This window comes from Pezoporus occidentalis, unplaced genomic scaffold (genome assembly GCF_034315485.1).
Source record: "Pezoporus occidentalis ecotype Australia unplaced genomic scaffold, CSIRO_AGI_Poc_V1 ctg54, whole genome shotgun sequence".
Taxonomy (NCBI): domain Eukaryota; kingdom Metazoa; phylum Chordata; class Aves; order Psittaciformes; family Psittacidae; genus Pezoporus; species Pezoporus occidentalis.
The window spans coordinates 8561846-8633934 of NW_026915877.1; the positions used below are offsets into that span (position 1 = coordinate 8561846).

General features: G+C 39.5%; 1 long non-coding RNA gene across 2 annotated transcripts; it reads right to left on the reverse strand.

The window, feature by feature from the left end:
- Window positions 1-22220: 22220 nt before the first annotated feature.
- LOC134173666 (uncharacterized) lies at window positions 22221-45110 on the reverse strand. Of its 2 annotated transcripts, XR_009968346.1 has the most exons (4): window positions 44694-45110; window positions 42253-42349; window positions 39955-40120; window positions 22221-23157 (listed from the first exon to the last, which is right to left on the reverse strand). It is a non-coding gene; the product is annotated as an uncharacterized LOC134173666 (long non-coding RNA). The 2 variants fall into 2 exon arrangements; XR_009968345.1 differs by lacking the exon at window positions 22221-23157 and having other exon boundaries at window positions 39549-40120.
- Between the last annotated feature and the right edge of the window lie 26979 nt (window positions 45111-72089).

The following is a 72089-nucleotide window of genomic DNA, read 5'->3' on the forward strand; positions in this document are numbered from 1 at the left end:
GAAGAACCATTATTCTCTTGCAGTTTTAAATTTTTATCGACTTGAAAGTTTGGAGCTTAAAGAATTTAACCTTCATTAAAAGGCTAACCGTCATTCTAGAGTTCTAGAGGTGAAAAGCACTCACCATTGGTCATTCATTCCTGAAAGGGCAGGTAAAATCCTGCACCAAGAGGGAAGAAGCAGGCTTTTTTTTTTCCTTTTTTTTTTTCTTTTTCAGAAAGGGCAAAAGGCACAAGCTGAAGTGAGAAAAATTCTGATTAGATAACAGCAAATACATTTCTTCATGGATTGGTCAGTGTGAAAGCTGTCCAGACAGACTACGGGATCTTGATACTTGGGGAATGCTCGAAACTCAAAAGGACATGGCCACGAACTACCCAATCTAATGTTGAAGGTAGCCCTGCCTTTAAGCATGAGGCGAGATGGGATAATTACCCAAGGTCGCTTCCAACTGAAACTATTCTATGATTCAGAAATTCTATCAAAAGAAATCCACTTCCCTAAAGTCACTTCTGTGACTTTGTCTCCAGATCTGCAACTAAATACATCACTATAAAAACAGAATGAACTGACAAAAAAATGTGTAAAGATAATACAATGTAGCGATGATTTCAAGTATACTGAATTTAAATTATACACTGATCTTCTGACAGCCGTCAAAATGGTATAAGTCTTGTTTGCTTTTTCTCAACTTCAGAAAGGCAGAAGAGGTCATCTGAGAAACCTGTGTTGTTACTGTTCTAAAAATCCCAGCTCTGATTTATCTAAACTTCCCTAATCAGACTATGATAATAGCCATAGGATCAACTTAAAGGAATTGAACATTGAATTGGAATTGAATTGCAGATCCAGTGGGGGTCACAATCAGGCAGCTCCCAGTGCAGATTTCTTCTCCACATTACTATCAAGACTCTATACATGTAGGCAGGAGACACAAATCCAAGGAATATGTTCCTTATAACATCCTACTCTTTCATGAGGCACTAGAGTGAAACCTTTTTCCCAGAATTCACAGTTTGTACCATCTCTTCAGAGTGTTGAAAATATTCCTTTCACAATCACTTTCACACACTCCTTTCATTATTCAAGGTTGAAGGCCCCAAACTAACTATACTGGAAACTAATCATGATGGGAAAGAAAGGTCACTAGGTTGTGCAGCTTTACGCACAGCAGAGAGAGAGCATTCCCTCAGCATTCCCTACCCGCAACCAGCTACGCTTACTGAGCAGGTGACACAACCAAAGAAACACAAAAGCAAACTAAGGAGAAAATTATTTCCAAATAGTGATGGTTTTTAAAACATGAAAAGCTCTTAAAAGCTGGCAGTGCCAGAAATAACAACCTGTTAACTTTTCAAAAAGCATTTCATTTGTGCATATAACTAAAACCATAGGGAAGATTTAGAGCACAAAAGAATACAGTATAAAGGAAGCTGTACTAAGGCATAGCTTCCCACTGATGTCAAAACAACAGCACAAAAAAAACATAACAAAGACTTGGGGGGGGGAGGAGGAACATGACAATCATAGAACAGTTAGGATTGGAAAGGACCTTAAGATCACCAAGTTCCAACCCGCCACCTCATACTAAACCATGCCACCCAAGGCTCTATCCAACCTGGTGGTGAACATCCCCAGGGATGAAGCATTCACAACTTCCCTGGGCAACCCATTCCAGGGCCTCACCACCCTAACAGGAAAGAATTTCTTCTTTATATCCAATCTAAACTTCCTCTGTTTAAGTTTTAACCCGTTACCCCTTGTCCTGTCACTACTTTTCCTAATGAATAGTCCATCCCCAGCATCCTTATACGCCCCCTTCAGATACTGGAAAGCTGCTATGAGGTCTCCATGCAGCCTTCTCTTCTCCAGGCTGAACAGCCCCAACTTTCTCAGCCTATCTTCATATGGGAGGTGCTCCAGTCCCCTTGATCATCCTCGTGGCCCTCCTCTGGACTTGTTCCAACAGTTCCATGTCCTTTTTATGTTGAGGACACCAGAACTGCACACAATACTCCAGGTGAGGTCTCACAACAAAAGAGTAGAGGGGCAGGATCACTTCCTTCGACCTGCTGGTCACGCTCCTTTTGATGCATCCCAGGATACAGTTGGCTTTCTGGGCTGAGAGCACACACTGAAGCCGGCTCATGTTCATTTTCTCATCAACCAACACCCCCAGGTTCTTCTCCGCAGGGCTGCTCTGAATCTCTTCTCTGCCCAACCTGTAGCTGTGCCTGGGATTGCTCCAAACCAGGTGTAGGACCTTGCACTTGGCATGGTTAAACTTCATGAGGTTGGCATCAGCCCACCTCACAAGTGTGTCAAGGTCCCTCTGGATGGCATTCCTTCCCTCCAGGGTATCAACCGAACCACACAGCTTGGTGTCATCGGCAAACTTGCTGAGGGCGCACTCAATCCCACTGTCCATGTCAGCGACAAAGATGTTGAACAAGACAGGTCCCAACACCGATCCCTGAGGGACACCACTCGTTACTGGTCTCCAGCTGGACACTGAGCCATTGACCACAACTCTGTGTGTGGCCATCCAGCCAGTTCTTTATCCACCGAGTGGTCCATCCATCAAACTGATGTCTCTCCAATTCAGAGACAAGGATGTTGTGTGGCACAGTATCAAACGCTTTACACAAGTCCAGGTAGATGACATCAACTGCTCTACCCCTCTCCATCAGTTCTGTAGCCCCATCATAGAAGGCCACCAAATTGGTCAGGCAGGATTTCCCCTTAGTGAAGCCATGCTGGCTGTCACCAAGCACCTTGTTGATTTTCATGTGCCTTAGCATGCCTTCCAGGATTTTGCCAGGCACAGAGGTGAGACTGACTTGTCTGTAGTTCCCTGGGTCATCCATTTTCCCCTTCTTGAAAATGGGGGTTATATTTCCCTTTTTCCAGTCGTTGGGAACATCTGACTGCCATAACTTTTCAAATATGCTGGACAGTGGCTTAGCAACTTCATTTGCCAGCTCCTTCAGGACCCACAGATGTATTTCATCATCTTCATCAAAACTCTACTCAGGAAAGAACAGAAAATTGCTATGCCTATTAAAATCAGCTATAGGAACCAAAACCCTTTAATTTACTTTGAAAAGTACTTCCAGTACACAAGCAGCTGTTTTATGAATGTCAAACTATGCTACTAGCTGAAAACCAGGTCTATCTTCCAGACCTGAAGTCGTCTTCTTCTCCCTGACAAGCTCTGTAGAGCTTCTTATATTTAAGACATACTTTTAATTAAATTAATATTTTTTTTATTCTAAGATACACCCCCTCCTACTGACTTTTTTTAGGTATATCTTTCTCTCATTTCATTTTACCATTAATCAGAAATCCAATACACTGTATTTATAAAAAAACAATCTTTTCCTGATGACAAAGCACAAAGTTATCAGTCATTTGAGAATGAAAAAAAAAAAAGGACAAGCATTTTTCCTAAAAGCACTGAAATATTTGGGACTGTTTTCAGAAAGATAAAATACATATTCATACATAAAAGCAAATAACCACATACACCTGGACAGTGAATCTCAGTTATGAGCACAAATATTGTTTACTGGGCTGGCAAAGGGTGACACTGTGCCCAAGAAACTGAGCCCTCCAGAAACCCAGAGTACTGATAAGTACAGTATGGACACTCCTGTTCTTTCTTCATGCTGTTACTGAGCTTCATACTATCCAGTTTCTATTTATTATCAGTGATTTTGAATTTTCCCATGTGACAGAGGAGCATTGACATCCTCAAAGACAAACTAAGCAGCTTTTCAGGTACTTCATGCTGACTGAAAAAAAAGAACAGAGGATCAACAACAGAGCTCAAAATAAAGCTGTTCTCTAGCTTGGTAACTGTAATATGATGTAATGAAATGTAGGTACTAACAATTAACTAATTTACTAGCTTGTAAAGCTCTAAGAAAACAGCATCAAAGAGAGATGGCATTTTCATTATCAACCTGAACTTTTGATTTCCTGACACTGGGTATCACAGCTTTCTGTTGCATGCAGGCTATTCTGCATGGCCATGTGTTCAAAGATTAGATCCAAGTTATTTTTCAGTGATTAGTGGCCTGCCATAAACATGAGTTTTTATCATCACAAAACTATTTGAAAATCTGTGTTAAACTCGGTTCAAGACTTTGTCTGGGGGAAACAAGATTGGATATAAGGAAGAAGTTCTTTACTGTGAGGGTGCTGAGGCACTGGAATGGGTCGCCCAGGGAAGTTGTGAATGCTCCATCCCTGGGGGTGTTCAGCACCAGGTTGGACAGAGCCTTGGATGACATGGTTTAGTGTGAGGTGTCTTTGCCCATAGCAGGGGGGTTGGAACTAGATGATCTTAAGGTCCTTTTCAACCCTAACTATTCAATGATTCTATAAACAAAACCAGAGTGAAAGCATCACGTGGCTAGCACTCTTATGTAGGTTGTGGAAGACTTATATTTCATGTCTTTTTCTGCCCAGAATGGAAGAATGGCTTAGCTATGTGCCTAGAGGGTTTCCCAGACAGGAAGATCAAGGCTTCTGTCGATGCATAGTTAAGCACTGCAGAATTAAACAGTTGCTACCACTGTGAGGGAAGCCCACACACTCCAGTGAGTAGGCTGCAGCATCTTTCCTTCTGTCTATATATGCAAATAAGCTGCACTACACGAACTGTGCCAGCAGCATGGACTGAGGGACACACACAGTGACAAGAAAGTTCACCTGAAAGGCAAGACTTTGATTACATCGCTGTCTGAAGTCCAGCCATTACAACAACTTCACCTCCAGGGGAACAGTTGGTCAATCATGAAGGAGACCTGGCTGAAATTACTTTGTTTTCTGCCAAGCAGACAAAAGTTCCTTAGAAAGAAGTTAGGTGCAGAGTCTAAAAATTTACTTCATAAACATCAGGTCTATATTTTTGCTAAACCCTATCTGTTCAAATAACTTTAAAATAATAATAGAAGAACTTGTTCAACAAATTACATCATTGGAAGAGTAAGGAAAAGCAGCCCCCGCTGATGAATGGGGCAAGGTAAATATGCTGCAATTGCCTCCAAATTTTATGGTGTCCCCATAAACATGATGCATAACAGTAATAAAGTCTGACTAAAGTGATATGAAAAGGACAGTTACAACAATACCAAGTGGTCAATCATGTACCTGGTCTGACAATTTTATTACTGCAATGGGTCATTATTACAACAGGACATTTTAGCCCTCTTAGGATATTTCAAGGGAAAAAGACAACTACAGGACAAGGTACATTACAAACGCTATAATTACACCCCACAGCTGTTTTTCACCAAAAGCAAAAGACAATAACATGTCATAAGCCAGAGTGACATCTAAACCTTTCTTCTGAATCACAATAAGCTGTTTGACAGAACATTACAGGAAGCCCTTTGTTTCTCCTCATTCCCTGTCACAAAATATGACTCTATCTAATAAATGTACCTCTGTTGAAAATGATACCTTAATTTGCCTGGAACGAAAAGTTTTTCTGTGATCCTTTTCTTACAGATAATCATTTGCATATCTACACAGCTTAGACAACTCATTGCCTGCTTTTTAAACTGTTTAATGTTCTCCCAGTCTGTTACGCTCTATTATTCCACATGACACCAATTTCAAGGAGGAAAAAACACAGAATTCCAGAAGTAGATGAGCAGAAACCCAGAACTCAAATGAAGATCCTCTCTATGGCTAAATGTCCAAAATTTGACCTTCTCAGAAGAGCCCACTCCTCCTTCTCACCTCCTCCCATCATATGATTTTGAGTTTTTTCAAGTTTTCTGTGTGTCAACACATACTATGGAGGAAAAAAAAAACAAAAAACCCACAACAAAATAAACAATATATTCTGATTCCCCCTATTAATCTTATCTTCCACTTTTTCTGACTTCAATGATCACTGGGCCAAAAAGACTAAAAGTCTTTTTCTCCTGATTCTGCACACATTCTTACAATATAATGTTATCCTAAACCAGGGGACCATGTATTTACACATAGCTGCATTCCATAAAAGTGAAGAAAAGTTCTGCATTTACTGATGAGATTTCCAAAGCCAAAAGCACCTACTTGCTATACAGCTGTGCTGAATTAGCATTGTTTACTACAGGATATACTATGGGATAGATTTAGTGCTTTGCTACATCTGCACCAAATGTGTGTGCTTGTGTTCCCATAGAATGACAGCTGCTCTACTCTTTTAGTCCAATGACAAAATTTCTTACTATTTCAAGGGCTGAAAAATTTACCATATAAAGTGAAATTACTTGGAGTCTGCGCTGCAGAAAACTCTTCCTACAACTCCTCATTGTCCAGCTTAATTGCTTGGATGGGTAACAAACATCAGGTTTTAGCATGTTGGCTCTGCCCTGCTAATATAAGGACATGAAGGTAATGGCCACTTCTTTTGAGACACGCAGGATTTCATAGCAGCAGAATAGAAAACTAAACAAAAAGGAAAAATACTTTTGTGCTAAGATACTTTTGGACATGAATCAAAAATCCTCCCTTGAACTAACCATATGTTGTTTCAATACCCAACTGCATCATTATTTACAGCATTAGGAGCTATTATACAATATACCAATGCTTCCAAATTTTTAAAGCTTGTATAGGATGTTTCTAACTATATAAACTGTAAAAGGAATACACAGAGATAACAAGAGTGAACAAATTACATCATGGTAGACTCACTGTCTACAAATTCCTGGTAGTACGTTCCATTTCCCCTAAGTAAACCAACAGCTGGATGCAGACTATAATCTCACTGACCCCTATAATGAATATCTCTAAATCAGGCTTCACATCCTACACACAGATGAAGCCAGATTCTCTTTAACAAAGTGCCACAACTCTCTAAACTCAGGAATAGGAAGAGGCCTTAGCCTGAAAAAATGTAAAATAAGTTATATCCATTAAATGCTTCATTATGCAATGTCTAGTGCCTCTAAGTATATTCTCCCTCATAGCCATTGGAATGTGCAGTAATAAAACTGATTCAAAAATGGTAACAAAATCATCTGGTTTCTTCCTTTTAACAAATCCAGATAAATTGTGAGCCAATTTACTACCTTCAGAAGTTTTCCATATATTCCCCTTCAGTAGCAATCTAACCACAACATGTAGATCAACTTACTTTTAAGTTCATTTACAAAGACAGCATCCTCTATAAAAGCACTGGTTGAAGCAACAACATGTATCTTTTAATTAACTGGTATATCACAAAGCAAAAGGCTGTTATCACTTCAAATTCAGGCAATAATTCAGCCTCAGAGTATACAAGATAACTGCTTTCAAATGATTTTCTGTTTCTAAGACAGTTAGATGAACCTTCAGTTATTATTCCTTCAGGAAAGCCTCTGTGCTATCCCAGAGCATACACTGGAGGACTATTTCATGTCTTCCAGTCTAATGGGTGCAATACTGACTTCTTAATATCTCTAGCATGTGCTGGAAGTGAAACATGAACAGATACCATAGTTATTTTTGTTTTGTGTCTTAAGATAGCAGATTTTTCTCACAGGAAAACAACCCATCATTTTGTAACAATGAGAAGCAAAATGTTGATGGGGTTTTTGAGGTCAAACCTAGGTGGAAAAAAGAGAATTCAGGGAAACGCAGATCTTACTGTAAAGCTGATGGAGGATCTTGCATTTAAGTGGAGCTGCAACAATTCATTATAAAAAGAATTACACACATTAGTTTCTCCAAGGAGCAGTATGTGTTAACTAAGAAGCATCTGTTATGAAATATCACTGTGAGGGAAAGGAAACAGACATAGTCACCATCATCTTATCTTTTTTCCTACATTAAACAGATGAATTAGTTGTACCTAATTTGCAGCGCTATCTTGAGCAATCAACCCCACAAATGGATGAGGCCAGCAGGCCCTTTATTTAGGATTCTTTGTTCCATTCTTGCAAATCACAACAGTCATAAACTTAAGTATCAATGGCTGCTTTATACTGCCCAAGTGATAAAAATCACTGAGAGCTTATCAGTCAATAGGCACCTCAGTTTATTACAGGGTAATTTATTCGAGTTGCTAACATAAGTGACTGGAAATCAGGAAACTTTAGCTTATTTCCTTCTTCATATCAGCTTTCCCACTTGGAAAGATTTCGTTCACATTTTTAAAGTTTATTTATAATTTTATATTCAGCTGAGAAACTTTGATAAATCTTCGTGGGGAAACTGCAGTAAACTGGACATACTTGTTCAAGATGGTGAGTTATCATTTATTGTGCAAAGATTTTCACTCTGTATTAACTTTGAACATGACCTTTTGTTTATGGTATACTCGCCACATTGAAATAAGACTGCCAGCTTGTGAACTGACCTTGATAATGGGCTAGTGCTTCTACTCAAGCAGCAGTTCTGCTCAAAGCAGTTGCCAAGACACACAAGGGTAACTCGGGGGTAGTTGTGGGTCAGCCAGCAAGGACTGTTGATGCTAAATGACTTCCAAAACCAAAGGTTTCTTTGTGTAAATTAAAAGGCACCTTGCCAGAGGGATCTTATGACAACAAAGACTCTTGAGATACTGCAGGATTAGGACAGAGCATGATCTCAGAGGAGATGTAGCTTTAGAGACCCAAAACCTGAAAATACATGGTATTCCCACCTGTGGGATCTTACTATGGAAGTGTGCAAGAATGCCACTAATGGGAAAAATCAGTCCATCTCTTATTACTCAAAAGGGCTTGAAAATACACAGAGTTCAGATTTAAATACACTGAAACAGACAGAAAACACTTCCAGTAAGAAGATGAAGCCATGCTGCAATAGAAGATGGTTATGTATTGCTGATAAATGAAGCAGTGCTGTCGCCTCTCTTGCTATTTCCCACAGAAACCATCATGAAAAATTTCTAACTGAAGACAGCTGAGAAATGAACTCATTTACACTCCATTTAAATATGCTGGGCTGAAAAGCTTTTACAATATCTAACAAAAATGGCTAACGTATACGATAAAAAATACCTACTTCTCCATTGTTATTTTATGAACTAACTTCATAATTTTGTATAAATCTATTTGGCATCCTGAATACACATATTTTTTTAAAAAAAACACAACAAAACCTTAGCAAAAGCATGTATCTGTATATAGTCACCATCAAAGCTACCCTCATTTATAAACCATTTCTCAAAACTTCAGGAACATTAAAATACTGTAAAATATACTGGTTTTCAGTTTATAATAGAAAGAGCAAACAGAATTTCATCATTGTTTCTATTTAGTCAGGAACACTCTACCTTAATTACTTGTGAAAATTAGGATATTTTTCTTATATTAAAGAGATTTGTCTTGACATAACTATCATCATAAGCATCTCAGAACATATACATCCAGTAGCTTTAAAATATTTGAATATAATTCCAAAAATGAGTTTGCATTTGAAATCTCAGAAAACTTTTATTCCAGTTCTTCAGAAAATCATAAATTAGAAAATAATCAGGGGGTATAGTGACCAGAAATAGTTGAAAAATAAGCAGTCATGTTGCTTGCTTCAACATTGCTCCCATATATTGCTGCAAAAATATTAATGTTTAGCCTGTTGTACAGCCTCTATAAATAGGGAAAATAACATATGTACATTTGAATAACTATGGCCTTTTATATCTTTCTCAGATCACAAAAAATTAGGCATTTTCATAAACAAGATCAATAAAGCTGGATTCTTGAACATTTTTTCTCTCTTTCCTAGCTAAAATCATAAGTCTTAAATATGAAGTGAGCTCAAAATACACTGAGACAAATCAATATTGGTGCCACAGATAACTTCTCTGAGAGGCAGCACAATGTATACGAGGGAGAGCCCCAACAGAGGATGGCAGTGGGGCCCATAGCAAAGGCAGAGAAATCCTGAGAGAAGGCTTTAGCCTCAGCAAGCTGGAAAAGATATGGATTCAATCCTCCATTTCACACTTTTTCCCAGCAGAGCACTAGTGCAAATTAAATCTGCAGTTTGTGAGGCAGTGAGAGGAGATTGATGTAATTTAATAGGAGAAATCCCAAAAAACCTCTTTTCAGATATGAATCCCAGATAGATCAATTTCACTTGTTCCATGCAAGTGCAAAATGCAAACTCCTGTATAATTGCTGCAAATATTAAAAATGCTGCAAAATCAACTATTTTCTGAAATAACTTGCTTTGAGCATAAATACATACCTTTTGATTCACAAAGACAGCCTGGCCACTGGGAAAAGTGCCCAACATGCCTGCATCAGACAAGCACAGGATTACAAAGGGTCTGTTAAAATTTCTCCTTGCAGCTTCACAGCATATCAAGTCTCTTTATCAGCAGCTGAACAATAACTTCTCACACCTCAGCTTTTATTTTACTCTTCCCAGATATGCCTCTCTCCTACATAAGCTTTCAGACAGTTTCTAGACAGAACAACCGAATGGTTTAATTATGAAAAGGTTTTAGAGCAGGAATAATCACATAACTTTCTTCTGACTCAGGGTGTCTGACAAAATCTCAGGTATACATGAATACTTTTACCTACCTGAATGACCTGATGCGGTTCAAACTGCTGGACTTGGCACAGAGATGCAGTGATTTTTCAGGCCTGCTTTAGAAGTTACCTACTTGGCACGTCAATAACTTTAGTCACAGCTTCTGTTATTTGGTGATATAATGATTCTCTGAGCAAAGACAGTGAAACCCTCTTAAGTTTCTGGCATATGTCCAATCATACAACTTAGATCAGGCAGGCCTTCTCAATTTTTATGACACGTCTTAAACAGTAGCTGTAGGAGATTTGGAATAGCTATTTTCCACCAAAAGTTGGTAAGCCAGCATGATGGGTCACTCCAGTATCTCCTCAACACTGATCTATATCCTATTACTGCTCGAACTGCACCTCTTACCTTTATTGATGATGGGGTCAGCACCTGAAGGCAGTCACTAGCAATCTACCGTTTATCAGACCAGCTCAGAGCTTCTTCACAGACATGCTAGCACAGATGTACCTTCACAGGGCGTAGGGTTTTGGAAGACAAAACCAGGGCAGTGAGACACTGTCAGACATATTATTTCCCTTGCAGTGTCATTCTGCTTTCTTCAGGACTGCAAAGAACAATGAGGAGAGCAGAGATTTTCACTGGTGGTGTATAAATAAATATTTTGGCAATTAATGACAAGGCATAACAAGCATGGGTAAGAAAAAAAACCTGGTTTGTGAATAGGAGACTTTCCAATAGCCAGGTGTTATCCCCAAGTCAAATGTAAATGGTCTTCACTGCTTTTTCCTGGTGTTTTCATCTCCAGGTAATCCTCTGTTACATAGTCATTTGAGGGATGGCGGCAATTATGGGGAAAAATTATCCTTTGCTTCGCTGTAATGGGGCTCAGGGGAGCCTCAGGACTATTTAATTTCCATACGCCTCCTTCCCATTAATGCATTACTGAGGGGACTGCAATTGTGTACAACATGCAGTCCTCTTCTCCCAACTGAGTCTCAATGTGATTTGGACATAGAAACAAGTATTGTTCATAAGGAAACAAGGAACTGAGAAAAGAAGGATGGATGAAGGTCAGTGCTATTCACGAAAGACTCTGTGGCACATCTCAGGGTTCTGGCCAACTTTTTGCTTTTTTTGTCCCCTCTTCTTACTGCCTTTGTGAGCAGAGAGACATTTTCAGGAGGGATTTAAATGAAGCAAGGTGATTCACCACAAGCTTGTGGAAAGGTATCCACCTTCAGAAGGTAGTTCCTGGTGAGGCAGGAAAGAGGGATATGAGGAAAAGACTAAAAGAGGAGTGGAGAACACCACCACTGGCACAAGAAATAAGAACATGGGCAAATGGAGAAAGCTGTGATGAAAATGAAGGGCAAGTATGAAAATTTTTATACCAGTGTTTTGGCTGGAGCATAACTTAGCTGCGTTAAAAAGAGATAGAATAGTTGGGGCAGGAAATGTTTGAATCCCAGTTGAGAAATTTAGCTGAAGAGAGAATGTAAATTTAGAAATTTTACTCAGCAGGATGTGACCATTTGGGGAGCACTTTACATCCTGTACTGGTAAATACAAAAGCCCACTTTCACCACCTGTCACTGCATGGCTTGTGTCCAAACAGCTGAACTTTTAATACCCAAACAGCATGGTCACATCCAGTCCATTGGCTGGGACCATGCTCCAGGCTTTGCTAACTCCAAAGACCAAACTAGGAGAGAGCTCCTGCTAATATTTTAACAGTACCGATGATGGTGAAGGCTGGCACTGGTTAATTTCCTGCATGAGCCAGATGTGAGAAAAGAAGGAAACGCTGGAGATGAAGATTTGATCATTTGCCTCAGTCGTGAAGACAGCGGACAGTAGTGGAAATGCAAAACATCACAAACAAGCATGTAACAGAAAGAGCTTGGGAAGAGAGACCATGAACTCTGATCTGGGAATAGCAAACTTGAAAAAATAATAAATACGTATGAATACAAACAGCCCAGATTAAGGCTTGTCTAATTATCCTTCAGCCTCCTTCCTTGCGAAATTTTGAACATCAGGGGCTAAGACTTAGCTGAGGTCACCAAGTATGATATCATCAAAAACAGACAATGTCTTGAAAACTCCTAGAAATCTTAGAAACCTGTTTTCTTCAAAGCAAAACACTGCACAGGCTTTTCTGAGCAGCAGACTAGTGATTTTGCTAGCTTTACATCAAGTGTTCTTCATATTTCACTGTTTCAATGACATCAGAAAGTTACTAGCACAAAAATGTGTGGATTCCGCAAGTTTTGCATTTTTCTGCACTTTTTGCTGTTTCCCTCAAGATCCAGGCTTTGATATGGGAAAAAAATGTAAATAAATTCTTGTGTTTATATGTATTTACATTACAAAGACCCTTCACAGTATAAAAAATTACCCTCTTTTTTAGCTTAGTCATAGATACCTGCCTGGAGTGAAAAAAAAAAGGGGGGACAGAAAAAAGGATGTTATTCTCCCCTCTACTCACATCGATGGTGCCTTAATTTCAAAGATTAGTAGAGACTTTTAAGGGATATAATGCTAAAACCTAGATTAATCTCTTAAAGGGTCACCTTCATTATAGAAAAAGATTTACTTTTGTCAGGGAAGAGACAAATAACAGCCAATCAATATAGCTGCCTCTGAAAAAGTCTAGCCAAACTACTTAATTTGCAATTCAGGCATATATATGCACATTAAAAAATGGTAATTAATAATACATTCCTGCATCTAGCATAAAATACCTTCAGTTCTTTATTTCCTAGGGGCCAACTGGAAAAGAAAACAATTGGGTTAAGAAAAGCCTTTATAAACACACTACATACAGGTTATAAACTTAATTGTGCACAGATGGATTCGTTTGGTACCTACATCTTTTTGGACAGTATTAACTACTGTTAACCATGTATTAAAAGGGAAAAGCTGATTATTGCGATAAAAATCAAGGGGGAAAGGACATATTCTTTCCATTACAAAGGCAGGAACATGCAGTTTGCTCCCTATCCATCAATGACTGATGGTAACTATATGAGTTAAACCCCTGTCATGTTTTAAGGCTCACTTTAAGAAGCATCCTTAATCCTGGGTATTGATGGAATTAAGATGTTTGCTTTGTTTCTTCTCCTAAATGTCTTCAATTTTGCCTGCACAGTAATATGCAAATACACACATTTTTGAAAGGAACAGTCAGGTTTTGAAAGACATCTCAAGTGAAACTGCAGTAAAAAAAGGTGATCTTTACTCACAGGTAGGTTAAGCCTGTTCCCCAACAGGAATCCAAGATCCTGAAATGCTAGCAGCTCAGGAAGAGCTCCGACTAGCTGTTTTCCATCTTTCAATTAAGACACAGATTTACAAGATTCAAGGGAGCAGCAGGCAACTCTGAAATCCCACAGCCAATAACTCAATTGAATAAAAGACTACCAGGCAATATGTATTGTTTCTGTCAAGGAATGTTTTTTTAAGAGCTGTTTGGACTAAATACCACTCAAGCTCACCTAGCATGGCATTTTGATCAACTTAGGAAACTCTTAGTGCGAGAAGAACACCTACGCAATTTGATTTTGCTCAGTTTGTTTCCGTAAAGCAAGTAGTTCTGCTTCCGACCTAGTTTGAATACATCTTATGCTTCTTATGCATTATTATAAAAGATGAATTCTACCTTTTAAAGTGACAACACTGCCAGACTCTTCACCATGCATTACCTATGTGAACACTCCCTTGAGAAGAAAAACATCCGCACAAAACCCAAATGTAAAAAATGCACCAAAATCAACTGCACATAAAACTACTATGTTGTTTATTTCTAGGTATGTTGTAATGACATCAGTTTTTATTAAGTTCTGATTGTTGATGACTTACCTGTAGTCTTTTTCTTCACTCTAGTATTGAGGTACTGAGACACTGCTCTGTGTGCCCCTGCTGAAATTTCACATCTTTTTCCCCAAACTGACCCACCATATTTTAAAAGGTCAGATCTGAGAGGTATTTAGGGTCTTATCTGATATTTGCCTCTGAGATATCCACAAAAAAAGGAGAGATGATGATATAAAGTCACTCTGCTCTACAACCATGTGTGACACAGTTTCACTATTTTATGACTTTTCATGCAGCAGCAACTTTATTAACACAAAAAGCACTATGAAAAAGGGAGTATGTCCCACTTTTAGCACTTAGATATCTAGGAAAGGAGAGAAGAGAAGGAGACTCAATCAGTGCGTTTCCACACTTCCCAAACACAGGATTTTGGCAGTAAGCACAATTTTTAAGGCTTTACTCAGTTTATGCATGTCCTTTTTGGGGAAACAGTTTGCAGCTCACATCAATCAAGCTCCTTCCCCCTCTCTTCCACCAGACTTTCTCCCTGGACACCTTACCCCAGTACTTCTTAACCCAGAAATTATCATGGACACAATGCTGTTGGACACTTGGAAGGTGAAAAGTAATAAAGAAATAATGCTCCAACAAAATGTACCTGTTTCCTTAGTACCAGCATTCTCTATTGACAATATGGACATAAAATTCTCAGTGCATAGGTAATCTTTGCCTTTACCAAATTTCCCTGCAAAATACCTCCTGGCAAAAGCAAAGTAAAGCAAAACACCTACTATGCTGCACCTGTCTGTGTACATGCTGGTTGCAGATAACTTTAAATAACTTGTGACAGATTATAGGATTGAATAACCAAAAAACCGTTGAGACACAGCCCTCAGTAACACTGAAGTTTGAGTGTTACAGCTTACCTCTGCTTAGAAGGAAATGCAGATGAAGATTAACAAAGGATGCAGGTAACAGCAAAGCAGTTCTGTAGGAAGTTCTGTAACATGAGCCTGTTATTTTCTGGATTGTAAGGGAATCTTCTGAAGGACACATCCGACTGCTGTCCGTAGCCCAGTACTTTTTATTTTTACAAAATGATGTAGTTGGAATCATATACCACAGACACCATCTCACTTTTACAATACAACAAAGCAAAACTGATGTGTATTGATCTGGCCATAAAACTCTAATAAAGTAGAACTCCTTATACAGTGTGATTTCTTTTCTGATTGTGTTACTCTACATTATTTCTTCTATGTCACAGACAAAATATTCACTCATTCAGTGACATTAACAGTAAATTTACTAATATGGAGCAGTGTGCTTATGTTAACATGGGACTGAGACCTAGCAGTTTTTTATTGAAGAAATTTTCACTTGTTTCACCGAATCTGCTAAATACTGTCTGAATTCTGTGTCTCTTACCTAAATGGGCTTCAGATTATTAGCTCAAGAAACAGATTTTTCCAAGAACTTTAATTCATTTACCTGTTACAACACATTTCTATTCTTTCGAAAAATGAAAAAAAAAAAAAAAGAAAAGAGAAAAGGCTCCCAAGTGTATATGAGCAGCCACCTTTTCAGTGATACATTAAGCAGTTCACACAACTACTACCTGTTAACATGGATGCAGAGCACCAGGAGCCAAAATGATACAAAATGGCCTGTGTCAATACTATAGCTAGAGCCAAAAACATCCCTCACTGCACAATGTGAAGAGCAGCAAAGAAAGGTGTAGCAAAATAGAAAAACCTTCCAGAGATGACAAGAACAGCAGTTTACCCTCAGCTTTCAGCAAGCTTACTGCAGAGGTGTTCCATGGAAATTGCTCTGGGAGTTTGAGGGAGAGCAGATACAGGAAGGGCATGTGAAGAGTGGGAAGCCTTTGAAGGCTCCAGGATGAGACAGAGCACCTCTGACCATGTCAAGAAGTGAGCCACCAGCCCTGGCAGGTGGCCTGGGATGGCAGAGAAGAAAGAGGACAGTGAGAAGAGATTGGGAGGTTCAAGCCCATGTGCAGACTTTGCAGCTCTCATCTTTGCAGCAGGGATGGTTTGCTCCCACTCTGGCACACTGGAGACCAAGAACTGTGAGGGGATAGCTCATACAAGGAAAAGTAATCGTTAGCAGCAGCACAAGTATGAGTATACCTGTGGCCATTTCACAGCCCAGATTTATTTTCTCCTGTAGATTCAGAATTTGAGCTCCAAAGCTTTTGAAGATACTTCTCCCTTCAAACAGCCACAAACTTCCTCCTGTTGAAAAAGGAACAACGTGGATGAACCACATGCAAGTGTGTTTTGTCCTCTTCTAAGCTTGCCCACATAGTAGATTGACTGTGACTGGCTGCCAGACACACACCCAGCGGCTCTCTCACTCCCCCTCCTCCACAGGATAGAAAGAAAATAAAAGGAAAAGCTTGTAGGTATTGATAATATTGATATATTTGATTTTGCCCAGGAAGGTTGTGAATGCTCCATCCCTGGCAGTGTTCAAGGCCCGGCTCACCCAACTCATCTTGGGTGAGATGGTTTAGTGTGAGGTGTCCCTGCCCATGGCAGGGGGGTTGAAACTAGATGATCTTAAAGTCCTTTCCAACCCTAACTATTCTATGATTCTATGATAAAGACAGTGTCCTGGTTTCAGCATGGCACTCAGCAGGAGGGGTTAAACCACAACAGAAAGGGAGATCACTTACAAATCACTGTCATGGACAAAATTGAATCAACTTGGTGAAAATCAACTCTTTGTAGTGCCAGTTAAAATAGACTAAGGTGGTGAGAAACACAGACAAAATTAACACCGAAGCCCCATTCTTCACAAGCTCAGCTTCACTCCTTTGTACCTGACTCCACGTAGCACAGAGAATGGAGATTCGGTGAGTCTCTCTCTGCTGTTCCTTCCTGACCATACATTTCACCTGCCTCAACATAGCCCTGGCTCCTGGAGTGCTTCCCCCCTCCTCCTCTCTCCCACTTCAGTACTGACAGGGCTGTTCCTCACACTTTTGTCCTCACTCCTCACATTTCCATCATTCTTCCTCTTTCTTACATCTCCTTCCTCAAAGTGCCACCACCACAAGTGCTGACGGGCCAGGCTGTGCCTGGCCACAGAGCCACTGGAACCAGCTTCCAGCACCAACTGTGTCTCCCTGGGGGCAGACACAGCCTCTGCTCACAGAAACCACTCAGCTCCACTGCCTGTTCAGTCTCTACAAGGCTTCACCAGACAAGCACACCACACACAGGAGTAAAACACCCCTAAATCCCACATAAGCCTTCTTCACTCTGGTACAGCCCTGAGCTACACACAGCTCACTGACCCCGGGACAGGAGGGAAATGGTGAGGGCCTGACAAACATTCCCCTGTGGAAGTTGTTTGGCATCAGTAACTCTACTAGCATCATCCTCACTTAACTACCTTTCCCCTTTAGTTGTCAAATAGCAGTGAATGACAAATGACTGCTGAAAATAAGGCAGAGAGAGATAACAAATTTTGCATGCAGCTGTTCACTGACTCCTTAAGAACCACACCTACAGCTGCAATTACAGCTTTAGTTAATAAAAGCAGAAGACAGGGGCGAATCCCAAATTTTAACAGGGTTTTAGGGTCACCATGTGTATTTTGGCTCCATCATGGTGACTGGATTGTGGGAAGGCACAGGTCTAGCTAATTTTCTGCCTATTCTTCTATCAGGTATTTCATGAAATGATACAACAAATCACCTTTAAATTTGAGAATTTTCTTTTTAATTGAACTCTAAATTTGCATTAGCCTGCATTTATGCTATCATTAACAATAAATCTGGGCTTTTTTCCTTCCCTGCTAAAAGCCAGAGCTGCTCATCTAAAAATAACTACTGCCCTTTAGCCCAATAGTTTTTATGTGTATATTTTTCATATTATCATCTCATGCTTTTAGCCTCAGTAATGATATTTCAGTAATTAGATACAAACTGGCATGCAAATTGCTAGTAGCAGGTTCCCCATAGTGATCTGATTTATAGCATGATAAAAATTTTACTTCCAGGAAAGCCAAAGCCAAAGATGAAGAAACAGCTCACAACGCATCAAGTGGTAGCTGACACACAGTGTGGTGCTCCAGCTGTGCCGTCCAGGATCATTGCTGGAAATTCAGGCTTTCCCATGCCCAGATGCCCATCAGTATTATCAAAATGCATCCTGGAGATTGCTTGTTCTGACAAAACTCTTTCTGGTGGGTGTCTCTGCCCCATGTCCGCCCTGCATCCCATCTCCAAGTTACCAATGCAAAGACCAAACCTCTTTCTCACTTTACTGATGTGGGGTTTTTCTGGTTAATTATCCCTTACACCTCTATAATCCTGCACCTCAGCAAGATTTCACATCAGCAGAACTCTGTTGTACAACCTTATTGCAGAATTTCAGGTCACTTTGAGGGCATACCAGATATTCCTGTGCAGAACTGTGTGCATGGGTTGTCAGAGAAGTTAAGAAGAAAATACATTTCATCACCCAAAGCATGAGCTTTTACAACTCAATTAATTCTCTGACCTGCACGATGTACTATGCAATCACCAGAGAAAATCAAAATTGCCTACATTAGTTCAGTGAACCAAAAATCATAGAATCATAGAATAGTTAGGGTTGGAAAGGACCTTAAGATCATCTAGCTCCAACCCCCCTGCCATGGGTAGGGACACCTCACACTAAACCATCTCACCCAAGGCTTCGTCCAGCCTGGCCTTGAACACTGCCAGGGATGGAGCAACCCATTCCAGTGCCTCACCACCCTCACAGTAAAGAACTTCCTTATATCTAACCTGTTTTAGTTTATCCCCTGTTTAAGTTTAAACCCATTACCCTTGTCCTATCACTACACTCCCTGATGAAAAGACTACAGTCTTTGATGAAGAGATACATTCTAAGCAATGACAGATATCCATCTTTTATTTTATTCTTTTGATGTTGCTAAGTACACATTTTAAATAGTGAGAGCACTTTCCATTTTCCAGAAGGTGAAAATCCTCTCTGGGCTGCTACATGTCTGCTGAAAATTGGACCACAGTTAATTCCTGGGTCAATGTCCATTGGTAATAGGAATAATTTTATACCAGCACATCTTTGATGAAAGCACCACATAGACAGGCTTAAGGCAGTTTTTCTACTGTGTATCTGTCATCACTTGGAAACAGGGTGTTATCTCCAGGAAGCAGGGCTGGCAGTGAAAGAACTGGCCCTTCTCAGAAGTGTTGACAGGACTTACGTAAGTGGGAGTAAGACATTCAGGAGATATGAGTGTTAGCTACCCAAAAGACACATCAAAGTTTCAGTACACAGGATGACACTGTGCTTCCCTAACTTCTTTTTGTTTTTCATTAAAGGATTGGTTTCCCTTTCAGGTCACGTTTACAACTGGTTTGTGTAGCTTCTGTAACAATTACCACAAATGACAGCTTGACCTCAGGAAAGGGGCAGAGTTAAGCAGTAGGAGTCTTGCAGAAAATACAGACTGTGTTGGAGGTTTCCCACTGAATTCTGCAAAAGCAGCTCTCTGTAATAGGCACCTGTTTTCTTCATCTCACACACACACACATTACATGCCACTTTGAGGTTTTATTTGTTAATTTTCTGAAGTCCTTTGAGATCCTGATATTTGATCATCATGGTTTCAATTGTAGATATTGACCTATGAAATTCTTTGAAATAAAAACGTCTGCTAGTGCACAGTAAGAAAATGAAGTATTGCCACTTCGAATGAAAGAGCAGTGTGACTAATGACAGCATCAGGAATCTAATGCTCTCTGAAACTACTGCTGTATATTAAAACAGCCCTTCTGTACTGATAACTTTCAGAAAGGACTATAACAGCATCCTTTCAGCTAGAGCTTTCCATCTCTCCAGATATTTCATTGCACTCCTAACTTCAATATCACCTTTATTTTAATAGCAAGGCTTTGCATGATAATATCTCCTGCGCTTTGGCAGGGTCTAAAAACACCAATGCAGCTGGTAGCAGAGAGTCACCAGTAATTTCTTCAGAGAACGATTAAGTAGATATATACTTTTGATACAGAAATTTCTTTTGGTCTGAAAACTTAACACCAATTTCCAGCAGAGGCGCCTTTCTTTGCCCTTGTCAAATTAAAAGTGTAAATATCAGTTGATAGGTGGGAAGGGGTAGGGTGGTTTGGGTATTTTTCTTGTTTCTTTTTTTTTTAATCAAAGTGTATTTGAGCTCACTAACCTTATGCGTTTTCACAAGCTGATTAAAATGGGCCCAACTCAAAACATGTGGCTTTTTTTTTTCCTAGGAATAAAAAAGGAACAACGGAGCAGAGTACTGACATGTACTCCATTTATTTTAAATAAGTTGTGACTGCATACCAGTGGCCTAAAGTGCATAAGGATTCTCAAAGAAACTAAGAAACTGCTTTGACCAAACACACAATGTATTGCAAGGGACAGTACATTGGTAGAAGCATAGTACTGCTAGTCAGTGACTATACCAGCCCAAACCACAGCTCTGTTGTTTCACGTATACTCATTAGAGACTGTCTCATGCTTTCTCCGATCAGTTACCGCCTTACATGTATTTCACATCATATTATCCTGCTTTCACGATCAACTGCTTTATCCATAGACTAAGCACTTGCAAAAGTACCAGCTAGACTAGGGCTACTACCACAGTTCATGCTTTATATCATTAAATAGGCTTTATATGATGTTCAGCTCCCTCCATCCTGCACAGACTGTCATTAACCCTTAGACAAATTATGGCCCTTCTGCTCCTCCCTCTGGCAAGGTGCTCAAATGCCCTATTACCTCAGCTTCATGCTAATGATTGACTGCCATGTTTTTCAGGCCTCTGTTGGCATTACTACAGAAAGCATCCCTGTAATTGCCAATGAGAGCTTTAACAAGCACTTCTCCATACAGCACAACTAAATCCTGGAATGAGGAGCTCCCACAGGAGGCTGAGTAGACCAGAAGCGTGATCGAGAACAGTCCAATTCCCACATGGTTCCTGTGCAAAAAGGCTTTTTTACCTTCCAGTGCAGCTTAGCAGAAGTACCTCTGGTTTTATATCTTCCCTACTGCAGCACTTTGCAGTGATTTGAACTCCTTTCTGCATGAAGCAGTGGAGCAAACCTCTGTCAGAGGATCCTGAGCTGTTCCAGCAGGGCAGTCATTCGACGGATGCTGTGCTGAAACTGATTAAGTTGCAATTACCATCTAGAAGCTGGCAGACCCAGACTGTTCCAGGCTCTATTACAGATCAGTTTTACACTGGGCATAGTGGCCTTGAAGCTGTTTCAACTGTGATAATCAATAGGAAAACGTGGCCTAGCACTTAGGAACCTTGGTAAATGTTTCTTCTGTGCCGCAAAACCCAGAAATAGATACGTACTCAGGCTGAAGAATGGTTAAACACTGGTCAACAGAAACAATTTAAACAAGGATAGAAGAGAAAACAACACATCCAGAAACTCAGTGTCACAGTTTCTATACCTGGAGGAAACACTGCCTGTAGGACTCATCACTCACAGTACATGGCATATTGCCTGGCATTCGAGGGCTAACCTTAAACCCAATAGATACTGAATGGCTTCACCTGGGATGACAGTAGTCCCACTTCTGTACTGAGAAGCTCACATCTGGCACCTGCAGCCATGACTGGTTTATGAAACTACTCAATGACCCTCATGGGGTCCCAGCACTGCATTGGCACCATACTGCTTGCCCAGGTGCATCCTGCTTTGAAGTGAATCATGTTCTTAAAAAAATTCATGACTTATCAATCAAAATCCCATGTACTATCCCTGCAAGCCAGCAGCCCACTACATGGCCCAGTTTGTTGGACTGCACAGTGGGATCAATCCACACAGGCTGCACAAGCAGTCCAAAACCTGCCCTTTGGACACATCAAAAGCTAGTGGGAAATAAGTCGATAAACTTGGCAGACAGAGAGGGAACTGTGGGGAGGGCAGCAGCAAATGATCTGGGCTTAAACCACATACCGAACCTCTGCTGCTCATCTGTTCTTGGGTATAAAATCCTTCCTTATTTATGCAGTTGAGCAAACTTGGTCAAATTTGTCTGCTATCCTGGACAGCGTCCAAAATGGTCTTAAAATAAAGGATAGCAATTCATATATAGATTTCCTTATAATGGCCTTCACCAAAGGCACTTCGTTATTTTTCTTTGTTACACAAATTGGTCACTTAGCACATGCACAGCAACTTCACTCCTCCAGTGCCAGCATGCTTCTATGTCCAAGTAAAACCATGCCTGTGAGCAGAGAAATCACTGACTGGCAAAATCCAGGTTTTACTACACGCTAACTGCATTCCAGCAATGAATAAGCTCCAAGCAGCATTTCTCCCTGGCTGCCACAGGAGGCGACTGGGAGAGCATAACTGGAGGTATGCCAGGAGGGTACTTCCCTATGACAGGGGTAATTAATACAGGGGAATAGGACAGCTAGAGGAGTGTGCGTTTATTCTCTCCTGCACGGGAAGCTCAGAGTTCACTGACTCAACCCTACTGGGAAAACCAAACTCACCTCTCATCTGGGAAACACTGAGCATCTTCAATTCCCAAGGCAACCAGTAGGATCAGTGGGTGCTCAGCCTTCTCAAGGGCTACAGAAACAAAGCAAGGCTGAGCCCCTGCTGCTGCAAACATGCTATTTGAAAGCTTCTTTCCACACACACCAAAACCTCTCTTTTCCTAATTCTTTCTGGTATTTGCTAGCTTGCATATAGCATAGGCTGATGTTTGCATTCAAGGCACAAGTGTCCTGTGGTTACCTCACTGCATCACATCTTCATTAGCAGCATGAGGGGAAACAGCTCCAGTAGAGGGAATGTCTGTCATCCTGAAAGAAAAAGTTCTCATTAAAAAGAATAAAAATAAAATATACTTCTTTTTCACCAACTTTTTCTGGACTGTGCTGGTGAGCCTGAATATTTGTAATATCCAAGCAATTTGAGTGACTCTGTAACAAACTCAACAATAATTCAAAAGTAAATATAAGCAACTGTTCAAAGGTTCAGACCAAAATTTATCAGGTTCAGCAAATCCTATAGGATAATAGAGGATCCGTACATGCTTTCAAAATACAAGCTAGAAGAAGAAACCTTGTTCTTTTCTTTTTGTCCCCTGTTGCATTAAATCAATGTGTTTTCTTAGTTGACTGACTTATAATTTTTTTAGCTTCTATCCTTATTTTGTCTTTTGCAATGTACATTTCAAGGAAAGAATGAGATAGTGTTTAATATAATCCAATAGAGCAGAATCAAAACAAGCCAAAGGACACATCCATATATTCATTTCCTCCCCTCCATTTGTTCTCATATCTTCACCATTCAACTATAATAAAATAACACTAGATAACTAACAATTCCTGCAGTGTTAGGCTTCAGACAGCATTTAACCTGAGAGTCCCTTATTAATGTGAATGGAAATAAGTAAGGTTTTGTCACATCCTGATCCACATTACAGTATAAATAATCAGCTGTTGCCACAGAAGCTTTAAAAAAAAAAAAAAAAAGAAAGAAAATATTCAAATGAACAGAAATTGGTGAGATAAAAAAGGCAGTATATAAATCATATTCTTCTTATTAATGTTATGCATTTTTATTTTCCAGGAATCAAAACAGCACACTTTGTGTGCATTTAGAAATCAGAGTTGTATTCTGAAATGTTTAATTTACATGCAAATTAGATTCAGGGACCTACTTGTTGCAGATACTCCCTTCCATCATAAACTGGTCTTTAAGCCTAAGTAAAAGGATAATATTATGGCAACAAGATTATTACAGGTCCCGTAAAAGTTAAGTTTCAAAAAGCTATACAGATTTGACTCAGTGACCAGAAAACATAATGCAGAAGAAAAAAGAAACATTATAACAATAAAAAATCTGGATCTCCAGAGCAGCAAATGTGAAATTGCTTAATTTTAGAATAAACATAACAAAACAAAGATTTTTGGAATTACACTACTTTCTACTGTGTAAATCGTGTACCCAAAGAGGCCTGTGTATCACTTGTATTCTTCCAGCAAAAATGGTGACCATTTTCTCTATTTGGTCTACAATCTCTTGGTTTAGCTCACTATATTTCAATGACATATTTGTTAATATGGTTTCACAATGGTGACAGATATGGAAGGAGTAGTTTTGCAACAAGTGTTATCATCCAAAGCTTGATGAAATGGAAGGAAGAACTCCATAATATGTTTAACCACAACAGCTCTGTCTGGGACAAGCCTTGAAAACTATTCTCCAGAGAATCATTTGAACGCAAGTTTCACCAAAACATTGGACTATTCAGGAGCTGCACTTTGTGTGAGCAGTGGTACAGTATTTACACTTTATCACCACTGCAACAAAAATGTTATTTGATGGAAAATTGCATGTCCTGAAACAAAAAAAAAAACAACATAGAAATATGCTTTTTCTAATGCTCCACATTAGGTTTGGCAAGTAGGAGATACTGAAAAATAAATCTTTTCTCTTTGCCTGCCTCTGGCTCAAGAAGCCTAAATGCAACAGCTCTGACGACATCTTGCAAAAGTTCATGTTTTCATGTTTGAGCCCTTTCCATGGAAATGAAAGACATCAGACACATTGAAAAAATCAAGCTTATGCAACTGTGAAAGACTAAAATCTAGTGACTTTCACAGAGAAGAAAATCATTTAACTCCCCTCTTGCAAGTTTACTATATGTATAAATAAAGCATTACAGCACCATTGTGTTGTCCATGGGTGTACAATGACAATATTAGTTCAGTGCAAACCTGCAGAGATCCCACAGTGGTTTCACAGTAATACAAGAATATATTAAGAAATTGTTTGGGAATTGCATAAATATGCCATGACAGTGTCATTAAGAGCCTTTTACATTGTGATGGGAAAACAGTTTGAATGCTATTAGTGTAGAGATACTTATTTACAAGATTTTCGTGTTGGAAAATTAGTTTAGCACAATTATGTTCGTATGTGGCTCCAGAATTTCTGCACTCATGCAGTTACTAAGCACAGGCCTAATTTCTTTTCATTCCTCAAGGAAATGGGAATTTTCTTCACTAAAATGTTCCCAGACTGGTATCTTTGTACCACTATCAGCTCCTCTTGTCATCATTTCATTTCCTGAATCATTTTATAGCTCACTACTCCGACCCATTTCTAGTCATTCCATTTTTTCAGTTTGAAGAGAACTACTGCATTATCAGTGATTTATTAGGATTTTATCTGTGGCTAATTATGATTGATTTCAATAACCTGCTTTTCAAGCTGTCACAAACAATTGATTAGCACACACATTCTTTAAAAACCTTTTCTTAGATTCACACACTACATTTACTCATTAATGATTCCTGCAAAAGATGAATATGATAAATCATTCCAATGATGCCATAAAATTTACACATGTAGTTCTTAACCCTATTCCACCTGATACCATGCAGGTGACCACATAAATACACTTCAGTGTGCTAATTAATCTATTGTGTTTTCTAAAGAAGGTAATAAACAGCCTAATCAAACAAAACAGTCTTGAAAGGCTCACATGCTCACTTTTTTGAACATTTCATAATATATATGTAAAGCACATTCTCAGATGATATTCTTAATTTTTCTTCCCTGCTCTGCAGGCATAGTCAGCATAAATGACAACATTCTATATTCTACATATATGCATATATGTAGAGCATCTAAACATCTTAAGCTCCCAGAAAAAAAATTCTTCCCAGCTATTGCGTTTCCTTGAATAGGATGTGATGATGGGAGAGGCTGGACAGCTGGATTAAAACAGCATCCTAAACTACAGAGGGTTGAATTTGGTTGAAACAAACCTCATTCCCCATGTACAACCTCAATTGCATGTGCTAGGCCTGTTGCTACGTTACCAATGTTGCAAATTGAGTCTGAAGTAATAAACACTTTATTTGAAATCAGCTCTTAGTATAAAAACATTGGTTAGCAAAATAAATGTGAGCATATTATCGCTATTAAAAAAAAAATGTTTTCATGCAAAATTTTCTATACTCCTAGATTTAATGAGAATTTCTCTGGATCTTGCAAGTGCTTCATCATTTCATAAGTTCTAAACTGGCCTAAAGTCACAAATATGTGTTTGACATACAGATGAATCTGGGCCTACACATTTTACTTAGCTAGCCTTTTGCATTAGGTCCTGTTTCACAGTTAGCCAAGCAAAGCAACATGGTCACCAGAAAAATAGCTTTCAGTCTAACATGAAAGGAAATAGCTTTTTGAAGCTTATTACAGAGTACTCCTACTGAACTAAGGTGCAGGAAGTGAGGCACAGAATGAGACAGACCAGCCTTCTTATCAACTTTTACTCCATGCAACCGAAAATTGTGTCTTCTCCAAGAGCATATTGGGCAATTACAAACAAATTTGATAGGACATGACAGTCTCAAACATTTTTAAGTTCCTACAAGTTTCTGAACAGTGCTAGTGGGATTATGGCATGCTTCTCAGTTTGCCTTTTAGCCTGCAGCCTTTCAGTAAGTGGAGAAGTCTCCACACAGGGAAAGGCTGCAGACTAAGTTCAGTTATTACATGCCACTACTAAGCGATACACGTGTGTTTCTAGTCATCCAGCCCACATGTCATGGTGTAAGGCCAGCAGGTAACTCAGAACTACGCAGCCGCTCACTCATTCCCTCTCTTCTTCCCCACCTCACTCCTGGAGGGAAAGGGAAGAGAACTGAAAGAATGTAACTCCCAAATTGAGATAAGAACAGACCAGTAACTAAGGTATAACACAAAATCACTACTGCTGCTACCACCAATAATAATAATGATAAGGGAAATAACAAGGCAAGAGAATACAACTGCTCACCACCCACTGACCGATACCCAGCCTGACCCGAGCAGTGATCTAACCCTTCCAAGTAACTGCCCCCAGTTTACATCCTGGGCATGACATGCTGTTGTATGGAATACCTCTTTGGCTAGTTTGGGTCAGGTGTCCTGGCTCTGCTTCCTCCCGGCTTCCCCTCCTCCCTGGCAGAGCATGAGACTCAGAAAGTCCTTGGTCAGAGTAAACATTACTGAGCAGCAACTAAAACCATCGGAGTTATCAGCACTGCTCCCAGGCTGAAAGTCAAAAACACAGCACTGCACCAGCTGCTGAGAAGGATTAAAAACGACTGCTACTGCTGAACCCAGGACAACACACATTCCTCAAATGCAAACATCACACTTTCCTCCTCTTCTGCAGAAGTCAACTGGAGACATGGGAGGGAACTCAGGATACAATGGGGACACTGAAGATACTCAAAGCAAGAGAATTATAGTAGTAGGCAAGAGCTTCAGACCCTTATGAATTTAGGTCTCATTCCTTCTGCTGTAAACATAAAGATTTGGTTATCTCTTTTTAACTGCAAAAATGCTAATTTTGGGGAGTCCAGGAAGATATGCGTCTTTTTATGTGGCTCTAAGTAAATGTCGACAGTATCATTCACATGGTAAACGTAATTAGTAAGACTGGATTGTAAAAACCCACAAAGTTTGAACTTGGAAAACATTTGCTTGCTGTCAGCAAAGGTGCAGCTCTACCTCTAGGGAGCTCAAACTACCTCCAAGTGAGCTTTCTCTGACAAAGCTTGCTTTCAGGAATTACCTTTCAGTTATAGAGCTGTTACCTACCATTCACACAGATACAAGGCAGATAAAACTTTATACAATAGCAGAAACCACTTGGGCTTAAGCCGGCACTGAAAATTATTATCACCTAGCAGCTGTTTAGTAGCCCACACTAAATGAACTTGTAGCTTCAGCTCCAGATGTATAGGAGGAAAAGCTCCTAAAAGCTTTGAAACATCAAAACACACTGCAGCTCTGCCAATTCAGTTTTTCCATGTGGCCATGATTGAAATTCTCTTTAGTTTCCTTTCTGAGGACAGTTAAAGCCAGATTAGCTCAGCCATCTGGTTTTGAGGACAGCTAGAAATAAACCAACAGAGTCACAAGGGAAATTCAAGAGGCACCACAAGCACTGCCACATCCCAAAGGCTTATGCCTGTAGCTCTCCCCCAGATAGTTTCGTATGGATCTTCCAATCCAACAGCTATGCCAACTGTTCAAGTACACATGTAAATTAACCTTAGATCACGGTTGTGGATGCTCCCAGCATGGGCAAGGCAAAAGTGCAAGTGCAAAGATAGTGCCAAGTTTTCCCCTAAGGAAGTACCAAGTATAGGCATTCCATCTCTGAGAAAGGTGTCCTCCGCTTCCCAGCTATGAGTAGTAACCTGTACTGGAGACCCTTGAGCTTTACTTTCCCCTTCTTTCTCGCTGTTTTTAATTTGTAAGGGTCAAGTTCACCTTTTCCAAGAAGACAGTTTTTTTCCTACCAGCTGGTACAGGTTTTTACCAAGCAGTATACTTCAGTTTATGTCTACCTGTTCTGAATACTTACAAGATCCCATCTTGCTTGCCATTTCATCTGCCTGAATTACCAGCCTCAAAATTTAACAAAGGAAGATAAAGGACAACATATTTGCAATAGGGAACCTTCAGAACACAAGGTTGATGGTTTCCTCCAGTTCATCCAAAATTTTACAGCTTTAGGGACTTCTTTATTTGAAAATGACTATTTGTATGAAAGTGAATGAACATCAAATAAACACAAAGAAATAAAATACCGTATGGCATATTCAGATTCATGGGGTTGCTATCCCGCTTAATAAATCTTCCTTTACTTACATTTTTTATAAAAGTATTGTATCCTACAGGGATTTTAATTTTATGTCTCAAAAGGAGGTTAATATATTACATTTTACTGTATACAGATTAAATGAGGACTTTTGAAAATTTTCAAACTTATCTGCTCAGCTAAATAAATTTTCTGACTTTGCACTTGGGGTAATTGTAATAGTTTTTGATCCCTGGGTAGATGGATGTAATAGTCCTATAAATCCCAGATTTTCAACATCTTCAAAGACTATAAAATGTTTATGAGAGAATATGGTTTTAGAGACATCTGGTGGCTATATAATCCTAAGGAGAGAAATCAACGGTGAAAGTATTAAGCATAAATTCTATTTTTCAACAAAAGTATCCTGTAAAGAGAAAAAAATTAACTTATTCACTGTCTCTCTGCACACCAAGATAGATAATTTGCCACAAGCCTTGTTTATGGCAACTTGGCAGCTTTGCACACGTTAGGAGAAAAGAAGAAAAAGATTTGTCAAGATAAATTAATGTATGTTTCTTTCAATAGTGTTAAAACTTATTGCAGTTTAGCCAGAGAATGACAGGAGCAAGAGACTGCAGATACTGAATATTTTAAATCCTACTGCTAGACAAAAATCATGATCTCTGCCTGCATCTTGTTAGCTTGCCTTTAACTCATGGTGTGTTTTATTTTTGTTTGGTTTAAAAGTTCACCAACTCTCCAATATACTTTTTACTGAAATGCTTGCCTACAGCTAGAACAGCTCAGAAAGAAAATAGCATCCTTAGTTTGTTAGACTCAAAATGAAAGCACAGGAAATCTAAGTAAAAGGATCACACTTTTTCTGTTCATTAATAACATACATTAATGATTAACAGCGATTTACAAAGATCTGTAAGTCATAGAATCATAGAATAGTTAGGGTTGGAAAGGACCTTAAGATCATCTAGTTCCAACCCCCTGCCATGGGCAGGGACACCTCACACTAAACCATGCCACCCAAGGCCCTGTCCAACATGGCCTTGAACACCCCAAGGGATGGAGCACTCATAGCCTCCCTGAGCAGCCCATCCCAGTGCCTCACCACCCTTACAGTAAAGAATTTCTTCCTTATATCCAACCTAAAATTCCCTTATTTAAGTTTGAACCCATTACCCCTTGTCCTATCACCACAGTCCCTAATGAAGAGTCCATCCCCAGCACCCTTATAGGCCCCCTTCAGGTACTGGAAAGCTGCTATGAGGTCTCCATGCAGCCTTCTCTTCTCCAGCCTGAACAGCCCCAACTTTCTCAGCCTATCTTCATAAGAGAGGTGCTCCGGCCCAGGATCATCCTCGTGGCCCTCCTCTGGACTTGTTCTAACAGCTCCATGTCCTTTATATGTTGAGGACACCAGAACTGCACACAATACTCCAGGTGAGGTCTCACGAGAGCAGAGTAGAGGGGCAGGATCACCTCCTTCGACCTGCTGGTCACACTCCTTTTGATGCAGCCCAGGACAGGGCTGGCTTTCTGGCCTGTGAGCACACACTGTAAGCCTGCTCACGTTCATTTTCTCATCAAAAAACACCCCCAAGTCCTTCTCCGCAGGGATGCTCTGAATCTCTTCTCTGCCCCACATGTAGCTGTGCCTGGGATTGCCCCAACCCAGGTGTAGGACCTTGCACTTGGCTTGATCCTTATTAAGTCCTTATTAAAACTTTGCATGTTTGGTGCCACATTTAAACCTTCTTTATATTCCCTCAAATCTTCTACTGGGGTATGAAGCACAAAATTACCCATGTGGAGACATCAAATCAAATTCTGCTCTCAGTTACACTAATGTAAATCCAAAAGACAAAATCTCCAGTAAAAGAAAGAAATCACTTCAAATTTGAGTTAAAAAAAAAAAATAAATAAATAGGTCTTACCTTCTGTACCTAAGACAACAGAACTATGATTGTAAGAGAACAAGAAATTCTTCACAGGCCCACACTTGTAATATGGATTCAAAGCATTTTATAGCAAAAGAAAGATTGAAAATTCACAGCTTCTGCTATCTGGAGGGAGGATTGCTCCTTTTGGTGTTTATGTGGGTAGGGAGGCCCCATGTTCCCAGCACTTTGGTGTTTCCAGCCCATTGGCAATTTTCCTGACTACTTTAGGAGCATCTGTTTTATCAGCCCAAGTGTTGCACTCTTTTACTCTGAACTGCTTCCCTGCTTGTAGCAGTGTTGTCACCCTTTTTCACACTCCCTTCCTTTCCCTGGTTAGTGTACATTACAGCAAATTTCTGTAAGAGCTAGAATTGGCCTCACAAAAAAAAACGTACTTGTTCTCAAAGGCAAAAGTTTCTCATGCAGTTTTTTGTCAAACAGGAGACAACATCGTTAGATATAACAAACTCCAAAGCAAGACCTTAGAGGACCAACACAAAGAGCAATCATTTTGCTGGCAGCGCTCTCTTCTCAAATAACAAGTTGTGTCAACTTTTCCTGGTAGCAACCCAACAATTCTGCATCAGAAGGCACACTTATAAACTTATGTCTAGTGCTGATATTCAACACTGCTCACAAACTGTATGCACATGCTTATTTTCAGCCAAGGAATGAATCGGCTTAGGAGTTGAAATAAAACAACTTTGTTTTATTTGTAACTATCTGAGCATGAACCAGCAAAAATTCTGACACTAAACAGGGGTTTCTCGTGCATATGTTTCCACCCTGATTGTTCAAAAACTGTTTTCTCTTAAAAGTTTTAATTTTAAATGTAATTTACATGCAATGAGCTGCATTAGTCTTTCATTATGCTTGAGATTATACATGTACATAATTCGAGATATTTAAAGTCATGGTTGCTGTAGAAACCGTAATTATATTTCCTGTTAAATCATTAAATTTAACATCATTTATGAAATTACAGAATATTATGCAGGAGTAGGAATAGGACAGTGTAAAGCCGCTTTACAGCTAAGCTCTATTCATGCACGCATACATCAGGAAATGCAAAATTAAGGTATCTCCAAGGACTCTGAATAATGTAATGAGCTCCAGTCCCATCTCAGTCATAATTTGGCCAATTCTGTCTTTATTGCTTTATAGTCACAATTTGCTTTCGTTGAAATGTCTTTTGGGGCCAATTCATACACAAGCCCACTTCAAGTTCCAGCAGGACTGGTTTTATTGGCATTGTTTTAGCTAGGGCAGTACCTACAGCCTCCAAAATTGGATACTAATCAGATGGAGAGAAAAAGAATATTGACATTTCTTCATCTCTCACTCTGATCTCACTCATGCAGGGCTTCCCTTTCCCCACCCAAACATGAACAACATCCTCTGGTAAGCTGATGGACATCTCCTGAATTCCTATCTTGCACCAAATAGCAGCCCCTGGCAAGGACAGAGATGTTTTGGCACAGCTTGTTTGGAAGCAGAGCTTATCACTCAGGCAAGCGCATCCTTGCGGGATGCTGGGAACCCTTGTATGGGGTGACAGTGTTCCTAAAACAGCTGTGAGCACAGAAATTGCTCTCGCAGACAGACTCATCACAGCTAATCATTTCATGTCGCTGCACACCTGGGAGCAGGGACATGTGCTGCTCTTGGTACACTGCTGGAAGACAATCTTTGTTCATGGATCTGCCTTTGCTTACAGAAGCCCAGGACTACACAACAGAAAGCAAATGCCTTTTAAATTGATACTCTATCACCTCTTGAAAAATACAAGCTATTTTCCAAACAGGGAACAGCTGTGGCCTGATATCTGGATCCTTTCAGCCACATGAAAACTGTCTAAATTAATTATCTCATGTTCTAAACCATAACATTCAGGTGCACAGCACCTAAATCATTACTTAAATTATTATTTGTCAGGTGAGTCCTCTCCACCCTTGCCAGTGACACTCCATAGTTAATCAAAATGTTGTTAATACAAAACCTGCTGGGAAAATCTTAAAAAATTTAGAACTCATACATTAAAATGTGCTACTAAGTCATCACTATCAAGATGTGTGAGTTTCCTCTGCTGAAGGCCAAGAACTATTTCAACATCAGCACTGGGTTTATATATGTCATTATACTGTAGTTTTATTTCTAATTTCTGGACACTTGCAATTGCATTTAAAAGGCATTTCCGCAGGGACTAATTATTATCTGCATTGGCCGAAAAACAAATGTAAGAAGCTACAGAAGGCAGAAAAAATATCCAGAGCATAGCTGCAGTTAGGATTCCCTTCTTGAGACCCTGCGCAGATAAACAAACCTTTTAAATACAGCCCTTTTAGAAGCCAGCAACTTGGGTAGCAATGTACAGTCCTCCTCAGAAGAGATGAGTAGGGAAGAAGGATGAAAAGCTGAATACTATTTCTTCCTCCTTCCTGCAGCTTAAGGATAAGGAGTGAGGGACCTTGAATTTTATCAGACTCACCAGAACTAACACCAGCTTGGGAGATCATACAGACTTCTGAAGGTGAATCATCTCTCTTTTCTTGCTGCTCTTGTAGCTCATCCTGCAAGACAGACAGGCCCTTCTGCTATTTGCCTCTTTTCCTCTGCTTGAAGTCTTTACACGCATAAGCATGGTGGCTTTTGTGACCTGTGTTAACCAAATAGTTCTATCCACCATAATCTTAAAGTAGTATCAGCACTGAATACCATCCCTCTCCTGGTTCTGCTGCTCGCCCCTATGTGAAGCCCAGTAACCAGTACTGAGAGTTTTTCATCATTTTCTCCACTGAATTGTTTGCTTCTTGGTCCAGAATCCAGGACCCAGGGGTAAGAATCAGCTTTTTGCCCTGTGTTTGACAGCAGCATGCATGTGGCCTCCACCCAAAGCTCTTAAGGTACTATACAACGCAAGCTACCAACTACCAATTAGTATTAGCATACTAGTAATTGTAAATACCAGATACAACAACAATAAGAAACATGGCCTGGTCCCCTCATCTCTCTCTGAAAAAAAATTTCAAGCCTGTTTCTTACAGAAAACTGTTATGCCACCTCAACGTGTATAAATTGCCTATTGCCCTGCTTTACTATTACCATCCGATCTTTCAGGAACCAGGAGTAGTGAAAAAATAATCAATAAGCTACAAATACATGAAAGTGCTTGCTCCTAGTTGCAACTAACTAATTAGAATCATAGAATAGTTAGGGTTGGAAAGGACCTTAAGATCATCTAGTTCCAACCCCTCTACCATGGGCAGGGCACTTCACACTAAACCATGCCACCCAAGGCTTTGCCCAGCCTGGCTTTGAACACCCCCAGGGATGGAGCATTCACAACCTCCCTGGGCAATCCACTCCAGTGCCTCACCACCGTTACAGTAGAGAACTTCCTCCTTATACCCAATCTAAACTTCCCCTGTTTAAGTTTGAACCCATTACCCCTTGTCCTATCACCACAGTCCCTAATGAAGAGTTTATCCCCAGCATCCTTACAGGCCCCCTTCAGATACTGGAAGGCTGCTATGAGGTCTCCACGCAGCCTTCTCTTCTCCAGGCTGAACAGCCCCAACTTTCTCAGCCTATCTTCATACAGGAGGTGCTCCAGTCCCCTGATCATCCTCGTGGCCCTCCTCTGGACTTGTTCCAACAGTTCCATGTCCTTTTTATGTTGAGGACAACAGAACTGCACACAATACTCCAGGTGAGGTCTCACGAGAGCAGAGTAGAGGGGCAGGATCACCTCCTTCGACCTGCTGGTCACGCTCCTTTTGATGCAGCCCAGGACAGGGTTGGCTCTGTGGGCTGTGAGCGCACACTGTAAGCCTGCTCATGTTCATTTCCTCTTCAACCAACACCCCCAAGTCCTTCTCTGCAGGGCTGCTCTGTATCTCTTCTCTGCCCAACCTGTAGCTGTGCCTGGGATTGCTCTGACCCAGGTGTAGGACCTTGCACTTGGCATGGTTACACTTCATGAGGTTGGCATCAGCCCACCTCACAAGTCTGTCAAGGTCCCTCTGGATGGCATTTCTTCCCTCCAGTGTATCAACCAAACCACACACCTTGGTGTCATCGGCAAACTTGCTGAGGGTGCACTCAATCCCACTGTCAAATTCTTTACCTGGTTCATATGCTGAGAGAGAGAGAAAGCTTAGAGTTAATATGTGGATTGGCTTTTTGTTGTCTTTTAATAGCTTTCAACTCCAAGCTCTTTGTAGCTCCTCAGTCCTTTGGGCAGAGTATTTTTCATGAGACCTCCAGCACCACGGAAGCACTCTGCCAGTCTTCTGGGGAAGGGCTGAGTATTTGTTAGAAGCACCTAGCGCTTTCCTGGGATTGTGGTTGGAGTCTAAACAGTGAGCTAGTGGGACTTCAGAAAGCAGATACTGAATGGGATGAATTTGTAAATTCAGGAGCAGAAAAACTTGGAATAAAAGCCAAGGCAGGGCAGGACAACTGTGAATAGCAGTGCCAGATCCCTTAAGACAGGTGTATACTCTTCTTGTTCAAGGATTACAACACTCAGCTTTAGTGTCTGTCCTAACAAACTCATTCTAAAATAAGTACATGGTGAACAGGAGGTTGCATTTCTCTTCACTCAAAAACCTGCTTCTTGCCCTTGCTTCCTTCTCCCCCCCAATAAGAACAGAAAAATCACTATCAGATGACACAAACATCTTTCTGAAAGGCAGGTCATCTTTTGCTGCTTGCTGCCAAGATAGGAACTTCAGCCCATTCCTACTGTTCATTACAAAATCTTTAAAGATGATTTACTAGAACACAGTTATTGAGGTTATCATAGTACTTGATAGTCTTAGGTGTTTGCACTAGATAAGATTCCACTGAGTCTTTCAGGCAGAGTCCCCAAAAATCTGATGTACCATTTTCTTTCTACTGTCACTACTATTTCTGATTGATTAACTTTTGTTACTGAATGACTATTATACTGCATAAATCAGAAGGATTAGCAGAAAGTCAAACTATACCTTCGAGCATGAATCTATTGCAATTATAAAAAAAACTCAGAAGTTACACACTATTTAGGAGCAATACATTGCCAGCTGCCATTTGGACTTCTGCAGTCTGAGCTACTTATTTCAAATTGGGAATGTATCTGGCAAAGATACAGATGCTGATTTAATGAATTATTCTAGAGATTTTAAAATAATCACTTCAAAACTTTAAGCCATGCAAAATGCATCCAAATTTGAAATTTCATTGCAACTCCAAAATTAAAATCAGATTTGTCAAACATTTTACTAACATTCTCAACAGTTCATAAAATTTAGACCAAAGAATGTACTGAAATTTGTGCATCACATTAACGACACTACTAACAGTCTTATCAGGTTTAATTCAGAAGTTACTCAGATAAACTGACTTGGAATGTGCATCTTAGTTAAGTACATGTACAAGCTGTCCTAATAAAAAAAAAAGGAATAACAATTAAGAAGCTCATCCAAAGGCCACAGGAGTTGTTAAAGAAAAAACTGACCAGTTATTTTTTTATCTAAGTTCTTATATGAACTCCAAGACTTGTCCTTATATAAGTAAGGAACTGATTTGAAATAGGAAACAAACATGAGAGAATGAGTCCCTGAAGATCTGCATGTGAGGAGAGGCTGAGGGAGCTGGGACTCTAGCTTGGAGAAGAGGAGACTGAGGGGTGACCTCATCAATGTTTACAAATATGTAAAGGGTGAGTGTCAGGATGATGGAGCTAGGTTTTTTTCAGTGATGTCCAGTGATAGGACAAGGGGCAATGGATGTAAACTGGAGCATAGGAGGTTCCATGTGAACATCAGGAAAAATTTCTTTACTGTGAGAGTGACAGATCACTGGAACAGGTTGCTCAGGGGGGTTGTGGAGTCTCCTACGTTGGAGATATTCAAGGCCCGCCTGGACAAGTTCCTGTGTGATGTACTCTAAGTTACCCTGCTCTTGCAGGAGGGTTGGACTAGATGATCTTTTGAGGTCCCTTCCAACCCTTAGGATTCTGTGATGTGGTAATTCATATTGTATAGATCCATGTCTTTATTAAAGGTTATGGGGTTTCATATGCTGTTCTATGTCTTTCATCAATACTGCCAGCTAAATTTTCAAAGTTCAAAGTAAAGCACCAAATGCTTATGGTAAAAACGTACCTAACTCCCTTTAATATCAAAAACTGCAGTAGATTTCTAGCAGTCCCACTTCCTGACAGGGTTGGAATGAAAGGCTCTTTTGCTATTTAATTATTGCGGTTCCTTCCCCCCTACCACCCTCCTTCAAATGTGTGTAAAAAATTAAAGGGAGGAGATGGGAATTATTTTTTTTTTATAATTCTTAAATTGCAGTCCTGACATCTGAGGAAGGACTCTTGCCACAAGAGGTAGTAATTTAATCTTGTCGCTACATGCCAGTTCTGTGTTCAGCTAAGTTTTGTGCTTTCAGAAACACCTCTTCTTGTCCCTTAGCAGGCAAGGCCCTCAGATATATGTTCCCTGAATAAAACAGCACAATGCAGATGGGAAGCGCATTTGAAAGCCCCCTATAATCATGGCTCTCCTGTAGACTTGCTTATTAATACTGCTTTGATAAAGACAAAAATTGCCCTAAAAGATTCAGCAAAAGATAAAATTAATCTTTTAAATATTTTCCTCATTGTTGCATGTTTTATTTCTATTTGGACATATGTGTCCTGATTTTACTTTCATTGATGCTGCTCCTTTGGCTCCTTACATTCTTGTTGTTTGTAAGAAAAATATATGGTGGAAATTACAATAAATTAATTTTACAAATGTAATGCACAGAGGGGAGGCATACAAAGCTGTCTTTTCTCATGTATCGTTGTTTATGGCATCTGAATTTAAGAGTTCATTACTGGATGACTTATCTCAAAAAGTAAAGTATGTCATTCACATAATTTTTCCTTATCTGTTGAAAATTTAGTGAGTTTTCCTAATCTATCATGCAATATTTTATAAACCTAAAAGAGAGGAGAAAGGATAATTTACCCATGTATTTCAGTAACAGCTTTTCATGGCTTCCCAATGGAGGAAGTGGCCCCAAACCAGATCATCCTAGTATTATCTGAATAGAAGTAACTATATCTCTTGATCAACAGCTCTACCAGACACAGGGTACAGATTCCTGCATGCATCATTCCTTATGCCTGTGCTTTAAATATCAGAGGTTCTTATCTGGTTTAGGTAGGTCTGCAGGGAACTGACCCCTCAGCAACAGCACTCTTGAGATTTACTTTATAAGCCTCAGCAAGGCAAATAGTCTGCAATCCAAACAAACCCTAACCACAGGAAAAAAAGAAGAAAAAAGCAACGTAAATCTCAGAGAGATTAAATCTGTTTCTGAATTGGTTCATCAGACCAAAAGTCTTTTTCCCCATCTACCAGTTTTACATCACCATGTTGTAAACCCAGTCAGTGCTCACAGACAGGATAAGACACATCAGCCTCCCCGCAAAATGCTGGACTTGGTACTATGGCAGAGGCAAACCAGGAAGCCTGTAAAGTGACCATTGCTATTACCATTTCTCTTCCCACCCCTGCACTTCCCATGCCCTTTTTCTCTTCACATTGATCAAGTGACCATCTTCTGTTATAGCTTGCTGGTGCAGAACAATTTTGGCTACAGCAAACAACCTTAGTTTGCCTTTGCAGACTTCATTCCACCCAACTACAGCCATCACATAATTAAGTCCTAGTCTAAGCTACTCATCCAGTTCTTTTTATAGTCTAAGAGAGAGGTAAACCTCAATTAACGTGGGCGATTCACACTATCTTACACAGCCCACTTACAATGGGATAGACTCCCCCTGGAGACATTTCTTTCTCCCCAAACAGTAACACTTCTAGACTTCCAACATGGTAATTAGGGCCATAAAAACACTTGAGAGAGAACAAGACACATGCTACAGGCTGTAGTGCAATAAGCAAATCAGGAAGGGAATGAAAATCAAATACTTTTAACTTACACGTAACTACGCAAAGCAATTTTGTAAAAAAAAATCACTACAAATGGCCCATTCTGATTATGCACTTGCAGGTGCCCTCAGCATTTAGTTGAAAAAATTTATCTGAATTACCAATTATAATCTACTTTATAATCCTGCTTCACTTTCTCACGCTTGCACATCACCTCCAAATGTAGCTTTCTGAATGCAAGTAAGCCCAGGTTAGTGAGGTAGGAGTAGCTTTGGCATAAGCCCTTTTCCTTCCGGACTCTTGGCAGCACATTAGTGGCCTAAGACTTTGTAAAGCAACTCTAAGTGGGGTTATGTGGTCTTGGTAGAGTCAAATTCATGAAGTGCATACTAGACAAAGCAAACCTTTCCCCAGCAATATCCCACCACTTGCACTACTCCCTAAGCACTTCTGCTCCCAAACACACATTGCACAGACCATGGGCAGCTCTTTGATGTTCCTCTCACTTCCTCCCCAGCTGTGCACACTGGGTGTATATCATGGCAAGATATACCCACACACCCAAGGTGCTGGAATTAGTGCAAGATACATCCACCTGGGCTCACTTCCAGTTTTATCCTCCAAAATGTGGAGTCAAGGAAATGACAATGCATTTAAGCATCTCTTATATTCTCAGTTTGCAAACATCAAACCGTATTTAGTCATCTGGCAGAACATGTAAACTTTTTCACACATTAATAATTTCAGTCCTGGTATTGCCACAGAGCATACCTGAAAGGTGTGATGCTCTGGTATTACCTCCTGTTCTGTCAGCAAATTTCAGATTATTATGTAGTTACTTGTAATTTCAGTTTTCAAAATTTCCTATCAGGACTTTAACAAAAAACATTAACATGATAGAAGACCATACACTCTGCATTAAGTTTCTTACCAATTTTAAAATGTGAAATTTAAAATGGAAGACTTTATGTCATGATAAATTCAATCCAAAACTCTCTTGTTGAAAATGTGTGAATACATTGGCCATACAAAAGAATTCTCCTGCTCTTGCATACATTGAGATTTTAAAGCCCTCTTGTTCCCCTTTTAGCTAGTGATTTGTTTCAGAGGAAAACCGACCTTTAACCTGCCAGAAGACTGTGAAGCTTGATTCTCCTTTCAGTTCTTTAAAGATGTTCTCATATTGACTTTATTTCATAAAGTTTATCTTCATTCTCCTTTTTTCATTTTAAGATAGATCTTGAAGAGGAAGGTGTAGGTAAGGAAAAGTTGCAGTCATTGTGATCTGTAGGTATTAAGATATCAAAATTCATCTCTTTAGCAATAAGACTGAGAAGTTAGTGTATCTTTTGTCTGTCAGACACACACCCCCCCAAAAAAAACAAAACAAAACAACTAATACTAGAGATATTAAAAAAAACAACAAACAAACCAAAAAAAAAACCTCACAACAGACTGATCTCAAACATGAAGACCTAATAACTATCAAGTTACAAAAATATATATTTTTAAAAAAGGCTTAATTTCCAGTGTTAAGCTCAAGTATTTTTTCTACCAAAAATGCATGCGCAGTACCACTTACAACTAAGGGGAGAAGTGCAAACAACTTTGTAATATTGCAAAACACATACATTTTTCCTCTGGTTCACCCTCTGCAAGGCAGTCTAACGCCTGGATGTGATCAAAACCCAGTATAGTTGCATTATCTATTTCTGTGCATTATTCATTTCTGTGTACAAAATCATGGGGCTGGACTAACATCAGTGTACCAGAAACAGTTAACCTACAGAAGTCTCACTGACTCTGTTTTCTCTTTTCCTGGGAGCACCTCTGTGTATTGCAGCATGCCACAAGCTGTGCCACCCTTGCATTCACTCCCTGCTTCCCCAGTGAATGGGATTTTGAATAAGACCAAGGGCTTTGGCACTTCTCTAATTAAATCTTGGGTTGGTTCCCCATTCCCCCATCCAGGTACAATTAAATATTGCACCTTTTCTGATGTTATGTTATGAAGTCTTCTGTAGAAATACCCATGAAGTGGAGATAAGCTCATTGCTGAAACCCTTGGATCTCATCTGTTTACTTTTTTCTGCTTCCAGCTTTTTTCACAGTGATAATATCCCTCTTTCTGACAACACTTTGATTTGTACTCTGCACTAAAGCAAAAGCATTAGCTTTCAGGCAGAATAGTCTATTCATCTTCTGCTGCACCAATGTCTCTTGCTCCTCTGAAGAATTCCTCCAAGCTAATGGGGCTCCCATCATCTCTTCTGTCCAAACTGTTGTCTTTGTATTTTCACTAATACCCATTATCATATTGGCAGAATAGCAGGGGCCTTTCTTAATCCATTTACCTTTGGAATTATCTTCTAGGTTTTGACAACTTTTGAGCTTTACCTACCATCCTACCTAATGGCTCTTCCTGGGGTATTTTGGATTTGGTGCCACTTTCACAAATTCAAACCACTACTCACCATCAGCTTCATTGCTGAGTACCTATATCTTGGTAGACTCTCATTGGTCTGCTGAGGGTTAACTTTTTGATCCCCCATAGTCCATCTCACAGCCTTTTATCAAATACTCAGTTCTCCTTATATTGCAAGACTGTGTTTCCAGTCTTACATGAGTTGCAAAGGCTGCCAATTTTCCCCTTTCTTTTCATACTTATCACATTGTCATGGTTTAAACCCAGTCAGGCACCTCGTTCACTCACTCCCCCCCTTCTTTCCCTTCCCCTACTACCAGAGGGACGGAAAGGAGAATCGAAAAGAATGCAACTGCCACGGGTTGAGATAAGAACAGTTTAGTAACTAAGGTGTAACACAGATCACTACTGCTACCACCAGTAATAATAACGATAAAGGGAATAACAAGGGAAGAGAATACAACACCTCAGCACCAACCAACCGATAACTCACCCCACCCCACCAGACCAAGCACCTACCGATACCTCCTCCAGCCCCGCAGTCTTAGCCCTTCCAGGTAACTCTCAGTTACCTCCTGGGCATGACGTGCTGTGGTATGGAATACCCCTTTGGCTAGTTTGGGTCAGGTGTCCTGTCTCTGCTTCCTCCCAGCTTCCCCTCCTCCCTAGCAGAGCATGAGGCTCACAAAGTCCTTGGCCAAACCAAAACATCATTGTTATCAGCTCTGTTCCCAGGCCAAAAGTCAAAACACAGCACTGCACTAGCTACCAAGAAGGAGAAACATGACTGCTACTGCTGAACCAAGACATGCATAGAAGCATTTCTCTATTTTTCAATTCTTATTTAGACTGTAGCTCCCCTCAAACGTCTGTACAGTACTTTCATAATTATTGTCTCTGAGTTAACAGAAAACAGTAAAAAAAATATCAGCAACTGTAAGATGCGAGATTACTTCCAATCATCTCCCTTCCTGCTAGCACACAGCACTTACAGACAGAAGATGAAGCACAGTTTCTAGAGGGATTCAGAACTGGTGGTGCTTTTAACTGCCCTGTTTTTCCAGCTTCCAGAATGTTTTATTCTTTGCTCTGAATTGAAGACAGACAGACTATCAGGTATAGTTTTTTTCATTCAGCAACTATTTGATCAGCATTGCTTAGGGGCTGCCTTACAGCAACTTCCACCTGGAAGAGTCCTTTGCAAGTCCACCTCCACCTGACTGCTTAGGGGCTGCCTCACAGCAACTTCCACCTGCAAGGGTCTTTTGCAAGTCCAGCTCCACCAGTAACAATTCACCCATTGGCATCCCCCCAGAAATGTGTTTTGATAGTTTGGCTACCATTAAGATGCTTATAATAAAGGCTTAATGACAGTTTGTGAATTTTACAATGGTTTTAGAATACTAGAGATAAAAGAGATTGTAATGATTTTTATGCCAATATCATTGTACGTCATATTTAGCTGAAGCTGACAGCAAGGGGCATTTGCCCCATTTTAGCCATGACAATAGTTACAAGGTTCAAACCAAAACTGAAACGAGCAAAAAATAAATTTTAAGCCTGTCTTTCCTGGGTCAGCAGTAGCAGTCATTTTTTTTCCTCCTTAGTAGCTGTTGCAGTGTTGTGTTTTAACTTTGGGCCTGGGAACAGTGCTGATAATACCGATGGTTTTAACTGCTGCTCAGTAATGTTTACTCTGACCAAGGACTTTCTGAGTCTCACGCTCTGCCAGGGAGGAGGGTCACAAGAAGCCAGGAGGAAGCAGAGCCAGGACACCTGACCCAGACTAGCCAAAGAGGTATTCCATACCACAGCACACCATGCCCACTGTGTAACTGAGAGTTACCCAGAAGGGCTGGTTCACTGCTTGATTGGGCTGGGTATCGGCGGGTGGTATTGTATTCTCTTCCCTTGTTATTTCCCTTACCATTATTATTATTAGTGGTAGCAGCAGTGATTTGCGTTATACCTTAGTTACTGGACTGTTCTTATCTCAACCCGTGGGAGTTACATTCTTTCATTTCTCTTCCCCAGCCCTTCAGGAGCAGGGGGAAGAAAGGGTGGGGTGGGGGGAGTGGAATGCATGGCTGACTTGCCGACAGGGTTTAAACCACAACACTGTCTCACACGATTCATCTCGGATGGCAACTGTTTCGTAAGACAGAGGGAAGGAATACTGCACAGCTTTCAGGTCTAGCTGCCCCTGCATCTGTCTGAGGTTCGGTCCTGTGAGCTGAGAATAAAAAGTTTTGAGGCCTGTCTAAAACCCAAGACATGCATAAATGGCATGACGTGGATGAAACATGTTGCAGACACCACAGTCACACCATGCCAGTGTTGACCCTTCTCCAGGTAGCTTTGATGAAGACGTCAGAGTCTAGCTGCAAAAGCTGCAAAGCCCTCACCCGGGAGCAAGTGACACTTTCCTAGTAACATTGGCATTTTGTGTCTGCTGGCAACTGCGCAGTTTTACAGTGCAGCTGCGTGGGCTGCAGCTGCTCAGAAGATAAAAAAAAAGACACCCTTCAGACCCTGGTACCTTTCCTACAAGCCCTTACAATTCAAGACAAAATACACTAAAACAGAATGTAAATCAAAATGCATTACTGGAAGAGTTACACTGAGATGCTGACCTATATGTACTTAGCATTTTGTGATTGTAATAGTCATGAATAAGACCTGATGAACAGGACTATACCCTTTATTACAAGTAGAAGCAGCATACATTACTGAAAATATATGGCTGATGATTCCTGTGCACAAAGCCCAGGAAATTCTGAACTATGATTTCTAGAACAAACCTATTTCATCCCTCTTGCATTCTGAATTGCTGAATTACACGGTATTCACTCTTACGCTTTAATATTTCTGCAATGTTGCTGTTACAGTAATGCGGAACATTTTATCTGCCTTCAGACAGATCTTGGTCTCAGATAGACAAGCATAAATCTGAACTAATGCAATTATTCTTGTGTTTTCTCAGGAGTTATACTAATTTAGCTAACAATTGTCTTCAGACAATTGAACTAAATTGCTTTACAAGGCAATATTTTAATGTGAATATTCTTTAAATTAACATAAACGTGTCTTTCAGTTATATTTTACATAAGATCCATTTCAAACACATGATTTCAATTACCTTGTTTTATACATACTGAACATTCAAGTAGGCTTTTATCAGTGCCAGAAACCCAGTGGCAAGTTGCTACTGGCAAAACTCATAGCAAGACTGAACTCTAAATGTGCATATTTTCATTTGTAAATGATGAAAATGTAATTACTAAAATTTCACAGACTTGAACAAAATTATGTTCTGTACAGGAGACTTTTTTTTTAATGCACATTTGTTTCTGCCTGCAACCTGCATGCCAATTCTTGCCAATTTCAAAATTAGCATTGGTTGCTGATTGGTTCCAATGGGAACAAAATTCACCCTATGTTCCCTGTTGGTAGAAGAGAGTTGAAAGAAATGCAGCATTTATATCTTGATATAACTTTGTTACCTAAAAAAAAAAAAAAAAAAAGGAAAAAAAACACTTTTCAAACACACCAAAGTGCGTCAGTTCTCACTGAAAACCTAACCTGTGTTTGAAGTTCACTGACCAAGAAAGACATTTTTCAAATCTCCAGTCACACACTGGGACCAGCTAAAAAAATAAAACAGAAATGCTGCATCTTAGCTCATTATGCAGCTTAATCCCATCCTCCTACACACTAAGTATGACAAATAAACATTCATTTAGTTTAAATCCACCATACAGTGGCAAAAATGTTCTTTGGATCACTAATGTGCTTAAAGAACATCTTCACTTGAAGCTTATGTGTGAGTGGGGCAGGGCTATCTGTAGCACAAAAAATCAACCACCTCTAGCATCACAAAGCATATATGGTATGCTTTTATCCCTCAGCATAATCTTCCACAGAGGGACCCCAAGAGTGCTTATGGAGGGGAAGAGCTTGGTGGCAAAATAAGATTTCTCTGTCTCCTCAAGTAAGGTTTTCCTCCCACCGTTCTCCAAAGGTACAATTCAGAGACTATCACAGTTCACAGGAGATGCTCCACTAATTTCATGAGGTTTAGACCCTAGTCATATCACACCCACCCACATCGATGATTTAATCATTCAGTTATCTCCTTTTATACATATTTGGGAATTGCAATAACATATTAAGTAACTCTAGAAGCAACAGAGACAAACTGAGAGACTGAAATACGAAAAGGCAGTGGTACGTTTCCATCCTTTCATCAGTGAGCACTGAGACATGAGTAAAAGCTGCCACACCTCCCAGGAGAGGAGAGCATTCAGCCTTCAGCTCCAGCCAATAAACATTCAACCACAGCATTTGTCCTGTGATTACAAATCAAATCTGTTTCCATCTGGCTGTCAAAGCTGAAGCAGCACTCAGTCAAAATACCACTGACTATTTTTCCATACATTGTTCTTTAAACATGACCTATGCTTTCCTTTTATATAACAACAGAGTGGCCACTAAAGCAGGGGAACATGGAGTGTTCCATGTTATATAATTAAAGAAGAGCTGGCATTATATCTTCAAACAAAGCAGTACAAATATTTGACTGGTTTAGTGTCTTATAAAAAGTTGGTGAAAAAAGGCTGATTGTTTCACAGCATGCAAACAATGACCTTGAATAGCAAATATATTTACATATGAATTACCAGAAAAATCAATAACCGTTTTTTCTGAAGGTGAAACTCTTTCCTAATGCCCATATTCAATAGTCAATTTTCCCTTCTACACAAACGTCCTGTTACTGAGAAGGAAGCAAGAAGAAATGATCTACAAACACAAGATCAAATCATTCATCCATCCAGCCTGTAACCATGGCACAGTCCCATGAGTTAATCTCTGAATGGGAAACACATGCTTATACTTGCTCCTGGTGAACCTGGTCAATTTTGCAGCACTAAAAATACCTCTGGACTGCAGCACTACAGAAAGTGATTCTCTGACCACTCAGATTATTCCCATCTTTCCTCCTGAGCTGTATATGCACAAAAAAAATTACCTGATGTAAACCAAATTGAGTGATGTTTTCTACTGGCCAAGGATCTCCTTCTGCATTTTGTGCAATATCTGTTATATGAAGTTTATTTTTCATGTAACTGCTGCAAAATATTATTCCAATGCCTAATATTGCTTTTTTGTTCAAGCAAACATCATGCTGGTGTGAAGGGTTTTATTTTATTCATGTTTGCATAAGAACAAAGGTCTTTTTTTATTTACTCTGTAAAGCAATGAACAGTGAACATTAAAATACTACAGGGGTTTTGATATTTCAAATCCCAAACAGTTCCAGTTAAATGGCTGTGTATTTTTCATCTGTATAATGAATGTTTCTAAATATACTCAGAGAAAAGGAAAACTATTTACCTTTTTAATATTTAATATTTTGCAGCCATATATGTGGAAATAATTTACTACAGGTATATTTCTGGTCAAAGAAAACAACTCCATTACAAGGCAGAAACGCAGCTTTGATTGCAAAACCTCCAATCACCCCTGTTTTGCATCCTGAACGTCAAACAAAAAAGTTCACCCTGGAAACTTGAGATGAACTGTACATAAACCAGCAAGTAAACAAATGCAAAATATTATTTAAAACCTTACATAATGGCTCATGCCCCCATCTATTTATTTGCTGAAATACTCCAAAATTATATCATCTGGAACTTCTGCCTTCATCTCAAGTGTTATTCAAAGGCTGATCATTTCAAAATGCCAATGACTGTGATTTTTCACATCTCCCTTAAAAGCCAATCACCTATTTCTTTGATGTAGCCAACACATACAGCACTTAGTGCTATTTCCTATACTCTAAGCTAGCATTGGCAGAGCCTGGCAAACAAGATGCAGAAACTGTTCCTGCGGGGGGGGCCTACAGGAGCCCCTCAGGAGACTGATGTCTGCAGGTAGCAGCAGGAGGAAGACAGGCATGGCAACCCTCAGCCTATCACCAGAGTGCCTATTTAGGCAACTGAAACATGTTCTTCACATCACAAATGTCTAAAGCAAGAAAATTAATGTTTGAACTATATTATGTCAATTATATAATACATTATTATATTCTCATGTAGGTAAATTTTAGAGAAATTCAACCATCTTCCGTCTAATATTAAAAGTGAACCCAGATTATTTGATGTTTTTTCCATACCGAAAGTTACTATTGAATGCATGGCAAAAGCCAATATCACTACAGAGATAATCCATGTACTGTAAAGGGTTGACTCCCCACCTCTTTATTCTGTATATTACCTGGAAAAAACTCTTCTCACAAACCTCAAAGAATCTTTATCTAATCCTTTGTTTTTCTTTTTGCTTAATTTTTTTCGATTGCTTTCTTAGAAACATAGTAAATAACACATGATTTCCCACAGGGAATTAAATCCTAGAACTCTATGGCTCAAGTTAAGACCTTGTAGTTTATCATTTGAGCAATAGATATAAATCTTCAAACCTACACACAAAGCAGTAATTATGTGAAGCTTTTTATGTGCCTTCTAAATGTAAAGGAGAAAGTACAAACCTATTACAAATTAAGCCTGTGAAAGTGGGCATCTTTATGTTGATATCATTTATTTAAGCCACTGCCCTTGTACAGTTCTAATCAGCATGTGCCCACCTCACAGTGTGTATTAGAAAGGACAAACACTTCCCTGAAGAGAATGGTCAGGACCACCCGCCAATCTTTGTGACCAACAAAGCACAAGAGGTAGCTGCATGCGCTGCTCAGCCATGGCAAGCCCCAAGTCCTCATGCATTTCCCCTCCACATCTTGCAGGCACTGCCGAAGTCTCTACACAGCCAGTGTACATGGTCATCTACCACCAAGCAACTCTCCCCACCTACACAGTACAAGAGCATTCCTCTTGAAGAAGGGACCTCATTCTGAGACTCCTTCTTCCCTGGGCTCTGGGGTTATTTTCTTTATTTTGCAATGTTTTCTTTTTTTCTAAGATTCTGCACACTTAAACATGCACAGCCCATTACACTCAATTTATCTATTCCTGCATTACAAATTTTTAAATGGGCCCTGTTCATCCTTTCAGTTTCTTTAATAAATCATTTTGGCTGCATGCAGATGCCTGCTAAAATAAGGAAGATTCATGAGACTGAGTTACAAGCATTTATTAATTAAAGGGATCAAGGTGTCACAAGCACAAAACATCTATAGCAAATAGAGAGCTGGCAAACTGTCACTGTAGAGCACCACTACAGCAATGCAATAGACAGAAGAAAAGAAGCATACGTAACATTCCTGCTCTACAAGCCTCCATTATAGAATTAAATTTCAAGTCTTTGCCCTTGAGGATCTGGGAAATGCTGCCAGATGGGGGAACACAAACTGCACATTATTTCTTTTTCCCCCTGAGCCAGTCCAGCTACATCCATACTACTTTCAGATTATTTGTACTGGACCTCGAACACAGCACTACCTTGGAAATATTGGACTACCACAGAACATATTCCCATAGAGAAATATTCCCCATGTGCCTTGCAGGAAGCAACACAGACGTGCATCTCTGCCGACATTGTGGTAATTCTACCATCTTGTACAAGTACCATCTTGTCATCAGCCTGGATGCCAGTCCTGTTATGCAAGTAGTAAGCACATTAATTTAACCAAGTCCTAGGCCTCTGATGCGAGTGCACTATTTCATGATTTGTGTGGGTGAAAGAAAAAGTGAGTTTCCACCATAACACCAAGCATTAATAACTCATAAATAAGCTGTCATGTTAAGAGGAGAAACAGCTTGTTGGGTGGATACATTTCATCTCCCCTGTAAGGAATGGACAAAATAGAAGGGCACACTGTCTTCACTACCTGTGCTAGCAGACTGAATCTGTCTCCAAGCAGACAGGGAAGATTTCCCAAGGCACACCAAATTCACAGAGGACAGCCCCTCTGTGACCTGCTAATATCCATGGATTCACTGCTAGGCACAGACACAGCTAAAACAGTCACTGGTGAACACTGTCCTGCATGCACAAAAGCCAAGAAACACCCCCACTCCCCCACCAATGCAGACCTGCTCCTAAAGGTGAAATATTCCCCAAGCTCCTTTCCACCCCCAGAGCCATCAGTCTGTTTGGGAATTTCTTTTAAGAAGTGGTGACAAGAAATGTATTCTCATCTAAACCTTTTACTCTCATATAATCAATAGAGCTTCAATCCTATTTGCTTTTGTGTTTTACGTTTATGTCTGCTTAATTCACTCTGCTTCTCTAGCACACAGAAGCCAGTTAGACATGGAAATGCATTTAATGAAGCAATTCTCCAGTATCTGCCTCTTCTTTCCTACCAGCTTTGCTGCATCCAGAAAACACCATGTAGCAGATGTCATCGCTGGGGACTTTAAATAGTCAATATAGCTGAATTTACACTATCGCACTTCCTGCTACAACCTCTGATGCTTCTTCTAAACCTTTTTGCCCTGGATGACACACTACTGACATAGGTGCAAGGTGGGACACAGCCACCTAAGTGGAGATGATCAGCAGCTCAAAGGCGGCATTTTGTTTGCTCCATTTCAGCCCTCCGCCACACCTTGTTTGGACTGGCTCATTAAAAAACCATAAAGGTTGCTCAGTCATGCTCAGACTACAAATTTCCACAGTCATATTGTTTCTAAATATTTAAATAACAGTCTTGCAGTGACAGCTGCATGGTTTCTGAGGTGCTTATCTCCACAATAATGGACTGCTGCCAAGCAGCCAATTTCTGAATCTGAATTTTAGCTACAGAACTACCTACAGGACAAGGAATGTCTGAACAGGTGGTTACATCATGCACGTTAATGAAATGGAGGTTCCATTCCAGCACAGTCAAAACCTGCCAAGATAATAGAGAGGCATTTCATACATTTACAAGTCAAAAACAAGTTAAATTCTTATGAGCAATTTTGAATCTGGCCTGTGGCTGCCACCCTTCCTGTGCCTATCCTTCAACAAACTCTCGCTCTGCACACCTGCTCACAACCATTTCTCCTTGTATCTGGACTCCTATACAAACTGCAAATCTCTGCCTGCCCCTGCACCATATAACAAAGATATGAAAGAAAACAGCTAAGACTGCATCAGTATTAGATTTAAGCAGTTACTGCCAATTCTCACAGAAATAACATCAACCACTAAACCACAAGCTCAGCACAAGTCCTAACCCACAACAATCAACATGAGCTGAGCTGTTTCCAATGATTTCTATAACAAGCCTTGGCAAACTTGGTTCATTTTACCCAAAATGGGTATTGCATTCTTTTTTTTTGGTGCAAATTCTGTCAGACAGCTGGAGAGCACAAACTTGTGCATGCTGTGCCTCTGCAGCCAGACAGGGATACACAATACAGCCTCTCCCCACAGCCTCTCCCCACTGCCCCTCCAGCATCCCCACACAACTGGAACCATTTTCTTCTGCCACTGTCAAGGCTAACTGTTCTATAACAAGTAATATGTGTGCACAAATGCTGTTGGCATTTCATGATCTGGGATGCAACAATGCAGCATAGCCAGCCTCAGCACTGCTTTTTTCAAGACAAGAATTGGTGAGGTTTATGTCCTACAGCTTTTAAAGCTCCTAATTTCTCATCAAATTTATTTATCTGTTTACCTATTTATTTAGCAGAATCTCCTTATGCAGAAACCCTGCTATTTTAATATACGATTGAGATGTCCAATCCTTCTTCTAAGAAGCAGTGATAAATAATCCCAATTAGATACTTAATGTGAGGGTATCTGCCCTTCACCTGCAATTGCCCTTGTCCACTCATAAAGGGAGAGGTTTTAGTCTCACCTATATATTTACTAATAATTTTCCCTCCTGTGTTAACATTTCCAGTGCTATTTGACATATCATTCTCAGGATTTTTCTCTTCCAATTATTTTTTATTGCCTCTGATTTGTGTCTCTTATTAGAGATGCAGAGGGCCATCTGCCAGAAGCCTTGCGTCAGTTGTGATGTGCCATCCATACGACACACTGGCAATTAAAAAATAAAATTAAATTAAGAAAACACTCAAACCCTAACCTGTTCTTCTCTCCCTCCCTACCCTCTCATTACCCTGCTTTCCTGCCTGTTGTATGTGTTTTGGTGTTTGTTGTTTTGCAATCTGGGGGGTCATTTTTTGTTTTGTTTTTTATTTACAGACTGAGCAGTATCTTGGAGTTCAGGCAGGACCAATCCTGAGTTATAAAATAAAATAAATAAGAAGGCTCCTCTAACATTATAAAGCCATGTTGGCCCAGAAGTGTGACACAATGAAACACTACTGCAATGCAGACATAGGAACTCCAAAGGACCAGAGATATTCCTATCAAGTTTTGAACACCTCTGGTTTTATTTCCATTCTCTCTTCCCTATAGGGAAATCCTGTCTGGATTTTAATTACCCAAACTTTAAAACTGAATATTTTTCAAGTATTTTGCTCACCCACCATTTAGTGGGTAAATATTCCCACACATACTTTGCAGGGTTTTCCTTTTTTTACCCATTTTCCTTTTTTTTAGTAACATAACTGCAGGAGAATCGTTTTCCTTTATCACTACTGCTTTAAAAACTAAACTGTTTTATTGCTCATTTCTGTCAGGATCGCTTCAATTCCTGACAGCAAAGCTACTGCACTACACCAAAGCACCACTGTATTCCTCACAATCAGAGCACCAGCTGTAGCCATCCAATCTGACTATTGCAGAGTAATTAGTCAGACCATGAAAGACCTGACCCAGCTGTTGAAGACACTCTGCCCTGCAGAGGTGAGCAGCTTTGAGAGGGACCCCGAGACACAACAGAGCAGCAGTGATGCCAAGATCACACACATGGGCATAACCTGGGGCAACTCAACTTTTCTCCAATTCTCATAAAATTTCTGAAGTTTCCTCTTAAAATATTGCATCCATTAGCCCTCTGACATCAGAATAAATGTTCGCATTACAGCCTGCGTGTACACTATCTTTAAGGCCATCGGGCTTTTTTATATTCCCCATTAGAGGTCACTTTTATCTAACACAGCCTTTAATGGAGCCATGCATTTACCTTCTGTTGAGTGGTTTGTGTTAGTTAAAGTCATTACTTTTGTTCAAAATGAGAACCACCAGAATTTCCCCATTATTTGCTCTCAAATACCCTTCATCCATTTCCACATTTTGCTCATCTGCTCGCAGTCCTCTGACTTGTTATTTTAATGGTCACACAGTTGCTACCTATAATTGAGCAGTGACCTGTTAACGTCCAAGACTATTTTTATTCTTCACTACCTCAGGTTAATTTGCAGCCTCTTTTGCAGCTAGTGAAACTGTGTTGGTTGTACCATGCAAAGCAGCAGGCTGTTTTCCTATTTCTGGGACTGTATATCAGTTCTTTTATCTTCATCACTTGTTTTTTTCCCCTCTTTCTAGTACTATTCGTTTTGTGTTAGCACAGTGCTAAATCTCAGTTCTCTTGCTATCATATGATTGCAGCTGGGTGCTGTCATTTACCTACTTGGTAAATGCTTACTGTTCCTCATAAACTTTAACACCTTGCTACTCAGTCAAAGCAATATTTTTGCAGCTGCTCTTTTAACTTCACAGGTATTTCCTCATCTTGCCAGTTCTGGAGGTATTTGACCTAAAGACAAGAGCTCTTGCCTTAATTTTATTCCCATAGCAGTTTGTATTGGGAAAAATTTAGGTCTTTGCAAAAAGACCTTTCTAAAACCACTTACTGAAGCAGCAATTTGCATACGACTCTGCATAGCCACAGAGATCTGAATTTTCTGAAGTCACTTCTATCGAGTATTCCAGGATTAGTTTTTGCAGGATTATGATGGACAGACACCATTCAGATCCCTGGAGGCAAAAAGGAAGGAGAACAAGTGTGTTTGGTCCTTCTTTGGTAATGACTGTCCCTGAATTCACATTATGCTGTCCTGCTCTGCACAACCTGTACACCTCTCCATTGATGAGACATTTTTGCTGTTGGCCTGAACCCCTGTACAGTAACAAAATCCAGGCCCTCTAACAGATTGCTAATCCCTGAAATTTTTGCTTTCCCATTTTGTTTCACCAGCTCTACCAGAGTAACTCCACCCCTCCTTCTCTTTGAGGGTCCCCAAACAGCAAGTGCTTTTTGCTTTCATTTACCTTTACAAAAGGGGAAGGCAGAGAGATTGGCTACCATACCTTTAATTGCCTTAAGCTACCTTGTGCCAACTTGAAACTAAGCCCATGCTGGAGAATAGCTAAAGACGGGTTATTTGCAGGGCTGCCATAATGCTGAATCTGAATGGTACCAAACCAAAAAAGGGGTTCCACTCATCTCCAATTTCCAAGCAAGAGCTATTGCATTTCAAAGAACAATTGAATATATGGCTTCACTCTGCTTTGGAACAAAACCCACATATCTCCTATTTCCCTCCTAAACAAGGCTACTGTCACATCAGCAGTTTGCACCAGAGCCAGAAATCACAGGAGCTAGAGCTTCAGCTCAGCACAAGCTGCAAACATGGGGATCTGGGACATGGGGCTCAGAGGCTGCCTGAAATCCAGGTGAGCTGGTGGAAACCCAGTTCTTCCAGCAGCACAGCCAACTCCAGGAGGAGCACCAGTACACCAAACGTTTCATTTTCCATCAGCCTATTTTCCAGCAGTTTTCATTGCCCCTCTTGTCCCTTTCTCTGGAAAGATGGGTCCAAGATCAGGAGGGTTTTGAGCTTCCAAAAGGTTGCCTGCTAGCTCCAAATATCCTCATTGCATTATTGCTAAACCAAGCATTGTTTTCTTACTCAGTTCTCCTCCAATTCTACCCTTACACAGACTGCAATTTTTCTCAGTCATGTTCTTCCAGACTATCTTTCCAAATTAACATGTCATCTGTAAAATTTTCAAATTAGTGCCATTCAACAATTTGTGATTCCATTCACATTATCCTTCAGGATTTTTCTGATGCAAAATGTGACAGCAGTATCTAAGCTGTATGTTAAAAGTAGATTAATGTTTTAGAGACAAATCAGTTCCTTTTAGATTCCTATGCAGTGCTACTACAGGATTTGATTGTATTAAAAAAGCATTTGCAACTTTTTTCTGTCATAGTTTTGTACTAAGTGAGAATGACCTCCAGGAAATAGCAAACATAAGGGCTGTCTTCTTTCAGTTTTCAACAGCATTAAGTGTTAGTAATAGGATGCCTTGATAAGAAAAATGGTAAATGTCAAAGTCTCACAAATAAAAATAAACAAGCAACTATTAAAAAAGCCTTTAAAATTAGTGAAGGAAGACCAGCACTCTAATTAAAAGAATAACAATGAATTACACTGTGATTCAACAATGTACACAGGAAGTCATCCAGCTTGAAGCCAGTCATCATACAGTTATAGGTCTAACCACGTGTATTAGTTTGTAATACACTCTCTCACACTCTGGAGAGAGGCAGCGGTTATCAAGATGTATTTCCAAAGCTTCTGAAAATTCGTAGTCCAACCAAGGCAATAATACTCCATTTTGCTCAGTTGTTCACTGTTGATTACAGGCTACTGTTTTCAACATCCTACACTTGCTGTAATAGTTATATTATAGAGTTATATTATAAATGTTTTTTTCAACCTTGAGATTTGTTCAAAATGTTTTCTCATTCCTCTAGAGAACATAAACTGGCTAGTAGAAATTCTAACATCAATTTCTATTTGCTTTTTACTAATGGATATTTTTTTCAAATTCAAGGATCATCCTTTTATGTACATCTTTTACAGGGCATTTTTCTCTTAAGTAATGCTTAGCATCATAAGATCCCTGAAGGTTTAAGGATTTGTGTTTAGAACACGTTTAATCCTAGAACTTTTAGTTTTGCACGTAATTTCAAGCCACATTATGTCTAATTTTTCTTCTTTTAAATACACTAGACAGTTTTTCTCATTTTCTTTTTCCCCACTCATTTGCATTTCACACCTTACAGTGAAATGTGCTACTAGCATGGCAACATGCAGGTAAATTTGACAGGTTCCCCTCCCCCCCAAATTTTCCACTTTAAATAAATGTCTTTTGACTTATTTCTTATGAATTACAAGTTTCAAAAAGTTTTTTTCTGTCAAATGTATTGTGCCTGCAACTGAGTGTACTGCAGTAACTTTGCTATTTGCTTGGGGTTTGTTTTGTTGATTTTGTTTTTTAACAAAATATTGGTTGTTATACCACTTACATTAAGTTCTTTTTGAGACTGTCTAGGCTTTCAGTGTGGTGGTTTGCTTTATACTACCTACCTTGACTTTCTTCGTCACCAAAACAATCATTGCTGGACACTCATATCTCTTTGTTTTAGAAGTATCAAGCCAAAAAAATTAGATCAAACATTACATCATAGAATCATAGAATAGTTAGGGTTGGAAAGGACCTTAAGATCATCTAGTTCCACCCCCCCTACCATGGGCAGGGACACCTCACACTAAACCATGCCACTGAAGGCTCTGTCCAACATGGCCTTGAACACTGCCAGGGATGGAGCATTCACAACTTCCAGCACAAGCGTTTCCAAGAATCCAAACATTATAAAGCAAACAACAGTAAGATCCAAGCTAACTTATGCCTTCATATATTGAGCTAAATCTTTTTACTGAAATATTTCTAAGTTCTTAGATATGTTCTTTCAAATTCACACAAAATTAATCACTCTGAATATCCAAAGAAAAGTCTGTTAATTTTGCAGTTTTGAAACATATGAATGTAGAGTTTAAGTTTCCTGATTGCATACTTAAAATATTCAAGGCCCAGTATGTATTCTTCAAAAACATTTATATACAATCTTGAACTTAATTCATTTTTTCCACAAGCCACTTTCTGTTCAAACTTAAACATCTGGCGGAAGTATTTTAACTGCAGCTCATCACCATCCCTTTCATTCATACTACAAATACCTGCAATAAAAACAACAGACCACAGTTGTTTTCAGAGGGTCCTGGTTTTTTTCTGACTTTTCACAGTGTTTCTGTATGCTGAAATTATTAATGGTTGTTCAAGTATTCACTTACAAAATTTGTATTTCAGTTCTAAAATGGAATGCAGTTGCTCTATACCTCCTTAAAGCTCATCACACTGCAAAAAAAATTCCTAAGTACCCAAGCCTCACTTTCCCTGGAGCACTGTGCTTTGAATAGTAGTTATACTACAGGGACATGCAAAATGTTCAGGGAGCTTTCAAAATGCATAGTATGAAAACTTTTCCTTATTGAGATTAAGCTGGAGGTCAGAAAGAGGTGAGATGAGGTTTGAGCACTCAACATTTAAAATTTAGGTAGGAGGAAAAATCACTACTGTAACTTGTTAAAAGAAGTGGGACATAAAAGCAGACAATAAATGGCATTATTTTGAAGAGCCCAGGGTGGTCTCTGGTAGCAGCTACAAGTGGAGGCATAGGGAAAGAAGGTAAATGTAGGGCATACATAGGGTGTTATAAACTCCCAATTGCAGCCAGGCAAGTCCTTATTTTGAGCCCTTAAAGAAGTTGCAAGCACATACAATGAACTTTAATTAACATGCAGTTAATTATCATTATTATTATTATGTTTGTGTTATCTTACCACTTAGGTCTCTCATTACAAACCCCATTGTGATACCTTCATGCAAAAACTGAGCAAAGGGAAAACTTTCTTCCCAAAAAGCTTACAAGCCAAGAAAAAAAACAGCTCAAATCAAGCAAAGGCAGGTGATAAGCGATGAGCCAGTCTCAGTCAGAATTCTGTCAAGTCCTCCATAGGCATGCCAGAAAAAGGACTATGAATTTCTTCCCTAAAGAAAATTAAGTCGCTTGTTCCCATAATGGTGAAGTTTGCACATTCAGCTAAAAAAAAATCTGCAAAATAAAAAGTGGGAGAACAAGTTTGCCATGGAGAAATCCACCTTGGCCAGGAGGTTTGTACCTGGGCTTTGCTGGGATGTAAGAACTTGATACAGCACAGCAGCACTGCGCACTGAGCAAAGAAAGTGAAGGGGGAAAGAAAGACCCTCATTATAAAAAAATAAGCCTTTACTGAGATTAGATGGTGAACGAGGTAGAAACTTGTTGGCAGCACAGGGCTCAGTATCAAAGAAAACACAAGGGAAGCCAGTGCCAAGTGAGAGCAGGTGATGGGCTACGTAAAGGCACTTGGCAGTGGAGAGAAAAAAAAAAAAAAAAAAAAAAAAAAAAAAAATCGATAACAGGACATGATGAGAACCAAGTCAGGCAAAAAACCCCATCCTTGAGTGAGGGAAGTGAAGCCTCACTGCAGGTCAACTGAAGAGGCAACAGCAAAGATAAACAGGGTGAAGAGATAAGATTGGTCATTGGCACAGTGAGCTGAAATAACTGATAGTGTGGGAGTCTGTGATGAGAAATGACGTTACACACCTTGACAGGAGGAACATACACACATTGTAACATGACACAAACCGTCAGCCAAAATTCAGTGTTATTAGACTGAATTGAGCTGCATACATTTGGTCATATCTAGTGACTACCTTCCTGCAATGGTCTTCAGTAGGTACTGAATTTATTTTAGGACTGCCCAGGATGAAAGGCAGCAGCACTATAGTATATTTTTGTTACAGTTTTCCCATTGCACTCTGTTTCAGCTGAATTAATAACAGTTTAAGCTGACACTTTTCTCCTACAGGAGGTTTTAAAACTTTTAAAACCATGTAAAATCAAGTAGGAGATTGCAGTGGTAAAGGTTAGAGAAATCTGGAGAGCTCTGGGGCAGGTGAAAGGTGTGGATACTAGTTGTATCTTTGGCGAAGTAAATACCTTAAAGCTGTAATGAGGTTATGTCAGATGAAAAAAGTAATTCAAAAGAATCTTTTCTACCACCTTAACTGCTGTAGTGAAAATTAAAATAATAAATCATTCTTTGACAGGAAGCAATTTTAAGAAGCAGTTTTAGATTTGGACTCTGATGACCATCATGAGCTTTTTGCACACCTTTCACAACACAATTTACTAGAATGACACCAGAAAAATTAAGGGGTTCGATGTGTGCTACTTTCAATCCAGAATAAGAGATCAGTGTGATTATTAAGATTTTAAAATAGATTAGCCTGTCTATGTCAGCTGAATTAACTACAGAGTCACAAGCACTTACCATCATAAACATACTTCTGTGGACTAGCTGGAAAATGAAACCCACAGATAGTTTGACATGTGCCCAATTAGAAATAGCATGATTAGTAACCAGGAAACCAAGGCACTACCTAATTTGCAGCTATTATAACTAAGCACATTACAGATGCTTTTATTTACATATCAGTACAACACTAATAAACTTGGCTGCCAGCTTCCATACAGCATTATGGGACAGCAAACAAAAGAAAATACCAAACCCTGGCATGGTTATATATTCCCTGGCAAACAAGTCATACTGTTTTTTTCCCTAACGTGTTCCAGACAGCAAGACAAGTTATGAAGAAAACAGCATCTATAGGCCCTTGTAGAAAGGTGGCTTAAGTTTCAGGAAAAACATGCACTGATAGAAAAAAAAAAACCACACTCTTTCTCAAATTGTAGAGAGCAATTTCATTAATCTAGGCCGGTTATTGCATTTTTGTGTATAGTTGTTTTACAGAAGTTGTTCTGCAGTATTTGCAGATAGCCATGGCTCTAGTCTCAGCAAACACAAAATATTCAGCTTCACTTATCCAAGAATAGGTTTCACTTAAAGTAAGCTATCACAGTATATGACAGTGATAAATTGCTGCAGTTCACCTTATCAGTACTAAGTTGATGATGTACCTACCCGACCATCTCTGCAGAATTTGGACACTATGGTATGGAAGAAAAGGCTTTCAGAATCAGACACCTAAAACAAGCTGTACTAGGCAAGAACATGTATAGTCTCATTCGAGACCATGGTATGTCCAATTAAACAGTTTAGAGAGTGGCTTCATCTAAAGTTTTAACATATGCATTAACAGCAAATGCAATGTCCAGAGCAGAGTCCAGACCCTGCTGAAGGATGCTCTGCAGCCGGCAAGCAGGAAGAGAGCCTTTTAAATCTCACTGAAACAGAAAGTTCTGTGACCAGTCCTGCTATAATAAAGATGTTTTTAAAACTGTATGGAGGGGAAACTTCTAATAAAATACAGCCTTTCTCTTCTTAAAGAAACAATAGAGGTAAGAGATTAAACCTCTCAAGTCCTGTTGAGGACTTAAAAGAGTTAAGACTGGTTATCCTTGCAGAGCCCTTAAATGTCAGGCAGCAGTGGCAAGGGTACTTACAGCCAGCAATGGGGCCAACAGAAGAGGACATTCCCCAGGAACAGCACAAGTGTCTTCTAGAGAGAGCTGGGGCTGACTGGTGTGCCGTAAGATTGAGATACTGCTTGGCCCCCAAAGATGAGTGCATCTCACTCAGGATCAGCACCTCAAGCCAACTGAAAAGAGCTTCTTGAACTGATCTTTATCTGAGAGCAGGGAGGAGGATATGCATTTTTTGATTAAGTGATCCTTTTTTGCACAAAGATTTCCAATAAGGAAGGAAAGAATTTTTAAGGAGGAGCACAGACTCAAGTGAGGCAGGATTGTCCAGCTGCACAAAGGAACACTGGCAAAGAAGCAGAGTTTGCTATGATCCCAAAAGCAACTGAGGCAATTGGACCCACATTTGGAAGCAGTGACTAACTTGCAAGAACACCACTGGTAAGGGCAGAGTGGGTATTAATCTTTCATTTTATTCTGTTTTATTTAATTTGATTAAATGAATAATCTAATGAAACATGGCTTTTAAACGTAAAGAGCCTTCTAAGTCTTCTCTGAATGGCTAAGGTAAGACAAAGTACATCTGCCTCAATGGTTTGGTCAGGGCCTGCTACAAATCCTACAGCACAATCTAAGGACTGGGAGAAAAAAAGCTTATTCATTGGGCTCACATGATCTTCTATTCCTTATTCTCAACTACAACAGTTTCAGAACATTTCACTTAATAAGCAATCTTAATATGCTCCATTTGAAGTCTCTAACTCATTGGTTTTACTCTGCCATGAGTACGGAAACATTTACGTAAACATTATAAAACTGTCAGCAACATCAGGTTTTCTTTTGCCTCAAACATTTAAAAAGTTGATGGGTTGCAGTTTTCTGCATATTATAAGTAGAATTAAAGATTTACTACTGTTATAGTCCGTGATATTGCCTAATAGCCCTTAGCCAGTTTGATACAGTAACTAATAGTGATAAAATTTGAGTTACAATACAGGAAAAAAAAATATACTCAATACATGGAGAGTCATAACTTTGAAAATAATGCAGAAGTGAATACAGAGAAAGCAGGAGTGAAAACCTGCAAATCCTTTTGTTATGAATAACAGGGGCAAATGAAGAGATGAAATTATTTCCCACACTCTTTACATATAGTGCCTTATAGCACTATCAGAAACACACCCTGCAGTTTTCCAGTGCTTTAAAAACCAGTTAACCAGTTACAGTTGCTTCAGTAATTTGGTAAAATAACCAAAAGTAGGAAACACCCACAAACCGTGCACTCTGGCACAAACACATAACCATGTATTCAGTATGCACTGTTGCATACTTACTCATCCATTTGGACATGCAGCTATTCTCACACACACACTTATGGCTTTAGATATGCGAGTTAGGCAAAGGATTCATGGACATAACATTATTCCATGCCCTTCATTTCTTTAACATTTACAGCCCACATTCCTGCATAAGGTTTGGTTGCTTTGCTCCACTCTAGTGACCCAAAGCAATTGTAAACCTTGCTCAAAGGCTCAGCTGGATTTACTGCATCTTTGAATCTCCAAAGCAAGGGAAAGCATCTGGAATCTAGCAGTAGGCCTGGCCTTGTGCTTCGTATAAAAGCAGTATGTGTCCCAGAGATGATCTGCCTAGAGTGTTTGTTGTATTCCTGCCATCACCCTTCTCCCTCAGGCTCCCTTTATTAAAATTCCTTTACATTCTCTGGGCAATATTTTACTAATCATAAAAGTGAAATCTTTTGTCTTATTTTTGCTTCATCTAAAAATCTTCTGGTTTATGAAAATTTTTTTGCAAATTGATAGGCAAATCCATAGCTATGAGTACACAGCGAAATACCCTTGTGTACTACCTGGCAGCTCTTTAAATTGTTACAATTATATTATGAATCAGAGCAGAACTACCTTAGGGGAACTTGTTTTGTCAGTGAGAGCAACTGCTGAAGTTAAGCTTTTCCTGTGAACTGCAGTTAATATATTTTACTTGAAATTCTCTGTTTGCAGTAGTTTAGTCCAACTGAAACTATAATTAAAAAAAAAAAAAAAAGAGAAAAACCAACAATCGCTTCAGTATTTAGGAGGGGAATATCCCATGCCACTTTTCCCTTCTCTTTTGCAAGCCAGTTCCTTGTGCATGTGCCTTTAAGATGCAGAAGTTCTCATTCTTGCTGAGCACTGCATAACTATGCCACTAGAATAACATGCTCAGGACCTGAAGCATTAGCACAAGTTCTCAAAGGCACAATGACTTTGTGAGAGATACATGAATGAGAATTTGCCTTATGTCCCTGCAGTTCTTAACAGTACAAAAGTTGACAAGGCTGAAGCATGGGCCAGGATGATATGATTTTATTAATAATTTGGAGCATATCCCACCAGTACTCAAAAAATTTGTGCAGCAGCATTAATACATTTTGCTGCTGTATTATTTCAAATCCATTTTTAATAGATTTTTCCCTTGAGGGCCTTTTAATATGCAGTTTTTATTCAATATACCTTTTCTCCTGCTCCCTGGGAGGATCAACTATGCTTAGTAAGAGCACTAGGTAAAATACAACATGCCATGAAGAGAGTAGCCAAAGCCTTGAATGTCTGCCACATACTATCAGTCTTCTTGGACACTAACATTTCCTGTTTAAGGTGTGAAGCATTTTCAGGAACACACTTCAATGTTCTATTATAAAATCAAACTACTACTTTTATTCATTTCAGTCCTAAGCTGTAACTTCCCTGCCCTGTTCAGTATTTACCTCTGATAAATTATTTACACAATCAACAGACCCCCCACTAAGAAATTGCACCACTTAAAACGTCATCAGTCTTTTCTGCTTTATACTCAACATTAAAAATAAAGATCAGAATTGGCTCTGAGATACAATGTCTATCCACAGGAGTTTACAGGTGAGGATTGGAACAACAGCTCAGGAGAGACAAAGTCCTTATACTTTAATTGAGAGCTCCATTGCCAGACCTGAAGAGGATTTTCAGTGACAGTGTCAACAACCTTACAGCTCATACATTTGGATGAAGAAGTACAGAGGCAGCTGTGGAAAGGAACAAGTTGAGACAAATGTCAGAATGATCTAACAATCTAAAGTAGCAGCCCTTGAGAAGGCCCACTTCTGAGAGCTTAAATAGCAAAGCACTCAATTCATCTCTTTCTTTTTTTTTTTCACCTACATATCTTCAAGCATATTGTGTTATGAGAAGAAAGAAGGGTGTCAAGACTTAAAAGAATTATAGAAGCTAGACCTACATGATAAATGGAGAACACTTGGAAAAAACTTGATCTGCATTAAAAGTCATTACAGAAATATTTGTGAGTATTAACATCTTGACTCCCAAACCAATCAAACACCTGTCTGGAAATGATAACTGAAGCACTTGCCAGGTAAAGAAATGAGCTGTGCACACAGCCTTGCAAGGATATTGGCACTATAACCAAGAATGCTCCCACCAGCGACGAGACTCATTCTTTCTCTGCCCATCTTCTCCTCATCTAGCAAAGCTATTCCTAATAGCACTGAAGAATTGTTCAAATCATTTTTTTTATAACTTCATGATGCATTGTTTTAGCAGAGTGGCAATATGCAGTACTTAATACTGCTAGATCTTGAGCATTTGCATTGGCTTTTAACTGTCCGACATACTGTGCTTCAAACTATTTGTTGTTTTTGTTTAGCATCTTTCCCTTTGTAGCCACCAAAAAACTCTCTGAATAGACCATCTTAGCAGCTCTGCTGCCACAGAACACACCTCCCTCCAGGTCAGGTCATGTGGCTCCAATTCAACATTTTGAAATAATGTGTTCTCCAATTAAAAAGATGCCTTTGAGTGATGAATAGAAAGAAATCAGCACCTGCTAATTTAGAAAAGCGAAAACCAGTAAAAGTAAAGTAGAAAGACGAGAACCATGACTCTTCTGGATCTGCTACAAATGTGTGAGTGTAACAACATATCACCTCTGGTTCAGGCTTGCTCTTGATCATTTATATAGCATCCTCAGTAACTCCCATCCCAGGTGGAATCAATACCTACACTTAGCATACACTGGCAGCTATATCTTCTAGATCTATACCAGCCATAATATTAACCTAAAAGCACTCTTTTTTTATTACTTTGTGCATCAAAATAATTATTTTCTGGAGGAAATAAAAGATTCTGTCTTTGCTTTGGCACTCTGCAGTTGGATTAAGTAGGAACATTACAACTGACAGAGAATGCATTTAAATATCAAGGGAGAAACATTAGTTTTTGAGACACCAAATAGCTGGATTCATTGCAGATCAGGCTGAGCGAGCTACAGAGCATAAGACAAGACTCTCATCTATTCTCAGTAGACTGAGGAATATCTTCAGGAATAGAAAGGACTTGTAACAGCATTCAGGCACAAAAAATGTGTTTAGAATCAAATGCTATCATACACCTGAGGTAATGGGCTTCATACCGTACTAATATCACATACACTGAAGCATAAATGATGAAGCTAATTATTTTTCCTGCTTTACATCATCCTATACTTCATACTGCTTTTTACAAAAAGTGTCCAGGGATTATAATCAGTACTATGCATACAATCACACCTTCCCAAATGCTCCTGCAGTCTGTTCAGTCAGCGTAAGTTTTGCTTCTGTTCTGCACAACATACTCAAACAAATAATCAACACTGATCTCCCAACAGATTTTATGTAGTTCAAATACATTGGCCCCATTACCACTAAAACTTTTCTCAGAAATAAATAACTTCAGTTGTATAAATGTATTAATGTCTTTGCACCTTTGTACCACATGCCATGTTAAGCTTCCCTAACCCCAAAATCTACTATCTTTATAATCAAAAAGTAAAAATTAAGATCAACATTTTGAGAGATTTTCTTTCTGCAAGTCCTTGGTACAATTTAAACAGCAAATACACTGCTTCACTTACACTTCCAATTCAAACCTTTATTTATCAACCTTTGCCAGCTCCCTGTATTGGACTGCTGGGTACTTAAACACATAAAATTCACAGCTCATACTTCCAAACCTTCAATATAACCAGAAAGAATTCAGCTCAAACTTCCTCTTTTCTACTGATGTCATACTGAAGACCTAACATCTGTCCTTTTTATCAGTATGAATTTTAGAAAAGTAAATTTTTAGAAACACAAACCTTTAAAGATGCAAGTTCTCACACCATATTTCAGCACCTTTAAATGTATACAAAATACCATTATATACATTTGGAAATCTCATATAATAAAACTTGGTAAGAGATTATAATTAGGACATTCCATCAGATAAAAAAAAAGCCTATTGGTACCACAACATACTATTATATAACTATAAATGTACAAAAGTTGCTGTATTTCCACAAGCTACTGTAACCAGAATTAGGGCCTCAATTAAAGTACAAGTCTTCCATTTGCAAAGATTTGGTAAAATTTATATGTTATAGGCCACAGCCACAAATCACTTTCCTACTAGAGATCTGTGATCATTGGTGGGGATCCAAATAATCGCCAATTTGTTCTACGTGGATACAGTTTATTAATCCAATACTGCAGAATGCTCCATAAAAGAAAAAAACAGTAATACTAATTGAGATAACTGACCCTCAAATACCACAGCAACAGGTTTGGGTGGGAAGAAGATTGTTCAGGGTAAAAATTCAAAAATAAAAATAACTCTGAAACGAGAGAAGTTTAACCATGCCAAGTGCAAGGTCCTACACCTGGGTCAGAGCAATCCCAGGCACAGCTACAGGTTGGGCAGAGAAGAGATTCAGAGCAGCCCTGCGGAGGACTTGGGGGTGCTGGTCAATGAGAAAATGAACATGAGCTGCCTTCCATGTGTGCTCACAACCCAGAAAGCCAACCGTATCCTGGGCTGCATCAAAAGGAGTGTGACCAGCAGGTCGAAGGAGGTGATCCTGCCCCTCTACTCTGCCCTCATGAGACCTCACCTGGAGTATTGTGTGCAGTTCTGGGGTCTTCAACATAAAAAGGACATGGAACTGTTGGAACAAGTCCAGAGGAGGGCCATGAGGATGATCAGGGGACTGGAGCACCTCCTGTATGAAGATAGGCTGAGAAAGTTGGGGCTGTTCAGCCTGGAGAAGAGAAGGCTGCATGGAGACCTCATAGCAGCTTTCCAGTATCTGAAGGGGGCCTATAGGGATGCTGGGGATGGACTATTCATTAGGGACTGTAGTGATAGGACAAGGGGTAATGGGTTAAAACTTAAACAGGGTAAGTTTAGATTGGATACAAGGAAGAAATTCTTTATTGTAAGCGTGGTGAGGCACTGGAATGAGTTGTCCAGGGAGGTTGTGAATGCTCCATCCCTTGGGGTGTTCAAGGCCAGGTTGGACAAAGCCTTGGGTGGCATGGCTGAGTGTGAGGTGTCCCTGCCCATGGCAGGGGGACTGGAACTAGATGATCTTGAGATCCTTTCCAGCCCTAACTATTCTATGATTCTATAAGATGCTGGGTTAGAAGTCCAGGCAGGAGTTCAGAAGCTAAAATTTAGTAGTTATATTTAAAATCCAGTACTCTCTTCCTAATGACCTGTGCATATTGACATGCTGTGAAGGCACTGAATGCAAGAAAGAAAATCTAACAGCTGCTGATGCCTTTCCGCTCCAACTTAGAAGCGCCCTTTCTTTGCAGAAGCAGTCTGAATTGTGTCCTGCTTCAAACCTGCCATCAAAGGGCTGTTGAGTTGGAAAATCCAAGAATAGGTTGCTCATTCCTTACCTTGCTTGTTCCAATTTCAGGCAGCAGCACTGCTCTTCAAGGATTTCTTTGTTCATGACCAAGTATGTATCAGATACCTGAATATCTAAACCAAGAACAGTTCAAAACTACTCCTACATGCTGACCTCAAACTGACAGTTTTTCGCGTGGATTTCTGTATACATTGGAAAATTGTTTTTCACAATAAGCCCCCCGGACTTTAGAAGATGGACATCTCTGACACTAGACTTGGTCTCTTCATTTTGTTTTCTACATTTTTGAAATTCTCACTTTATTCAAAGCAGTTCCCCTGTAGTCACCAAGGTGCCTCTAATAAATATCACAGCTGTAGAACCATATCATGTAGCTTTGAAAAAATGTGAAAATAGGTAAGAAATTTGAGACTTGAGCAGAAACAAAGATGCATATTTTTCAGCAGGCAAATGAAGGGACATGTAAAAAGCAGAAACATTACAGTCAATCTAATAATATTTGACAACTTCTTCACAGTAATTTGTAACATTCTAAGCTCAGCCAAAAAGGTCGATATTCGTTGCTGTTATGTATTTTCACTGATGACAGTTTATTTGCCAAAACAGAGCATGCACTCTTCCATATTCCTCTAAAACCTTTCTTAACGTTCACCGTTTCCACAGCACATATGCAATCCTTTTTTATTACAAGCAATCAACCCTGTTGATACACTTCGGCAGCTTCTGTTTCCCCCAAAGAATGTGTTAAGACCTAAGCAATTTCTAGCATTGCTCTGCTCCTTTCACAAACAGCAACATCTTACCAAAACCAGTCAGGCTTTTTGGACCTTGCACCATTCATCCAGTGGTGCAGAACTCCCACCCCAGGAATGTGGCAGGGCTTCAGAACAAACACACAAGGCTCCCTTGCCAACCAACACATGCAACTAGATAGCAGAGCGTAGAAAAATGGCATTTTGTCTTAATAAGAGGATGGCAACAGCTTAGAACAACATTAACTTGTCACTTGGTAGCTACACATCTCTGTAGTCAAACAATCCCCATATTGAGGAACATCACTTACAATGTGTTGTTGGGTTTATTTGCCTATTTTAGAAATAATATTTGTATTTGAATTGTTGTAACCTGAGTAATTTTACTGCTTCAAGCGTGTTGTTTTCTTTACACAACAGTCACATGCACCAGTTCCCAAAAATCTACAGCACTTGATATATTATTTGCACAGGGAGGTAAATTCAACTCCGTTATACCCATTTGACTTTTCTGAAAGGTTGAGTGGTGGTAAAGATGGAAAACTTGGGAATTAATATAGTCAGGATAACTTCAGTTCTCCCTTTTTAAACTCACTGCTGCATGAGCAAAAGCTTAGGAACACAGATTCAGTTCCAGCTTAAAAAAAAATAAAATAAAACAAATTCTGGTTCACAAGAGTCTTGTGAGAACTAACATGCATTTTACATTTCCCAAACAAATAATCAGAATCAGGGGGAGGCATCTCGTGCTATTAGAATCCTGTCTTAAGCTCTACACTGCCAGAGATGCTGCAGCAGTAGCCTCACTCCAGATAACTTGTTTTGTTAGGTGTCACTCACAGACATTGCAGGTTTTACTAAAATCGTCTTTCCAAAATGCTGCACCAGCCTCATGATTCACTGAAAAATCCTACAAGGTGAACTTGGGCAATCTCTGTCAAAGTGAACTTGAAAGATTTATGCCAGCTCTTGTGGCAGACAAGCAAAATGAAGGTAAATTTATTTTCTTCGTAGTTTTGAAGTCATATCATGGCCCAGAAGCTTCACTGGTTACAAGCGTCATAATCTGCGTTAAGAGGAAAATAATTAGATGGGAAAGGAACACTTTTCAGGCAATTAGGTCACCATTTTCATCCAAATGTAACATTAAAAAAAAAAAACAAAAAAAAATAGTTTTCCTTTAATTCAATTAACATGAAATGTCACTGATTTCAGTGATGAAGCATCTGATGTCCTTCCCATTTCTTCATTACCTAAAGATCACATAAGCTTCTTGTTACCGTACATTACCTCCTAAAACATGGATTTTGAGGAACAGAAACACCTCTTTTCTGTTATTTTAACTTCCATTTTACCCCTCTACACAGGAGGCGATTTAGAGCAGCAAATCACTATAATTGCATCTGCCACAGTTGCATTTTTCTGCTTCTTCAAAGCTGATTTCAGCATTTTCTGATGGCACAGGGTATAACATTTTATTGACCAACAAAGAAACATCCTGAAATACATTTCCATCTCCCTCATATTGATTTAAGTCAAGCCTGGCAACCATTTCAAATCAAACATTTACAGTCTGCCAAAACAACCTGAAACACACAACAAGAAAAAAATTGTTTTGTGCACAAGTGGATGCATGAAGGGCTTCAAAAGCCCCAAAACGACAAGCCATTTCACTACAGACTCAATAAACAGGGTCTCATCTCCAAAGCATCAGATCTTCACAACCTATTGACGCCCACAGAGAAGTAAAAGGCTGGAAAACATGTCTTAGAGTAAAAGATTTGAAGAGATCAATCCATTTAGTTTACCAAATGAAAGGTTAAGTGGTAGCTTGATCAGTGTCCTCTTGCCATCTACAAAACACTGACAATCTTTTAATCCAACATTCCAAACTATAAACGATTCAGGGTATTTCAACAAAACAAAACTAGAAATAAAGGCCAGCTTTTAAATAATGGGGTAATTAACAACTAGAACGAGATGTCATGGGGTGAGGAGGATTCTCTGCTACTGGGATGGTGTAAAAAAAAATAAAAAAAAGCACTCTTTCATAGTGGCTTTTTTGGTAACAGGTAATGTTAGGACCTACAAATGCTCTTATTCGATAGCATTTAGTTCAGAAAAGCTTAAATGACATAAGAGCCCACATGTCACAAATGGTTTCTTATCATCTTACAGTTTTGCATCAATACTAGCTGCTAGAATAGCAAAAGGACACATGTCTTCAGAGACTAATCAGCCTCCAGAGAGAATAAATACTTTGAGGTCTTTTGGAGAGACCAGCAACTGAGAGTTATGAAGAAGATGACTCAGAAGGAGAAATCAGAGAACAGAAAGTACTGACTCTTAACAGAAGGTCTCAAAATTCATCAAGTGGCAACACCCTTAAGATTAGGTACTTGCATATTTTCTCACTTATGTAAATGCTTTTCCCTGTTTGATTTGTAATTTGTATCATTTGCCTCTCCCACTCCTCCTTTTACTGAATGGTAAAGAATAAACATGGGAAAGATCATGCATCGAAATTTCTGTCATTCTTGTAAGCGAAGCCACAAAGTAAAATGTTTTACATGTTAAACATTTCTGAAGCCTATTAATTGTTTTCCAATGAAAGCTAATGATGGTGTGATAGCTCTCTGAAGACATATATTAATCGAAATTACTTTCCTGTTGTCTATTACATAAGCCTGATGAAGATCCCCCTATTCTAGGAACTATTTTCCACACTACCAGTGAAATTTTATAACATGTACAAAATGAAGTTTATATCGTACATAACTCTAAGCATCACATAAACACACAGAAAGTGTCTTTTTAAATAGCAAAGACTGCTTCCTCCAACATCTCCTGCCCAAAACCGTTCAGTCCATATTAATGGGCACAGGGTTTGACTAATGCTAACAGGCATCACATGCATTCAATCTGCAAAGTGTTAGTATTGACTACATAAAGATATCTGATATTTATATAAGGGCATTTTACAGTAACAATTGTGTTCATGTACAAACCATTTCTATGCTTAAGAGTTTCATAAAAAATGTGTTAATTTCTCTAGTGGACATAAGAGTCTTAGGTTCTTATACACAAAATCAAAGCAAGTATCTAAAATTTCACTTCAGTACAGCAAAGGTTGCACAGAATAGTAACAATGAATATCATAATACATTAAGGTTACTTTAATTGCTGAATGACATAGCTTCAATTGCTTGGAACATCAACGGCCATAAGATCACACTTGCGAAGATGTTGAAAACTTAATTTTTAAGCTGTGATGCAGCTCTTTTAAAATTAATATGTGTAACTTCTTCAAATGTTAACCAACAAATTAAGGTATATTAAGTATAAGGCACACTACAAAGGCAGAGGGTATAAAACATATACTGGGATACAATAGTTTTTACCTCTAAAGTTGCAAGTATGAGGGGTTTCTTTGTTTAGAAGAGCAGCTCTTTTGTAAGATTCCTGCTGTTATTGCCTTGCTTCTGTTAAGTGTAAAGATTCTCAGCATGGTAATAAACTAATAGCGATCATTTGCGAGATGCGTATCTAACCTTAGCAGTAAAGACTGTGAAATGTACGCTCTGATGCTTCTGCCACAAAAGCATAAAATATTTCCCACAATAGCTTCACTGGGTTATTTAAAAAACACAGGCCTGATTCAAGAACAAGTGTTATTTTTATCTTGCAGCCTATGCCCGTTTCCTTTCCACAAGCATTTGAACTGAGGTCTGCAGAAAAGACCATGGCAGTGATTGGAGGGTTTCTCTAGGAAGGGACAAGGTGTCAGGTACCTGAAATGGGTCAGTGGGTATCAGACCACATGCAGAAGAAGTGACCACAGACTGGTAGCACTTTTCTGGATTACTTGGATTCAGCTCCCAGAGGAAATTTTTCTCCTGATTAGCAGCTAGACAAGTATAGCCCAAGCAGGCTGCTCCAGGCCCACCTACATACCGGGATATCAGGTTGCTGCAGCTACAAAATAAATCTCCAGCAGAGACATCATCTGCAAGAGAAGCTGATGGCAATGGCCTTCTCATCTTTGCCTTGACTGCTAGGGCACTGTTTCTCAAATCACCCAAGGCTAAATGATTGCCAATACATGCACATCAGCAAATTGTTATTAATGACTGTAGCATGCAGGAGTGTTGATTCCATGGTGCCAGATGGTGCTTTGAAAATGGTGCTGACTCATAGGAGAAAGACGAATAATGAGATACTAAGATAATAATAATTTAGCTTGACTCTAAATCCCAGAGTGGCATTGTCTTCCAGTAAATATCCCATAACAACCATCAAGTAAAGAACCAGCCAGCAAATAGCTGAGCAGCAGAAAAATGCATCGTGACTACCTAATGTTTTGTGCTTTGATATTAAAGGGATAACAGATGGTGGAGAAAGGAAGCAACATTACCAGGGATGAGGAAAGAACATTCACCCTTCTTTTGGGACAGCCCATTGACACAGGTAGATCTGGACTGAGTAGCATGTAGCATTTTTGTATTCCTTTGCGGTATTTGTGCTAATGAAGGCCTCTCTCCATTCCAAGCACAGAGGCACCCACACTTACGCTCAAATTGTTTGATTTTAGCAGCCTCTGAACAAGTCACTAGGTGCTGGTGCATCCAAAATCTTATTTCTTTTTTTAAAACCAGATTTCAATCCCACAGCCATTTTCATGGGTTTAACTTTAAAGTGCAACTTGGGATTTTCTACCGTCTTGCAAACAGATTAAACTGTTAACACAGAACTAAAACACATTTTCACTCTTACACAGCGTCAATTCCATTCAAACACACTGGAACTTTTACTCAAAAGTTTTTAGCTGGATGACCTAAGTCAGAACCTAACAATATTTTCACTTTGTTTGCATTTCTTATACGTACCTACTTTAAACTGTAAACATTTTAAAAATACCTCCTGCACCAGCAGGTGCATTGTCAGGGTCCCGTCTCTGCAGGCCATCTAACTGGCTGCAATGCCAATGATGATCTTGCTTTATTAAAATTACAGGGAAACCCTTAACACATTCTTACATCCAGCTATGAAATGAAGTTCAGTTTCAGTGGCATAGAGTAACTTTTTTCCCTTCAGTAGCTTTTCAAAGCCCCAACAATGACACTGTTTTTTGTCTAAA